Here is a 72,089-nt window from a genome sequence, read left to right as displayed (position 1 = left end):
TTGCCCCAATCAGCCTCATCTGAGACATCATCCTCCCTTTCTGCCCTTGGACCCCAGGGCTCCAGCTAAGCTCAGGATCTGGCCCACAGTCCTAGCCTGAACTGCATTGTAGGTAGTCTTGCTGCCAGCCAGCCTTATCCCCTGCTATTCCAGACCAGATCGGTGTCATTGTCTTGCCCTGGCTGATTATGACCAGGCAGTTGATGGAAGCCATCATAGTCACCAGCTCTGGGCCACAGACCAGCAGCACACTTGCTACCCTCTGACAGAAATGAGACAGGAGTGCAAAGTTAAAGTGATGTTGTAATGCAATATGAGTGAGGGAAGGGGAGAAGACAAATTTAAATAAGGAAAATAAGGTAACCAATTTAACTGCACTCAGAAGAAAACACAACAATTTTTCAGTCCCAAGTACCTTGCTTTAATAGGAAGTTTGGTATTACCAGCCAGGGGGGTGGTGAATGTGACTTCAATTTGCTCAGGTGGCCATCAGAGAAACTACCAGAGCAGAACAGATTATAAAAATGTAAGAATTCAACTATGGCCATGTAGACTGAAGGAATGCGATAGTGAGAAATTATATAGAGATACAAGTTTTAAATATCATGAATGACCACTTGTTAAACTTGCTAGTCAGAAAACCCACAAGTAAAGAAGCAATTTGGCTTAGCCTTGAGCAGACAAGATGTGGTTTGCAACGTTACTTTTGAAGAGTTGCTCTGTAATTATGACTACTATATATTCAAATTTAGCATTTGCAAGAAGTAGATTTAATTTCAAAAAAAGAAAACAACATAAAAATGAAGAAGCTTGTTAAAAACAAATTAAAAGGAACACATAGAAGAATAAAATTCTTGCAGACAGACCTGAGATTATTTAAAGACAAATAAACTGGAGTCTCACTGTAAATAATACCTTCTAATCAAAGAGAAACAAAAAAGGACCCACCAATGTCAGAACCACTGAATAACAATAAAGGAAGGCATTTATAGTTAGAAAGACTGTCTTCAAAAAGCAGAAGTCTTATCTGAAGAACAGAAACAAAAAATACTATAAATTCAGATGACTCAAATGTAAAACCATAAGAGGCAGACATAAACAGATTTTGAAGATTAACTCGGGTACCTAAGACCTTCTGTGCTCCCTGGCAGAAAATTTGTACAGCCTGCAGAGCTAATAGAACTAACAAAAGTTGAAGCCATAACAAAAACGTTAGATGAATTCTCTTTATCCACACTCACTTAAGAAGAGCTCTAGAGAGATTCACTGCCACTTTCTTTATAAGGGACAAGTTTGAGGAGTCACCAAAAGGTCAGCAGGGGACATTTATGAACAGACTGATAAAATAAATTCTAAGGAATTGCTTGGGCTCCATTGCATTGAACACCAAGTGGTATGGTAATCAAACTGTGAGACTACTGAATTGCTGCTGTAGTGGTAATCGACTGACCAACTCTTCCTCGGGAATGGAGAGTAGCAAGTGAAAAACCTCTTTCTAAAAGGGGATCGAGAGAGGGTGCAAGTAACCTACACTAGAAAGTCTGACTTCTGTGCAGGTGAAGCTATGAGAAATTATAGATCTGCTCAACACTTGATGTCCTGGTGATACTGGAGCAGCTTTTGCCGTAGGAAGTCAAGGCTCCCACACGTAGCTATTGGGATTCACTGAAGGGTCGGCAGGTATACTGACAATGGCAGTGTGATTCATAGAATCACATGAATTTCCAGAAATCTTTTGACAGGCACCTCTCCAGTGAATTGTAAGAAATAACCAGTCATGATACAAGAGAGTAAGGTTTACTGTATACTCATAATTAATTAAAAGCAGAAACCAGAGTGGGCGTAAATAAAGAAATTACCTCAGGAATTCAACAGGTTTCTGAATAAAAACTGTTCAATATATTCACATATGAACTGCTGAATGGGATAAGTGATGAATTTACAGATGATATAACATTGTCCAGGACAATAAAAATGAAAGCTTTCTTTACATAGGAGTTACATGATATAACATGACTTATTATAATCTTCCTAAGTATTCATTCCTGGCCCCTGAGACAGAAATCTGGAATAAATACACCTTTTATCTTCTTGTCCTAAGGACTGCACTGCTGTTCCAAAAAGGCTACCACAAAGCTAAAAAAGAATCAGACAGACGAGCTAAAGTGTATAGCAACATTTCAAGCAGGGAATAATGAAAAGAGCTGATCCGTCTTTCCCCAATATAACCTCTGCTCAGCTGGCTTTTATGCAGAACTTACTGTCATGGTTTCAAAGTATTTCTTTTAGGATCTTCTGTATTGAGCACTTGTGACAGTTAAAGGACATGTTTCCCCTTTAACAGTTTGCCCCTTCATGAACAAGATTAGTATAGAAATATTTTTAAATTACAGAAATTTAATATATTCAGTCTTTGTTTTCCAGCCTCCAAATTACTAGCAACTGCCAAGCTTTGCCACAAGGCCAGGACTTCCAGACACTCAGCCTTCCCAACCCCTTCACCCCAGAGCAGCTCTAAAAGCACCTTCTGAAATACTAATTAAGTGATTAAAACAAAATCAGTTTGTATTCTTGCAAAAACTGATAGCTCATTATTACTGCAGGTACTAAAAATCTCACATGACAGTCAGAAAGTCAAAATAAATGCAAGAAGTTTGTTTAGCGTAGAGATACTTGTTTCTTTCCTTTTGGTTTTGTGGTTTCAACCTCAGGAGCAGGTGACAGATGCTCACAGTTTCTCACTAAAAGCGTAAAAGAGATTCAAGACTTAAGTCAGTGTTCTATAAATACTCAAGACAATGACATTTCCTTTTTCATGGTAAGCAAACCAAAAGGTCAAGGCTGAATGCTCGTTTTCATCTCTCAGAAGCATCTGTTCTTGTCAGTGGCATTTCCCAGTAGCTGTGTTTCTATCTATAATGTGCGTTGCTGCGTAACAACAGTTACGTCGTGGAACATAGGTCCAGTTTTAGGCTTTACAGAGTAAATGTGTTTCATATCAGCCTCGCTGGCTACTGGAACTCACATCATGCAACCAAACGTTATGAAGAATACAAAGGAAATATGGAAAAAGTGCAAATCTACAGCTGTAATTGAAAACATTTACATAAGCGCTACATACACAAAATAACCAAACGGAAGTGTTCTACTGTGACTGATAACAGTGTCCTCAATCTATTATATTTTGTAGGATCGCAATGAGGTGGTTCTCTTGCCAATGCTTTCTCCTGCTGTCCCCACAGGGATCTCAAGGAGCAAAAGAGTTGTGCAGAGGGAAAAGGGCAAGAGGTTGAAAATGTGTATGATTATCTAATGGTCCTTGATCTTTGCATTATTTCTACAGTCTTCAAAACCACTAGTGAGAGCAACGCCACCCGGGTGATAAGCAGAGAAGAGGGAAACATTCAGAGGTATGGGTGGCTGTGACATTTCGTCATTGTGTGAAGAAATGACCATGATCAGATCTTTTGCATAGAAAAACTGCCCTGAATGCACTATCATCAGGCTCATTTTTCACTTCCAGTGAAATATGGTTGGACTGTTATTCACACTGAATAAGCATTGCTGGCTTAAATTCACTTTCACTCACATTTAAGGAGATATCTTTATCCTGTGGCCTGCATCCAAATACCCAATATTAAATCTCCAGCTGTCACTTTTAACTGATAGCCTGCAATTAGTGTTTGATGGCCCATCAATGCATTCTGCAGTTCCTCCCTCTGAAAGAGTTTTCTCTTTCTTTAAATTGCCAGGATTGAAAGAATTATGTTCTAATCCCCTGACTTCATCCAGTTCATTTTGAAACTTAATGTTTTTCAATTAAATCTCCTATTGGGAACTCATTCACTTCTATCACACCAGCACAGCCAGGTTGCCTTGATTAATTACTAGCACTTACCCTTCTACTTCAGTAAGTCTCAGTACGATGTCTAATAACTGGAAAGCTTTAAATCAATGTTTTATGTCATTCTAAATCTGCAGCTCCAAAGAATTCTACAAAATTGAAGAAAGGCAGGGAGCTACAGGGAGCCTGTGTTTAAGAACTGAGAGCGTGTGAGGTTCAGAGCTGATTCAGTGCCCAAGCTAATAAACCCAATTTAAACTGCAAAGCCAGCTCACGTAGGTAATACAATTCATCAGAGAACAGAGTTTTAGGAATCAAATTACACTTTTAGTCTTGGATATGCAACACAGCTGCCAGATTTACAATTTCTAATATACAGGATCTCTATTTTAAATATCCATGGATTAACCTAAGAGAGGAAGCTCATTAACATGGCAGAGATTAAACTCAGTGTCTTTCATTCATGTGAAGTCTACAGTAGTGACTACGTGGAGAACAGTGCTTATTCTAAGTCCAGTTGTGGAAACAGACTTTCACACAAGGACCAAAATTTGCAAAGAAAAACAAACAAACAAGCAAAAAAAACCCAAAAAAATATTTCCAACTGAAAATCAGCTTGATTTTCCTTTACCTACAGGAAAACCTGTGTGGAAATTTTAATATTAATGAAAGGAAACAATCCAAAAACTGGGAGTTTTATATGAAAAAGTAGCTATTCTTCTCCCACAGTTTATCCTCATTTTTCGTTTGCTAATTAGCTGTGACTGAATAGGGAAAGGCGCCTTGCCAAGAGTTAGCTGAAAGCCTCTTTCCATTCGATGGTAGACACAGAGGTGGGAAGAGAGTATTCTTCACAGTCCTCAGATTAAAACTGCATTTCTGCTCATGCCAGTTAGGGCGGCAAACAGTTATTAAGGTATGTAGGTACCGCACACTGTAAAATCAAATGATGAACCATATTTTGGTGAGTGTTCATCTTCAGAAACAACTTCTGCAGATTAACTAGCTCACTGAATGAAGTTTTATCACCAGCAATCTCACCATTCACTCGTCTTTGTCAGCTGCCCTGTCTCAAACATATGGCTTTCCCATGATAGGATCAGAACAGAAATACAGTCACAAACAGAAAACAGGTATTCACTGGGAATCACTGAAAAATTCAAAGCAGAGGATAGGTATTGGTGTGTTCAAAGCAGCCCATCCACAAGCAGCTTTACACACAGGAGCACCCAGAAGAGCCTCCATACCCTTCCCAGTTCAATCTGTCATACAGCACACCAGAGCTCAGGTAAGTGGCCAGAAGTCTGCTTACCTTGACTCGGCTGGTAGTCAGTGGCTATCTAAGTATATACCTTTAACCAGCTCAACACAAGTTATTTCAAATTCTCATGGCTTCCATGAAACCAAGTAAAACCAAGTGAAACTAGATTCTATTTACCATGTGTGCACGTGTCACTTGCATTCACTAAACTCATGAGTATAAACTGTGGAAGTTTGACTCCTCAGAGCAGACCTGCACAACCCAGTTGAAAGGATGGGTCTTGAGAGGCTTCAGAAAAACCTGTCCCCTCCATCCATCCTGGAAACCCCACCAGGGTTTCTCTCTCTTTTTCCCCTGGACGCCCTCACATCCACCTTTTTTCTACCTCTTCCCCACCTCCACTCTCACTACTATTCATCCCCAACACAGTGTCTACTAATTGCTCTTTTTCTGGTTCCTTAGGGCTGAGAAATAGTATGTGCCACTTAGCCATTAGGTGTAGAAGGGGACGGCACAGAGAATGAGTGGGTCTGTCTCACCACAGCATAACAAGTCTCCCAGACAGCTGTACTGCACCTTTGGTTTGGGCAGCAGGCAGTTGAGAGGTATCAGTGCCACCACCTCAGATGCTCTCAGCAGTGGGTCACAAACACGACCTTGTGGCCAGCCAGTCCAAAGGCAAGTTTGCCCTATCCTACTCCGGAGGTGTAAAATGTACATGTAATTACAATCAGACCTTACCCACGATCATTATAGTGAGCTGGAGATTCTTCCTGAATTGGAGCCTTCTTGGAAGGCAGAGATAAAATTTGCAGTCTAATTTGGTAAAATGCTTGTTTAAATTGTGTATAGTTACAATGACGTACAAAGGCCAATAAGATTAAATTCCTTATTTAAAAAAAATGAAAATGATCTGTTTGTTTTTCTTAAGTGTCCTTGTTAGTTGGATGATGTGTTACATTTTACTAAAACTAACCTTTTCAAAAAAGATGTAATTATCTTGAAATACATTTTCTGATTTATGATAAGAAGTGGATTATATTGAAAATGGGATGATGGCTTCATTTATGTCCCAGACCTGATTCACCTCTAAAACTGTCTTTGGTTTTGCTTCCTGCATGCTTAGTAAGACAGAGTATTTTCCTCTTTCTAAGGACATGATTTAATGATTTGTCGAGAGTCCTTAACTCCCACCGAGGTCAAAACTATCACACAAGGCCAGCCCCCAGCAATACCATAAAGGGAACTGGAAAATTTCTGGCAAGGCGTCACTGCATTAGAAACAGGATTAGAGGAAAAGTGGCTTCCAAAAGCGGCTTTCCTTTCACTTCCCAAGCAGAACTGCACCTTTCTCAGATTGTATTTCTCTTTGGTTGTTTTTTCAGCCAAATTCTGCCATTCTGGTTTTTTGGGAATTCAGGTTCACCTCTGTAAAAGCTGAAGCTGACAAAGCATTTCTTTCAAGAAATACATATGAGAGAGAGAGCGAGAGAGAGAGAGAGAGAGAGGCAGTAAGGGGTGGGTTTATCTTGTGTGGTAACCTGAATAGCAATGGAAGGTTTTCAGCTTTCCTGGATGCCACAGTAAAGCTGAAAGTGGCACTAACACAGCCAAATCATACACTGAGATGCTACCACCGAAGACAAGTAGATCACTGTCCCTGATTTGCATATACATCAGGAGAACAGGGCAGCTCACTTCCGCCTTGTGATAGCAGAGGGGTGATACTGCTGACTAATAACCAGCTATTCTCTCTCTTGCTTTACCCACAAGTAACCCTGCTTTCAAAAGTTGCAATTCTCCTGTTCCTCTCTGGTGGACTGACAAACAGGGCTGGTTTTGAAGAGCATGGGAATGGGGTCGTAGTGCTGGACCACCAAACCGAGCTCCCACAGAGATCATGACAGGTACTGAGCCATGACTCTTCATATGGGAACAGCACAAACAAAACCCGTTGGCATTAGTTCTAGCAGCTACTTACTCCGTACATCTGCTTTCTACCATAGCAAACCATGTCACCCCAGCGACAGCTCCCACAAACTGACAAGCAACTATTCACAGCACCTTTGTTTTTCTGCTCCAAGGGCAAGTTTCAGACCAGTGTCTTCATTCCCAGTTTAAATACAGGAGATGGTTTCCAACCAGCTAGCTCAGGTTCATTAACAAAAATTTATTTTCATTAGCTTCTTTTTAATTCTAATCTTCAGAGTAGCAGCCAAATAAGTGACAAGTACTTATGGACTGTGGGGTTGGTTATAGACACTGTGGCACATCACTTGTGTAGACACATACATAAAGAGAGCAAAAAATTACTTGAGCCTAAATGTCTGCCAGTGAATAAGAACCTCATTTTGATAAAGGATAATAGTGTTAATAAGCACAATCCCATAAAGGTACAGTGGGTGAAATAAATAGATCTGAGCTCAGCAAGAGTGTCTTGTCGTATAACCATTGCTGAGGTGGAAAACTGTTCCTGAACCAGTCCCTCCTCCCACTCCTGCAGCTCTGTGCCAGCACTCATGCAACTCAGGGTGACATTTTTTTCCTGTATGATTTGCCTATTTTGTCTTATAGCTTAACATTTGGGAAGGAAAAAAGCACAATAAAAAACAAAAAATAACTTGGGATAAATAACATAGAAAGTTTGCAAACAAACTAATCTGTCTCATTAAAGGGGGCCTATAGAAAAGGTAGAGAGGGACTCTATCAAGGAGTGGCGTGATAGGATGAGAGGTAACATTTTTAAACAGAAAGAGCGTAGAATGAGATTAGATATTAGGAAGACATCCTTTACTGTGAGGGTGGTGAGACACTGGCACAGGTTGTCCAGAGAAGTTGTGGATGTCCCATCCCTGGAAGTGTTCAAGGTCAGGCTGGATGGGGCTTTGAGCAGCCTGGTCTAGTGGGAGGTGTCCCTGCCCATGGCAGGGGGGTTGGAACTAGATGGTCTTCAAGGTCCCTTCCAACTCTAACCATTCTATGAGTCTAAGATTCTGAAAAATTTTGAGAGAAATCATTCTTATATCAATTATGCCAGCTGCATATCTCTACAAGCAAACACTACCATCACTGTTCAGGTATACAAACACTTCCTTTGTACTTAACACTTTTAAATGGTATTGTGCTATCTACCTATGGATCTGATGATAGTTACATGTATATGAAGTAAATTAAACTTGTTAACTGTGACTGATCACAAATTGTTAGGAAATAATAATTGAAGTGAGCCAGAACTGTGCTAGAGGTCTTTCTAATAATTTAACCAAAGAACAGGTCAAGCTCCAGAATCCTGAGTGTTCTCTGACATTGCTTAATCTGTTAATGAAAATGCAGTCATTTTCATTGTATGTGCCATAGATGTATTGAGTACCCATTCACATGCATTTCACCGTCCCAGAAAAGTTGTCCATACCAGAATACAATGTTGACCTCTTACAACCTAAGAGGGCTTGTTGCTACTTTTAGAAGTCTTTCCAGTTCTAACACTTGAGCAAGTCAGGGCTGGCTTGTACCCCTAAAATCGCATCCCTCCTGCAGCAGGATGAAGGGCAGCTTCCAGCTACAGAGGTAGCGGGAGTCCTATGGGTACTGGCGTAGCAGTGGGCACCCTTCCAACCCCAGAGGCACAACCCGGCCACCCCATACAAGCAACCTGTATGAAATCCTGCAATTAGCACCCTGGGGCAGGGGCTGCTCAAGCTCCACCAAGCAATGAAGGCAAAAGTGTGTGTCAGGGAAGCAAGGGAGAGATGAGCCTTGGGCTGAGTCTTGCAGAAAAGGTGGGTGCTGGATCCAGATGGGTGCACTACCTGTCCCTTTCTGCAGTCTCATACCCAGTCAGCACTCACCAGGCACCAACCACAGCCCTTTAAAGACACCGGAGCACTCCTACGACAATTAGCAAGACATGACTGCTAATGATACTGAAACGCATTTGACAAGAAAGCTTGCAAGAGGCCGGGGCACAGTGAAGGCTATCTTTCCCCCACATCTGCACGCTCATAAGCTGTCATGTCATGGTCTGACCATGACTAAGAAACCGTGTTCAGGTATGAGTTTTCTCTCCTTAGCGATGAGAAGTGACGGCACGAAAGCAGCCTCCCACATGCCTACTGGCCTGAGAGAGAGAAAACGAGGCAAGGCTCAGCCCAGCTGGGGCAAACCGGCCCAGGTTGCAAAACTGGCTGCAATGGCTCTGGCAGGCAGAGAGACCCAGCTTGCCTCACAGCAACGTATGATGAAAACACCATAACTCTTGAAGCTTGGAGGTTAGCCACAGGTTGTGCAGAGCTGTAACAAAAAACGTTACAGGGAACGGTCACACTTTGGCAGGGTGAGTCTCTGCACACAGCCTGTCTCCTCAGATGTCAGCTAAAGGAGACCAGCTGGGTCTAACTCACTGCTTCGCACCTTTCTGCACTGCGCAAGAGGTGCAGGCAAGTGGCCAGGTGTGACAGATGTTGCCGCCCTCTTTTATGCCTGTCTGGAAAGGTGTGTATAGCCACAACCATATTCAAAGGGGAGGTGCTGCCAAACTGGCAGTATTCCTTCTCTCTGCCCATCTGGCCCATACTTCCAGCTCTTTCAGTTCAAGATCAGAGGCAAAGGAGGCTGCATTAGATATATACAAACACTTTAGGTAGCACTCTAGGTAACATAGCTACCAAGTTGGAGCTAGCAGTAGCTTTAGGAGGAGGAAGTTTTATCAGCCTTGTGCAAGCACCCTTTATTTTGAGTGTCAATTAGACAGTGAAAAAAGCAGCATGGAGAGCAGACAGATCTGGGCACTAAGGGTATACAGTATAGAAAAACAGTCTGTGGAAATGCTAGGCCAAATTCACAACCACCTGACACTGAAAATACACCGGTCTGAAGTAGTATTTTTGTCCCTTTAATTTCTCCACTCCTCCGTTTGTCATTTTAGTTATCTGCTTAAGCATCATTCAGACCTTATACCAAGACTTCTGTGTCAGAAACCTTATGATTCCCCCCCTTTTAATTTTGTCATAGCACCTGCCATCCAGGAACTCTGATCAGCATTGTTATGCCCACCACTCCATCAACAGCATTTCCTCCAGTACTTTGGGACAAATCAAGCCCCTTCCCCAGTTTCTTGGTCAAAAAAAAAAACAACCCCCAAAAAAACCCCCAAAAAAACCCAAACAGGTTTAATCATTATTCTCTGGAGGAAAGGAGAAGCACGGTTAGGGTACAACAGGGTCTGTTTGGTGACTAAAACTTGTCTTATGCTTACCATTATGAACATCTGATCATATATTATCAAATACCTTTCACCTGCATCAGTGTAGGACTGCTTGCTACTGTCTTAGCCAGGCATTTTAAAGTGGACCTGTCGAATATCAGGAGTTTTTCTACAAGCACCTCTATTTATTTTTATTTTTTTTTTATACCACCCCTTATTTTTCTTCTCAGTGAGAAAAGTAAGCTGCTTATGGTTTCGCACTGGTTATCATGACTGGTGCTTTTACAGTACTGAAAGCACAGGAAGTGGGGTGTTGTGTCTTTGTGTGTCGAAGTGGGGGACGTGACAGCTAAAAGCAATGGTGCGCATGAACCTTAGCTAAAGTTATGAAAATATGCTTTGCTACCCTTCTCTACATGCACATGGTTCCTCTGTCATACACTAGTTTCAAGCATAACAAGTCTTTGGAAAGCTGCAGTCAGAAATGTCATCTTTCATGCTTTTTGTTCGTATCTAGAGAACAGTAAAAGAGAGTTTCTGTTTACCATTTTTTCCTGTTCCTTGCAACTCTAATGACTGAAGTGCGGTTACATTATAAACCCATGCATTCCTTTTCTGTCATGTGTAACTCTATAATATCACTACCCAAATTTATCCTGTTTATTCAGGAAAAAAAAATTCGGATTATCTTGGAAAAGGGAAAGGAAGGGAAGGGAAGAGAAGGGATTTTTTTTACAAAGGAAGATCATTTTAAAGAAATTAAAATTTTGCCTTTTGTAAACGTAACAAAGTCTCAGAAGTTGAAGCCAAAACCAGTGCAAATATAAAGGAAAATAAATTCTAATTTGAAATAGAAATGCAATGATATTGTTTAAAATGTGTGTGTTATCGTTCGGTCGAAACATTACAAATAAAAGCCGTGGCAAGTGACAGTTAGACTGCTCTTTCACAAGAGCACTTCAGTATGCACCAACATAAAAACTGAGACTGTCCACAAAGCTCAACCACTTGATTTCCTAAGTAACTGTCTTTTCTTTTAAAGACTTCAATTTGTTGGACAAGAAGGAAGTGGTAAGCCAAAGAACGATTGAAATCTATGATCTGTCACCACAGAGGGAGCTGATGCATGGCCATTGTAAAAACAGAGAGTAGTAAAACAGCAAATGAGATGATAAACCAGATAGCCTGAGTACAAGATGGTTGCTCTTATTTATCTGTGAACCACGAGAAAGTGGTGACTTCATTGCACATGAAGCCCTGTAAAATGCTAATACTTCAGTATGTAACTTTCACATGCCCAAAGGAGTGTGCAGCCTGTGCACTTGAAATTACCTCTTCATGTTCTTTGGAAATAATGTGATTGCATCTCAACTGCCCACAGGGGGCAGTTATTTCTGGTGACCGTGGATTGCAGGCATATAGAGGCTAAAACACACATCTGAAATGATACCTATACCGTGCTCAGTGGGAAGGCTGGTGCCTTCCCACTTCTACAACAGTGCTTACTACCACTTCTTAGCCAAGGAGTTATCACAGAGCACACCAATGTTGTTCCATGAAAACAGAAATTAATCCTCTGTAGGGGGTGACAAAGGCTATTTTTGTCTTTGTTTGATATAGCAAAAAGAGGTATATAAAATGGACTCTTGACAGGTTAGACATATTTAGGTCATAAAGTCATTTCTTTTGTCCAGTAGCTCTAGAAATGACTGCATTTTTGGCATCTACAGATGACTGTGACTATGAACAAACTGTCAACATTAATATACGCTGTGTTATTCCTGATCAGTGACAGAAATTTATAACAAACTCTTCCAGAGCATTTGCAGGCACTGCTAGCACTTCTGCAGAAGTGACGGAAATTTGGCACATGTTGTGTATGACATGGAAGAGGTATTCACTTTTTCCTCTACTAAATAGTTGTCTTGAAATTGTGTAAACCTTCTTCAGTTAAATAAATATGGTTGAAGACAGCAGGTTTTCATTTCTGCTGCATCCAGAACTGTACAAATGCCTCTGAACTGAAAATCCAGTCTCTTCACAAGGTAGCCAGCACTTTTCTGCTTTATTCTGCTCAATGATCCTCTTTGAGCTTCTGGATTTGCTCTTCATAATCTCTCTCTATGAAGCAAGATTAAGTTGAACAGTACAGACAAGCCAAACTGAAAAGTTTGGAAAAAACCCACCACCTCTGTTATCAGGAGAGGAATCAATTTTATTTTCTTGCTGACAGGTAGCCTCCCCCAAAAAAGCACTGAAAATTTACCTCATATTATCAATACATTTCCTTCTGACATAACTGTTAACTGTGTTTTTCTCTTTGGCCATCTCTGTCCTGCAGACATTGGTTGGCCTTTTCATCTCTCAGTTATAGCAGCTTTGCAGCAGTGGATAAAAACCATATGGCTACTGTCTCCAGCCACCTGTCTTTCTCCCAGGAAGTGAAGAACTCTACCTCATAAATCAGCTCCTGAACTACAGCAGTATTAAACCAGCATATTAAGGTGAACCTAAATAACCAGACCGAAAACTGTAGCAGCAAAGGATTTGCCCGTTTCCAGTGACAACTCCAATATTGAAACAAGCTGCTCAATGCACAATACTGTAATGCATTTCGGCAGTTTCTCCTAATTGTAACAAGCTTCTCTCAGATACACGCTGTCTGTGCTCAGTCAGTGTTTTCATGTCTACTCCCCTGAAGATTTCATATTCTCCAAAACTACTACTACTACTTTTTTTAAAAAAAGGTTAATAACACTAATTAATGCTAATTATCATAATCATTATCATGACTTCTTGCCATCCAGAGCATGTTTTAACTTCTTAATTACCCTTAATGAGAAGTTTTTCCTAAAGTATTCTTTATTTAATGCTAATATACTCTAGCAAGTTTTGTTCTTCCACACAGGTTTTCATTTTGAAAGGAAAAAAACAAAACAAAACCAAGAAGTCCCTTTATGTTTAATCCCAAATTTTCAAACTGGGAGAAGAGTTTGAACATAAAAGCCTTTCTGGCTCACTGTCTGACTGAAAGACTCTGGGACTAAAACCACTTCCAGCAGTTTATTGGTGTTCCCCAGTGGAACTAGGACTGTTGTAACCCAGCAAAAACACTTACATGCCTGGACAACCCTGTATTACCAGCAGGCTTAGTTTCTTCAGCATTTAATAATAAAAGTTTATTACCTGAGCCATTCTAACTAGTAATTATAGAAAACAACAAAGTAATTCAGTGCAGAGATCTTCTCTCATCCTGCTATCAGAGTTTGCCCTGTGTGGAGGAAAGTAGTCTAGCTCACTGATTTCACAGGTACCTTAAAATCTGTGAGGATTTTTCAAGGGATTAGGGTCTTGTGCCCGTGGACGTGGCATCTCAGGGTATGGCTGCACTTTGCAACAAGAGAGGGCCAGCGTGAGAAATGTGCACTGGACCACTGGTCGCTCTCCTTGTGAAGTCACTCCTCACCTCTATTTTGAACCATTTCAACAAGCACTTTGCAAGGCAGTGCCCGAACATAACAGGAGCTGCTCCTGACTCATAATGGACAAGGGCGCATTTGTTTTGGCTCTCTCCCATCTACGCAGCCTTGTAACAGCATCCCAGTAGATGTTGCATCTTTGAACACACAAACACACACACATACACACACACCACATCCTAAAGCATACAACATATACCTTCTAATTTGTATGCTGAAAACACCCGTCTGGTGGGTTGTAACACAGCCCCTGAATTATTTCGGGCACTCTGAACTGCAAAGAAACGTAAATATGTCTTCGGGCCAGAAGGGGCCCTGGAGAGATTAAAGCCAATTTCTGCTTAAGGTCCGCTTGAGCCAGTGCCTTGGGCATTTGGTCCAAGGATTTGATCTGTGGCTGTGATTTCTTCGGCAATACAGGCATTGCCTAAAGTCCACTCTGTATTCCTGGATGCCACAAGGTCCTAGCCTGAGGCTGCCCTTTGTAAAGTCTAGTCCTTCAGGTTACAGCTTGTAAGCATGGAGACACTCACGTACGCTTAAGCAAAGATATCATTTTACAGCACAAGAGATCTTCTGCACTAGCACATCGCATAGGCACTCGGGCTATGTTTATTCCCTCCAGCTCTGAGGCCATCTGGCACTAGTGAAGTCTATTATCATCCAAAAAAGGGTGCCCGCATCCAAACTACATGTTGGGCATTGTGCCTGGCCCGTGCTAATTCTCAAAACATGCCCAGGAATTGTTTGGAAGAGGCCTGGGCCGATTGCCCAGGCAAAAACCATTCCAGGGGCCGCTCAAACAATTTAGCAGTGTAGACAATGAAGTTAGTGCCTGGGCCTGCCTTCTGGCACTGTGTAATTTCACAGCCTGTAACTGCAAAAAAAAAAAGGCTGTTTCTTTCATGAAGCGTACTTCTCTCTCAGAGTGGTATAAAGTGCTTCACAGCTATTGCATGCTAAGAGTGCCTTCAGAGATCAAAAATCTTCTGGAAGTCAAACTATAAACAATTTATTGTATGCCAGGAACACTGCAAACTGAGCACTTGAAAGTGTACCAATGAACTGGTAAAGGAAAGATCCATATGTAATATTTGTCACTGCATGTTCAATACACAGAGATCTTTGCTGTGGACAGAGCTGTAGAAGAGCTCAGGCAAGCCCAGGTGCCAAGGAGTGCGCAGAGGAACAGGCCTGCACTTGCCAAGCCATAGAAAGCACTCAACTGAGTAACCTAAAGCCAAACAGCTTTTAGGATGCTGAGGCATCATATCCATGGTGGTGAGCATGGTTTTCACTCTTTTGTTTTTCTCTGATTTGTGAGGAGACTGCTTACTTACAATTAAAAATGAAAAAAAAAAAAAAGAAGTAACAAAAAAAATAATCAGAGAGGTCTTAAAGGTTCCTGATGCAAACTGTGCACTCTGTGGCCATTTTAAACAAAGTAAGGAGAGAAAAAAAATCTTTTCTCACTTATCCTATCTTAAATGCTAAGAAAATGGAATAAAAGTTTCTATAAACATAAATTGTTTTTCAGATTCCATCAGCCATGGAGATACCACAACGTAAGATGCTTTCAAAACCCCATGATTCCATCTTTTTTTTTTTATTATTTGTGCTAGGAAACTGCATGGTATATTGCTTCTGTAATAACCACAGGCATTTTCTGAAATAACTCTCAGCATAGTTGGCTTTAATAGCTTCATTAATAGCTTCACTTATCAGCAGCATATACATGTGTACATCCACAGGATAATGGCATCTTACATGGCAATAGTGTATTCCTTCCTCAAGAATGGAAAGGACCTCCTGGAACACTGGCTTCAGCTGTCTGCGGCTGAAGCCAACTATGCCATGTGGTTCCAGCGATTTGTCAAGTTCCATCTTCGTAACTCGATTATTTACCTCCAAGACAGAGATGTTTCTGAATTCTTGCTCTCTGACAGTCAGAAGCCTTCTTTTTTCAGACTGAAGTTATTCACAGCAAGTGCACTCCATTGTTCCTCATGCCATCATTGTCATTGCTAAAATCTCCCTGCTCCCCATTCTGCTATTTCCAGAGACAAGGTCTACCCCACTCTCAGCCTCAGGACAAACCAAATCTCTTAATTATATATTGACACTCTTTAGTGATAAAGCCCTTTGCACTATTATATATTTGCAAATCTTCAATAACTGGCAAATAACTTTTGACATAAAGTTATCTCATCAAGATATCAGATTAGCTTGACATAGTCTTCATTTGGTAAGTAGGTTGCATTTTTGTTTTCTTTCATTGTTTATTCTAATACTCTACGTACCATTCAAGTCAGACTAACGGACATGAAGTTTCCTTTTCCCTTTCATAGATGAAGGTATTACAGCAAGGGTTAATATAAGGATAATCTCATAAATTTGCAAAGACAGTGTTAATGAAAACCATAAAAGTTCTTTATCTTTTATATTTTATTATTTCTTATTTTCAGGTTTATTTGGGGGGCTGTTTTTTGTTTGATTGTTTGTTGAGGTTTTTTTTATTAAAATATGCATAAAGAAAAAGTCAGCACAGAAGCTACTCCAATACTAAAGAAAAACATTGAAAATTTAATTTTTTTAGCCTTTAGTTTTGCACTAAGTTAAATTAGAGGATAAAGAGCTTTCAATTAATAAGGTTTAGTAAATTGACTTTCTAAGATTCAATTCACTTGCAAGTCTCAATGGGTATGTGTTTTTTCTTTCTCTAAAGCTGAAGTGGTCTTAGCAGGTCACAAAAGAAAAGGCTTTTTTTTTTTTCCATGATGGAAAACTCCTTAAGTAAGCTCATGGATTTAATTTTAAGGATCTGGCAAAATGAACATTCAATGGAGAAAGCTTCAGCTGAAAACAATCTATTTGTGAATGCTATAAGCAAAAAAAAAAAAAATATCGGACTGGAAGTTAGACTCTAACCATGCATCCAGCCATGTATCCACCGCGATTTGCTGAGAAATTTTCAAAATACCCCTTGATCTGTGTGTGCTTACTACTACACCGCGTATCACATGTATGCGGATCACGTGAGGCGTATCATGGGTCAGTCATCTGAGCTTTTGACTGTGGGTGCTGCTTTCTAGTAAAACCGCAGGCAGAAATACTGTTACAATTATGCCGGCGCTTAACCTCATTTCAGTTCTTTTATATTTATGTTTTGCTGCCTTTCCAGAACTGTGCATCTATTATGACAGCTTCTGTATTTGGGCTAAGTTTCAGAGTTCCTTCTAATTTTGCATAAATCACAAGCCATGGCTGCCTAGTATCCAAATTAACTTCTTCTCAAGCCTTCACCACTTCCATCAAACATAGGCCTTTTCTTACTTCTGCCATCTATTTATCTGGAAATTATTTCTTCTCTCAGTTAACAGATTCTTCTGATTTTCCCTGGATTTTCCTTAATATACATCTGTATGCCTTTTAGTTTCCTGCCAGCATCTAGTTTCTGAGACTACCAGACACAGTCCTCACACTTTCCATTCTTCTTAATATCTTCTTAATCATAGAATCATAGAATGGGTTGGGTTGGAAGGGACCTTAAAGATCACCTAGTTCCAACCCCCTGCCATGGGCAGGGACACCTCCCACTAGACCAGGCTGCTCAAAGCCCCATCCAGCCTGGCCTTGAACACTTCCAGGGATGGGCAGTCATAGATATATTAATATCATAGTCTTATATTATTTATAAAAAAAGACAAACATAAACACGAAGCTGCACATACACCTAGGTATTTGCATTGATTTCCAGTGTAACGATGTTATCTATATTTACCATCTTCTTCATGCTTTCCTGCTCATGGTTAGTTCTGTTTGGTTCTCTGTTCTACCTCTTCAGTGAGTGCTCAGATTCATGCATAAATTTATTCAAGAGTCTTGTGAAACTTAAACAGTAAACTCTTCAGGGTATGAACTATTTGCTTCTCTCATATTTGTCTTTATTTGGTTTTGTAGAGTGCTAGGCATGCCTAACTTTGAAAGAAAAAGTATAAGGGCCAATGAATGTCATTAACTGCTCAAACCCCAAAGTCACATGCTAGTTTGATTTTCAGACTGTATACTCTGCATAAGGTATGTTTCCCACAGTCCAGGGAGTAGGATGGATCCAGGGACTGGATTCATGCCTCTCTCTTAATTTAAACATAGTGAGGTATTAAATGTCTGGAGGAATATGGCATAAAGTAGGCATAAATTGTTACCTTAAGCTACTTGAGAAATGCCAAACAAGAACAATGTTTTGAACTTTTGTCATCTTCATCTCTGTGGAAGTATGGTGTCCAAGCTCACATTCCCCACATGCCCAAAAGTCCCACTGGCTCCTGGTGTTGCTGCATAGGCTTGATGAGAGTCTGCAGAGAAAAACCGCTCTTGGAAAACTGTCTTGGGAGCTGATCTTGACATCATTAGAATCACATAGGTTCTGCTGAATGTTTACAGTAATTTCTTTTAGTGAACATTCTGCAGTTTACCACACAGAAACATTTTATGTTACTGATACCATTTTATCTCCTGGTAATTTAAAAATAAAAATATGTCACAACAGCAGAATATCTACAGTAACATATGTTATACATATTATTAATCCATGAAGACATCCTATATAATTAAACTACTGTCCAGTATCTAAAACATTCATTTCCTTTAGTAAACCAAACTTTATTTCTAATTCCCTTTCCCAGAGCAGCTATACATATCCAAAAAAAGAGGACTAAGCATTACTGCAAGAGAAAATAAAGATTAATCAACCAAATAGACAGAGACCAGAGATTACTTATGAGCTGTGCATAAGGGAGATTCTTCTTCCCTTTTTGGAGGTGTACTCTGTAACAATGTTAAGTCCCTGTCTCAAAGTACTTACATTTATTCAGGCCTCTCTTTCCTGACAGCACTTTCTGCGCCTGTGGTTTGGAAGCTACAGCCCTCACCCTGTAAGCTAACGTGAGACTCGGTGCTCATTTAGGAACGGTTCTCAGAACGAGCTGTTGAAGACTCTGGAATGCTGGGGACCTCCTTGCCAAACCCAGGTCTACAGAAGCTCTGGCGTCTCTTGATCCCATCAGTTACAGGCTGAGACACCTTTCCCTGCATTACATCCCTGGACCATTCCACCACTACGGTTTTCTTCTGTTCTAACTTACTTTGCACGAATGTTCATTCACTCATCACTGATAAAACTACACATCACACTTTCCTTGCTTTTTTTGCCTCTCTCTCCTCAGTCCCTTCCCCACTTGCACATCATCCCTTTCTCCTTTTTATTGCACATCGTCCCTTTCTCCTTTTTCATTGTTATGCCTTTTCACTTATAAATAGATGTCTTTTTGTATCTGACCTTTGGTTTGCAAACCCTTCTCCGCCCTATGGCTCAGGAGAGGCCATTTCGGTCTTTCTGGTTTCGCAGTTCTCCCAAGAATGTAATTTCCTTGGGGAAAGGAAAAAGAAAAAGGAAAAAAAAGAAAGAAAATCTTCCCCTTCATATCAAAATCCATTCATCCACTTCTAATTTTAGTTTCCCCTAGCGAAAGCTATCCTGTAATTAAAACATTGGCAGATGAGAATATTATAGAGCTTTCCAGTTCAAGTGAACATTATTGTTAAATGTGATAATCTTGTCTGACAGTCAAGTAAACTGACTGACTGAAAACATGTAGGGCCATCCAGATTAAGGCTCTCAGGGACCCTTTTACACTGCATCATTCACACAGACTCCATTTCCACAGGTAGTATTTGCAACAGGACCAAAAACAACGAACAGCTGATAGAGGCCAACATACCAGGACCAATGCTGACACCTACCAGCAGATGATTTAACTTCCTTCTCGCAGGGATGCCATACCCTTTCTTGGAAACCTGTCGTTCACACATATGCTGAAAGTCAAGTAACAGGACCACTGCAGGGTCAAACCACCAGAATTGTTTCCTTCTCATGAGGAGGTAGAGGCAGGAACAAATAGAGTTAGGAACAAATAGAGGTAGGAACAAATGCTTGGGGAAGGGCAGCATCTCTTAAACGGGCTTTGTGCCAGATCAGATCATTTCAAAAAGGAACTATCCCATGACATAGAAACAATCTGAACTTTTTACAGTTGACATACACCTGTAACAGAACTAAAAAGGGATTTTGCGTTTTTTGTACTGGCAAAATGCAAGGGTGCAAATTCTAATTAGTTTTCTACCCACTTGTTACAGAGATTTTAGCCTGGCAACTGAAGGCATACAGCAGATACTGCTGTCAAGTAGAATGAAGTGGGCAAGCTCAGGGATATGAACAAACTTCAAAGACCAGAGCCCAAGAGAGCATTAATAGCTTTACCAGTCCCTAGAAAATCAGCAAGGATGTGTCAAGGAACACTCACAGCATGGCACATACTAGTTACGTACTTCTTCCTCTCATCTACCTTACAATGCAGAATTTTCTCTAGTTTTAGATGGGTGCATCATCTTCTATCTTCATGTTTTCTCTCACAATATGAGTCAGAATCTCTCACAAGGCACATCAGGCCTTAGGGAAGGTGGAGGGAGAAATCATTCATGTATCTTCATGCAGCACTGCCCTAAGATAGGAACGTAGGGCTATGCTTTCCTCTAAAAGAAGGAGGGAAGGTGTAAGACACTGGCTTTTGTTCGGATTTGTACAGATGAGCAATTCTGTGCTTTGCTTCTATGCAGGGGAAACGTATTTTTAGATAAAGAAATAAAACAAGTTTATTTAAATAGAAAAGAGGGTTGTGTTTTTAAGGTTTTTGCAAACCAGATGTCCTACATTTCAAAAATCTCTAGCTCTACACTCCTGGAGCCCTAGCTTGCATTAACATTTTATTGATGCAACAGACAGGAATAAAACATAAATAGGAGTATTTAAATTGTGCTGTTTCAGTTTTAACCTGATTTCTCTGTTACCCCTATAATAGCTCTTCCTTTGGGAATTCTGTTGTCACCAAGCTCTTGTTGGAGTTTGCTGGTAAATTTACCTGGCCTCCCAGTCCCTGCACAGATGGTGTGTTGTCCTGCCCGTATTGGTGTTAGCTATCCAAAGGGGACCGTGGGTTAAAAAATCAGCTGAGGATGGACGTACCTTTCAACATTCAAATATAGTTATTTCATTCAAAGGGGTGCAGGATCAGCCTGCCTAAAGGCTCCTGAGTAGTTAAAATAGGCATGTTTTGCCTCTAGTGAGTGAATCTGGGTTATGACTGAGAAACACCTGGTATTTCATGTGTCTGTAGTGATCCACAGAGCAGAACCTCAGTGTAAGCATCCACAAGGAAAGCAGGCTCTTTTCTCTAAGAGTTTTTTTGCCCGGCCCTCATCCACAAGCATTGCAGCATGCTGGGAAGAGGCCCACTCTCTCGCTCATTCCTCCTTCCTGCATGACTCGCCTGCCCTGGGAGCCTTCAGTGCCTTTTACAATCTCATTTCTCATGCCTGGGAATAAAGGGTTACCCTCCCAGAGTCCAGCAATAATAATAGTGCATTGGCCAGGTTTTGAAATCCAGCGTCTATCTCTTTTGCATGTTCCCTCCTCCTGAGAACCAGTTCGCTATCTTAATCCCAAGAGATTTTAATGCGTAAATTGCATGTCAGAGGAGAATATTACACACCCAACTAATGTGCATAGAAAGCAAGGTGAATCCATTAACTGGTACATTGCTGCTTGCCAGTATAGGAATATTTCCAATGAAGGTCTTCAAGGTTATCTTGCACAGAAAAAGAGACATATCATACATGCATGCATGATTGCTCCTTGAACTACAGCTAACTTTAAAGAAACCTGAATTAATATTGGCCAAACTAAAACAAAATATTTCAGACACTAAACTTACTGTGCAGGAGAGCTACAGAAGCTGTCCAAGTGGTTAATTAACAGTGCAAGCAACAGTGGACAAAATGTTAGTGGTGGAGAACAGCTTAGGCATCCAGTTAGAGACGTGCCTTTCATCATTCTCCATTATTTCAAAAGCAGGCATTTATAGCACCAGCCTGCTGTACATCGGTCTCCTTTTTTTGCCCTGAAGGAACTTCCCCAGCTCGTCTAGATGGTCCTTGCCTTACTTTAAGGTCAAATCTAAATTAAGTTCAGATATGTGTATTGATATTCTTGTCAGTCATACTGCTATAATTGATTATAGAGAAATAAAAGTGAGGCTGCATGAATAGAAGTTTACAAACCGTATTAAACTGAATGGAGCTGTTCAGGTTGATCTAAACACAGTAGTTACAAGGCAATAATGCAGAGTAAAATAAGTAGGACAAATTGCAAGTAAATCAGTTTTCAAGTTATGTACATAAGTAAATATCTCATATCTTATTGTCTAGGATTAACATCACTACAGTTCACAATCCTTTCCTCAAGAGCTGAGTTTCCAACCATTAACGTCATTCAGATGTCCTGAATTGCTGCTAGATAGAGGTCCAACAGTATAAATCTTATGTCTTGGCACATAAATATTTCAGACAGTGACAGCTCTTCATGTAAAACTTCATTCATGTTTGACGACTAAGTGGAAGACAGCAATCCCTGTGCAGTGGTATCTGTCCCGTCAGCCAGTCTTGAATCCCATAAATTTTCTGGGCACTAAATTAATTTGCTAGATTAGTAACATGTGAAACCTGCTCAATACTTGCAATATTATAGCTTTTTTTCCCTTATTGTTCTTATTCTCTACAGCAGTGCCTAGTCAACCTTTTTCAATGTTCAGATCTGTTCCAAGCTATCATAGAATCATAGAATTGCCTAGGTTGGAAGGGACCTTTCACATCATCTAGTCCAACCATCAACCTAACTCTGACAAAAACCATCACTAAACTGTATCTCTAAGCACTATGTCTACCTGTCTTTTAAATACCTCCAGGGATGGTGACTCAACCACTTCCCTGGGCAGCCTGTTCCAATGCTCTAATAACCCTTTCAGCGTAAAAATTTTTCTTAATATCCAATCTAAACCTCCCCTGGCACAACTTGAGGCCATTTCCTCTCATCGTATCACTTGTTACTTGGGAGAAGAGACCAACACCCACCTCACTACAACCTCCTTTCAGGTAGTTGTAGAGAGCGATAAGGTCTCCCCTCCCCTCAGCCTCCTTTTTTCCAGACTAAACAACCCCAGCTCCCTCAGCTGCTCCTCATAAGACTTGTTCTCCAGACCCCTCACCAGCTTTGTTGCCCTTCTCTGAACCCACTCCAGCACCTCAGTGTCTTTTTGGTAGTGAGGGGCCCAAAACTGGACACAGTACTCAAGGTGGGGCTTCACCAGTGCTGAGTACAGGGGGATGATCACTTCCCTAGTCCTACTCACCACACTGTTCCTGACACAGGCCAGGATGCTGTTGGCCTTCTTGGCCACCTGGGCACACTGCTGGCTCCTATTCAGCTGGCCATCAACTAGCACCCCCAGGTCCTTTTCTGCCGGGCAGCTCTCCAGCCACACTTCCCCAAGCCTGTAGCGCTGCATGGAGTTGTTGTGACCCAAGTGCAGCTGGCATTTGGCCTTCTTGAATCTCATACCATTGGCCTCAGCCTATCGATCCAGCCTGTCCAGATTCCTCTGTAGAGCCACCTGACCCTCAAGCAGATCAACACTCCCACCCAACTTGTTGTCATCTGCAAAATTCCTGAGGGTACACTCAATCCCTTTGTCGAGACCATTGATAAAGCTATTAAAGAGAACTAGTCCCAGTACTGAGCCCTGGGGAACATGACTTGTGACCAGCCACCAACTGGATTTAACTCTATTCACCACCACTGTCTGGGCCCGGCCCTCCAGCCAGTTTTTAATCCAGCAAAGAGTACTCCCATCCAAGCCATGGGCAGACAGTTTCTCCAGGAGGATGCTGTGGGAAACTGTATCAAAGGCCTTACTGAAGTCCAGGTATCCCATGGATCTACAGATCCCTGTCTAGTAAATTTGAACTTGTACTTTTGTTAGTTACATTTTAGAAATTCCTTAAAAGCAGCCATCATAGGCTTGAAACGCATCTATCACTCTTAGCCTGTTTTCAGAAGCCTTTTCCCTTTTTCCCTATCCACAACAGGGGTTTAAAGGCAGCCTATTAATGGACCCACGTATAGCATAAAATAACATCATAACCACCCTTAACCTAAAATAAATCCCACACTTCAGCCCTCAAATGAAAAGATTGATAGTGGCCAGTGGTCACTAAACGGGTGAGTCTATGAACAGAAGTGAATTCCACCTAATGGGCCATTGCTGCTTTCACTCAACTTTTTCACCCCACAAAGTTCTTCCCTTCTCTTTTCCCTTTTCCCTTTCACACGGAATTCTAGTCCTTCCTGTTCATCTGGGGAACCTTGTGCCTAAAGCAGTGACCTATCCCATGGACAAATGAGAGGGAATTTCAGATTAGAGCAACACACATGATTAAGGGACTAGAGAGACTGATTTACCTTACAAAGAGAGGTTTTATAAGATGAATAGAACACATTTGTCTGACTAAGCATGGATTAAATTATGATCATCATCTTCCCTGTAAATATTTGAAGGGTATAAACATGAAGAAAGGGTTTGAACTTTAGTAGTTTACTTACTTGCATAAGAAATAATATCTTTGGTCATGAGTGATTACAGCCAGTGAGGAAGGACTCCTATTTCTGGCCCAACAAAACTTTTGCCAGTTGCCCAAGAAGCTGTGTGTACACTATGAAATCCTGTCAGCCTACAGCCCGGTCTAGCGTGGGGCAGCTCTTGGGCAGCTGCCTGTGAAGACTGCAGAGGTACCAGTCACTTTTCTGGGTATGTGCATTAAATTTCAAGTGGAGCCAACCAGGATGAGAAACATTACCAGGGAAGGCAGAGTAATCAGGCTGTATTGTTCTGGATGCATTCAGTAATTCAAACCATGCGTCAAAATGCAGTTGATCTGCAACCAACCTGACTTTGTCAAAGGAAATAGGACCCTCCATCTTTTAATATTAACGTAAATTATAATCTATTTCAGCACAGTGGTATCTCAGCACAGGAAGGTATTCAGTAAACACAGAGTTATTTGACTGCAGTCTGTCTTCCCTGTATTTCCTCCATGCTAGTTTTGTGGCATTGACTCCACTGTCTCCACACAAGCAAGTACTATACAACTATATTACTCACTAAATAACATGACACCTAGTTTTCTTCACACAATATAAATGGTGAGTCTTCGGGGGGGCAATAGAGAAGATGGGGATGCTGACTTTGAGTCAGAAAATCAATTCCACGGATGATAGGACAGCATGAGAGAGAAGATAGATTTTTGTGGAGTGTCTTGATCTAGCACTCACTAATTACCTCAGGAAAACTCAGATCAAAGGAAAGCAGCATCATTATTTGTATGGGTGCATCGATTCCAGGCACAACCTCTCCCCGCATCTGAAGTGCAGAAAGCAGATGAGAAGGGTTATTGAGAAGAGATCTCAGAATCACGGATCAACGCATGGTGGGATGGTGCTCAAAGACAAACTGTGAACTACTAAGCAAAACTCAGTCTGTTCTGTCACTTGAACTATGCAAATTCAACAGGTTACGCTTTAATGGGGATTGAAACTACTGAGAATTGTTTATGTCTAGCTGCAAAGCATTTCAGATGTTTCAGCTCATTTTGTAATGGTGATTTCTTTTGGCTTCTTAAAGCTAGAACAATTTCCTAGAGACAAAAACAGTAGCACCACTGCCCAAAGCAATTAAGACAAGACTGGACAACATTTGCTGTCAAAGGCATCACAGACTTAGCAGTGAGGAGCAGACATAAGAGATCTTTCCACAACTAATTTCTGTGCTTTACCAGAAAGAGATTTCCTTTGGCTTTGCTACATTCTTTTTAAGTTTGTGTTCCATTGTTCCCGTCTGATGTAAATTCAGAGATCATTACATGTCTCTACACACAATTCCATGCTTTACAGTCCTTTTTTACAGTACTAGTTTTTACAGCCTTTTGAAGCATTGCAGACTCAACTGAACCCAGCAGATGACATCTTGCAGGCACAGTCATAGAAATAGAAAAAGAGCAGAACTACATATCTGAAGTGCAATTCCACTCCAGGCAAATGGCACCATCTCCATTTCAGTAACATTCAGTTTTATTGAAAGAATCTCATTTTAATGCACAACTTACATATTCTCCTTGCAGCAACAAGTGCAGAAAAATGTGTTCGTACCTGTTTCACATCCCTTCCTCTCTGACAACAGACCATGAGACAGCCCACTAGACTGGAAGAATGCCTTAGCTGTGGTTGACTGAATACCTGCTTTCTTCTCCTTCAGATTCCCCTTTGAAACGTGTTTTTCTCAGTAACAGTTTATTCATGAGTTTTGAATACTCTGTACAGGTCCACTGTCCCTTGATTTTTTGCTTGTCTGTATCGTACTGCACTTCCTTCATGGCAGTGTTTGGAAAAGAGAGGAAAAAAGAGCCCTGTCAGTCCTGACCTGAAAAGTTTGTGATCTGTCAGAGCATTTCTGGGATGAGAAGTGCTGTACGCCCAGAGCAGAAGAGGCCTCACTTGACATAGGTAGGGAGGCAGGACTAACAGGGTTGCTCAGATACAGGGCAGACCTCTGGAACAAGGTGTCCCAGTGACAGACATGAGCAAGACCAAGCAGGGGCCAAAGCATCCCACAGGTGGCCACAGGCCTCTCAGCAGAGCAGCTAGAGTCTTTCTGGATGAGTCCCTATCCTGGACAGAGTAGTAGTCACAGTACAGATCATTAAAACGGATCAACTGGGTACCTAAGGTCTGGATCCAGCTTTCAGGATTGATTCACTCTGACATCCTTGCCTTTTCTTCAAGGTCTCACCACGTCTTAGCAGCCTTCCTCCTTTACAGGAGATTAGTCTTTGCCTGCAAGAGAAGAAATAGCTCATGGTGTATGTCTCAATAAAAGAATTGAAGGACCCCAAACTTCAAGCCCACAAGCTCGTGGATATCTGACCTGAATAGATGGACAGCTCGGGTTTCACTCAGCAAGCACCCCAACTGTGTGATCATCTCATCTGGGCACAATCCAATTCAACAGAAAAACTAATGCCAAAACTATTCACAACGAAGCATTTCATTCATTCTGAGCAAAGAGTTTTCACAACTTTTTTTTCCCATGGGGAGAGGGAGAAGAGATATTTCAACTTTCCACCACGGTTCAGGGTGGAAACAAGTACTGAAACATTTCCATAGAAATTGAAGGTTTGGGGGGTTTTGTTTTTCTGTTTTTTTCTCAGCTTGATTTCTCTATTTGTAGGTGAGAAAGAAGGTGAGAAAAGGGCAAAAGACAGATATGACGATGGAAGATGGAGAAGAACTGCAACGGATTGGGTTAGCACTGTGCATCCAGTCTGAACTACGGAAACTGCCATCTCTTACAGACTGAAACACTGTAGATATGTGCAATGCATGCACTTACACAAGCAGAAAAAACCCTCCTGCTTGACTTTTCTTTCCTTTTTTCCTATCAGCATCAGGAATGTGAATTTTGCCCCTTGTTAGAGGCCTGAACTCCTGCTCTGGTGAGCGTTCTGGAGTATGATTCAGAAAACGTTCTTTTTTGTCACTGGCCCCATTACCTAATGTTTTGCAGCCCTGCCCAATAAAGATTTATTCATCTCATATGTTCCTGGTTTTGACCTTATGTTCAGCCACAGTTGGACTGCTTTGCGCTCCAAGGTTCTTGCCTCAGCGTTCCAAACCCAGGAACTGCTGCGCCTGGGAAGACCAGCCTGCAGAGCCTCACTGGACAGTAAATCAGGCCTTGAAGGCCCAACCTTTTTAAATCAAACACTCAGCTTCATCTGTTTTATTATTGCACTAATACTGCCCCGAGGAAAATAATGAATAAGAGGCCAATATATTTCAAATATGTTACTTAACTGAAGCATGTTTTCCTTAGATTTTGTTTGAATATTGCATTGCTTAACTTTTCTTTGAATATCGTTTCTTTATGTGCTGTTTATGATGAATGTCTCTGATTCAACTTTGGTACTGAAAATAGGAGCCCGCCATGAGGGTGTACATGACTGAAGTGGTCACTGTGCTCCACCCACCAGAGCTCTGGTCCGGACGTGTTTCACAAGTAAGTTTTCTGTAGTTAAATCTTAGCCTTCCACAAACTACAGGCAGTTCAGAAAACATGACTGAAAAGTTTTGTTTCCGAGTATTACCCTCCTTCCCTCTCCCTTGGTAGCCAGAAGTTCATGGGGATCATCCCCATGCTCCTCTTAATCCCTTCAGTATTCTGTCCCTCAGTCCAGCTGAGCACCACTACATTTGCCTCCTGGTGAAACCCCATGGCAATTCTTGTGCTGAGAACTAACATTGGTGCTACTTTTCTGCTCAGGGAAACTCTCTGAATAACACAGGAGAGGCTCGGTGCATCCCATCACACAGCTATAAAAATTTACTGTTGACACATCTTAGAAAAGGTGGTGTTTCAGTAGCACGAAAACAGTTCAGAGCTACGCACCTTCTAATAGTCATTTAAGAATGATGAGAAGCTCTTTGATATTAATTACAGCTAACTTCTCCTACACACTGGGCTGAAAGTGAAGCTCAAACAGTCCCAGATTAATGGCCCTTTGCTATTGACGAGGCTCTTTATGGATAATTTGTCACCATCCATCAAGCTTTGTTCATGCATTTACTCAACAAAATGAACAGGGCTTTAACCAGGGAATGTGAGATATTTAGTTAATAAAAAATAATGAAGGATATTTCTGAGACATTCTGATGAACTCAGTACTTGAACCCTTCAACTTGCACTTACCCAGGAGAGCATTTGATGAGATCTTCCAATCTTCTTTAATCATTTCAGTCAGTGTATTTTTTTTTCCATATATTTCACTATCTGTAATAAGAACTAAGACACCAAGCACATAAGGAAAATAAACTGTCGGTATTACAGCAGAGGTTTTGGTGGGGAGGGCTAATAAAAAAGTTGTTTTATGTGCGCTGTGGACTTTTCAAGGGACCTATCTTTTGCTTTTGGTTTAAGTAGCAGAAAGTTGTCGTTGATGTGCTGCTGGTGTCTGAAAAGTACTTTCCGTTGATTTGAGAAGGAACACATGTGAAACTGGAATAATTGTGTGTTTCTTCAAGAAGCAAAAGTTCACCATAATATCAAGTCTTTCTCTGAGAGAGAAATCAGTTGCGTTTGACCTAAAAACCTCAGACCTAATTTTGAATAACTACAGAAAAACAGTTTTTAACAGGATTACATTTCACTGTTTCAGACAAATGTGAATTCCTTTCCCTTTGCGTGGATTTCTCTAAACAGGGAAATCCAATTCCCTGTGGATTCTTCCCCTCTGAGTGAGGATGAGACTTAGTCATCCTCCATTTGTTTGTCTTTGATGACGAATATTACTCTCAACTTCCAAACAATGTCAGCAATGAAAACGGGGCATCTGGAGCTTGGTTCAGTTATACTTACAGCCTTCCAAAATACTACACAGAAAATACGCATATATGCTTAATTTTAAACACCTGAGTAACTCCACTGTCTTTAGCTGGGATATTGCTAACGTTAAAATCTGCTGGACTAAGACCATCATATTGATTAAAGCTGTGTCCCATTTGCAATAGCAATTTGGCATTGGTACAGCTGTGGCATTCCTGGCAGTGAAACAGGCTTAACAGTTTCTTAGTTTAGACATAGTCTTGGCATGGCATTCATGATTTAACACAACCACTTATGTTGCGGGTGCCACCTACATCTAGGCAGGTAGGTCTTTGGACAGGCCCTTGGAGAGGTCTGGAAGGTCTTGGACGCTTTGTGGTCCCCCTGCAGAGAGCACTGCTAAACTGTCAGACTTGCCTGTGAAAACTGCTAATGCCATTTGTGCACCTGTTAGTGCAAAATGCAAAATGTATGATGGAAACCATTCAAAAGCATCGCCCACTCTGCAGCAAGCCACAAATCTAGTCCGGAATTTTATGTCTTCTTTCTTCAGTGATGGAAGTATGGTTTAAGCTGAAGCAGTGATAGAAGCAGTGGTAAAAGCTGAAAGCTGGAACTTCGGCTATCCAAAATAAAGGGAAATAATTCTGTAGCAGACTACAAAAAGCCACACACAGAAAATATGAATATTAATGTATTGCAGTTTCAGTTGCCAGAGTGTTTTCTCCCTGCTGTCTTTTACTCTGCTCAGCAACGAAATAGGCGTTCTGTTGTGCCAGGCTCTTCTCACAACAGACAGGATGAAATTGTTTCCTTGGTAAGACAGCTCACCCTTGAGGTATGCTCAAAGAATATCCTTTTTTGCACATCTATACTGCAGCTTCCAATTAGGGAGGCAATATAAGCAGCAAGAAGCAGCAGGGGAGAGAATAAGATGTTCTTTCTCTGCAGACAGAAAATTCCATGCTGACAAAAAAAGTTAGGACTCGGCAACTCAAAAAGTTTCTTTGCTTTTATTGTGCTTTTATTCATGTGAGAGAATTCACATACATGTGCACAACTGACTCCTTTCCTGGAGGCTGTTGGAACTGCAGCTCTCAGAACTCGAACTATTCAGAGAGATGGAAATATTTGTCTGATCCTCTGCAGTAACACTTTTATGGAGAAAAGCTCTTTTCTCCCAAGAATATTCTCATCTGCAAAAGCAACACAGCCTCTTCTCCATCTGATAGTGGTTTTCCATCAAATTCAGTCTGGGCAAAATAACTAAGCAAATCCTGCTGTTAGTTCTACTTGCTGCTGAGTATTGATCTTTTTCAGTCATTCCTAATGCAATATAAGATGAGAAAAAAAAAAATTATTTTTAAAATAGGGGACAACACAAATACCTTGCACAAGTTTATTTCCAAATTCCTGTTCATCATCAAAGTTTGAAACGGCCTGGCAGTGATAAGGCAACGCTAAGCAAGGAACAACTTGGGTTAGATATCCAGGAAAGTTCTGTCTCAGCTGGGATTCTAAACAATGCCTTTGAGCAGGTCTTTGGGAAAATCACCGTAGTTCATGATGGTCTTTTTGAGAATACAAAACTTACTGATCATTTTCAGGCTTGACAGTATACTAGCCCATGTTCACGCTCGCAATAGATTGCAATGCTTTAATAATATGCCTGGTGCTTTCTTGGAAGCAGAGAGGCTAAGCAGCACCTAGCTCAATCTGGCATGAAAGCTGAAGCAGGTTTGTGTTAAGTTTGAGCTCTTTGTGCCACCTTTGCAGTTTCTGAGGTTTTCTTTAACTTTTGGCTTTGTAGCCTTCAAGTAACTTCAGTCAAAATATCTGAGTATTGTCAGGTTTCAGGTCAAAAGTATGTCAAAAGTAGAGTTTTACATGATTTCCGCCTAAGAGTAAATCCCTCCCTGCATCTGATATTCAGCCTAAGCTCACTTGAAAAGTTTTAGGTTTTGCGGTGAATGTTTCTCACAGCTCTAGGTTGAAGCAAGCTGGAATTCTATAGTTCTCTCAGCAGGTTTCATCCAAATCCCAGCTAATTTGATAGGCGTCTTCATGACTATGAGGAGGAGTGGATCAAGACAAAGATTTTGCTGGTGTGCAGAGTCAGATTCTCAAACAGTGTGCACAGGACAGTGCCAGACAGAACAATAAACCAGGATGGCAGTGGGGTTTATTTTCTCTTACTAGTTTCAAGAAGCAAATATTGAGGGCAAAGTTCCTGGGAAACGCCTTATGAAACACATTTCTTCTTTTAGACTCATTAGTACAATAAACATCATTTTAGAGTCACAGCAACAAACATTTCCTGCAGACTATTTAAAATAGGCAATTTTTCAACCTCAGAGACAGTCAATTCCAAAACAAGCATGACACCCCCAGGTAGATGCTGCTTGACTCTGGATGTGTATTCTGGCATAGTCTGGAAAGATAACAGTACACAGCTTGCCTCACCAGTGCATCACTACACTTCTCTAATACCTCAAGCACACAAGCTATCTATTGAGCAGCCAGCTATGAGGGACACAGGCAGTGATATTTCTGGAGTGTCCTGCTTAAAATCATAAGGGCGCAATCCACAAAGAGGTCTATTCATCTAAGAGTCTCAACACTGCAGTTCAGCTGCTATCTACCTGCAAGCATGCCCAAAGCCCCTTCTTTCCTCTGTTTATCCCAAAAAAGTCCCCCTGGCAGCTACATTTCTGCACGAAGGTGCCACAGAGCCTCCTTCGTCCCAACTACACAGAGTACCACCATAGGAAAGTTCTGCACCAGAGGGATCTGGGAGGATAGGTGCACTGACCTCCAGCATCAAACACACACAGCCCAGACAACAGAAGCCCCAAGCTGACAAGAGATTTTTGTCAGAGGTGTGGTATGACCATGCTCAACCTATGTCTGTGCAAGGGGGCTCTGGTGGGTCCATTATATGAATGCAGCTATCAAGGCAGTAGCTTTGGATGGCAGGTGGGGCCCAAACCTCTGGAAGGAGATGATGTCCCATCCCACTGCCAAGCTGCCGAACTGCTATTCAGAAGGCAGGCTGCCTGCTCCAGGCTCTGGCAGCAGTTTTCAGTGTTGGTGTCAGTCTTGGATGCTTGAAGAGGTCCTTTTAGGAGACACATGCTCCCTGAACACAAACTGCCTCGCAAATAGGAACGTGCCTCTTCAGTTTTGTCTCTGATTTTCATGAACAAAGGGCCAAAGAAATTATTTTACAGCACATTTCATGAAAAGGAAATGAGTTAGTTTATTTCCTTTCCTTTTCCTTGCCTTTATTTCCTTGCCTTTTCCTTCATAGCCACTATCCAAAGGCAACGAAAACAAAAGTAGCTAAATATTAAGTTATTTTCCCCCATTAGGAAATTCGAATTACTAAATCTTGTCTGTATTGAAAAACTTTTTGCAACACTGTTTTTAATTTATCATGCAGAGCAGATCTAAAAATCCAAAGAAATTACATCGAAAACATAGCAAAACGGAAAAAATCTTTGCAACAGTTCTTGTTTAAGTTATTTCAAGCATAACACCTCGTATTGCAAGCTCCCTGACTTCCTACCTATATGCTTGGTGGCTGGACGCAAAGATTGCTCTTCAAGGAAGAGGACATTCAAAGTTTCCCATCACCCATCTTGTCCTACAGGAAAAATGATAGACCTGATGGTAACCTGGTGGTAATTTATGGACAGGCATGTGGTTTGTTAAGCTGCATTCAAGGACAATTTCCTGATCTTTATAGGCTTAACAAACAATACAGCCAGTTACACCAGTTGAAAATGAGGCCCTGTGGGTCAGTTCTGCAAAACCACAAACATACCACCAAATAGAAAGGATTACTAACCTCTATTCAAACAGGGCTCTCTTGGCAGGTTGTGTTACGCAACTTTTCCAAAAGCATGTTAGATATTGGCAGATGCTGAGAAATATCATCCAAGTCCTTTTCTCTCTCTCTTACTCTTTTTCTTCTTTCATTAATAGTCAGTCGATTTGGTGTCCTGGAGAGAGAAAAAATGTTCCATGAAGAAATCGCTTTGAAGCTTAATTTTTCACTGCCAAAGTACTTGGGACGCTCGTTTTTTTCCAGTCTTTCTCTAATTCTTGTTATCACTACTGCTGACTCATCTCCTGATGCCGAGGGAAAAACAGTTTTATGGGAACATGAAGAGGTCACAACTGAATTATTTTGGCTGTTATAAATGCCTCTGCAACTCATTCTCTGCACTGCTATGAAACAGATTTTCGTAATTTCTGGATCAAAGCTCGTGCTTCAGGGCAGAAGGATACCCAGAGTGGTGGGGAAGCATGTAGCCTTACTTCTCAGGCAGAAGGAGCACCTCTCACCTGGCTGCAGTGAACATCACTCTCCTGCATATTGCTGAAGCAGTGCTCCACATCAACCCCATTCAGCTTTCCCCAGTGGGAAAAAAATATCTCTAACCTCCCCTACAAGTGCTTACAAGGTGCAGTAAATCAGGACTGATACCTCAAGGCACTTCTTGGGAACATAAAAGGTCTGCTCTTTTTTTCCCCTTTTTTTACCTCCAAAACTTGCACAGGGATTTTGTTTGTATAGAAACAAATAAACCACTGAATTATTTATTTCTCCCTCCATAAAATCCTATGTGCTTACCACGCATATACACACTAATATCTTTGAGAGCAAGTTAAGTAATTGAAATAAATCACTATTTCAATGAATTTCATCTGCACTTGCTGTCTGCAAATCTTTCACAGAGAAGTTATGAGATAAACAGTTTTAGCAGAAGTTTGTAAATTCCTTTAACAAAAAAATGCTTGGATATTATGCTGTTTGTGAATAGTTCACTGTACATATTTATAACGACACTGTGTGTAACTGCATCCCATTAACAAATCAGATGGTTTTGTGTCTGTTCCCTTTTCAGAGACAGAACACTGTGTGAGGAGAATATAAACAGACTGTTCAGCTGAACGTAGCATTGACCTGTGGGGAATCTTTAAGCCTTTCTTCTTTTCTCAAGATTTTTCAAGATTGTTAATCCAATGTTTTTGTGTGTGTGTGTGTGTGTGTGTGTGTGTGTTTTCACATTAAGATGCCAGAGATTGGTCAGTAAGGACATAAAACTGAAAAATTACTTTTGACTTTCAAGAATCACTCCTGGATATTTTCCTTATCATGAGCTGCACTGTACGAGCCAGGAGGCACACGTGAGCTAGTAGGCTGTTTAGCTAATCCTCATCTGGTAAAACTAAAGAGCGTTTTGCAGCCCGCACGCTAAAATGACATAGGCAAAGTGACGTGCTCTCAGTAAGAGAGGGTAAGCTTCCTCCTGTCCTGACATAGGTTTGCCTTGCAGTTCTCACACTCATCAGACAAAATATCCCACAAGCAGACAGAGCGATGCACTCGCTGGACTGCTGCATCAGGGGCACGGTGCCAGCATGAGGACAAAGGCCATTGCTGCTGCATGTTGGTCATGAGACCATCAGGTGTGCTATTTTCCCATCACTTACTGCATTAACAACTCCAAGCAAGGCAGGCAGAGGAAGGCTGCTCATGTCTGGCGTCCTCTTAGGTTTTAGGCATGGGATGGTTGCTACATGATTACTATTAACACAGAGAAGGTTGTTCTGGACAGAGCAGAAGTCAAACTTTGGCTGCTCAGAAAGTAAAAGACTAGGGTGCCAACGCATTTTAGGCACGCCCAGCATTAGGCTGTAGCTGGGGGAAGGTCTTGGGATTGCAGCGTCGCAGATAAGCACCTACATGTCTCCTAAGTCCTATTTCAGGTGCTCTCTTATTTGAATCAAGTTCTTTGTGCACTTTGTTCCACCTCAGTCAGTTACTTGGAATTGTCTCTGAAATTTGGAATATTTTTCATTAAGATCTGCTGTGGGAAGACTGGAATAAGCATAATGAAAAAAAAGCAAGAATAAATCTTCTCAGGACATGTTCAACTGAGGGCTGAAGGCTCAAATTACTGTTGGCATCAGCTGCTTCTGAGCATTTCCAGTCCTGGCATTCGTGAGAGTAGTGATAAAATATAGCTAACGTCTGTCAGTCCCTATTTCAACAGTGGACTTCACAGTTGAATAAACATACTTCTAAGCACTGCAGTTTGATTTTCTTTTTAAGCACGTAGCTTCTTTATCCCGTCACATAGAAATGGCTTTCATAGGAAATTTAAGATAAATAGAACAGAAAGTTCAGTATAGACCATGTGGTGTTCATCAAGGAGAACTTCTAAATCAGCAGGAGTTTTCCTTCACAGAGCTGGAAACCATCACCATATCATCATCATCTGCTCATCTGGATCCCACTAGCTACCATGGTTGAAAACCATTAAGCCCCTTGTCTGCCAGTTTGACCAATGTCACTTTCAGGATTTTAGTCTCCAGAGGTTGATAACATGGGGAAAAAAACCCCAAGCAATTATGATAGATTTGTATTCCCAGACATGGGCCTTGAACTGGTTACTCCTTGAATTGTGATTAAAATGCCAGATCACCATAGCAATCCCAGTATAAAAGTTTGCTTGCTACGGCACCAAGGATCGCTCTTGGCCACGCACTGTACAGAAGCACAGGACGTGCTTATGTCCCCCCATCAGATGGGTACATGTGTCGCCGCTTAAAATTTCCAGTGATGAGCAGTCTTTTCCTTTAAGCTTGGATAGCTTGTTTTGAATCTAGTCAGGATAAGCATTAGGTATCATCTCCACAAGATATCACTGTGTCTCTTCTGTCTAGTCTGTAGGAAATATGGAAAAAAAAAGGGTGCCGTTTCCCGTAGATAACATCACACAGAATCTTGAAATGCCCTAGAAAGAATTAAAAGCATCATTAGCTTATAGCTTTACTCCAGAACATATTTATTTCTAACAAAAAGCAATGTGTCCTTCTGATATATTTATCTATTCCTGTAGGTTTCTTCTGAAATCTTTTCCTTTTTTGCCCTGATCTTTCCACTTAATTTGCTTGTTCTCTCTTTTCTCCACGACTATATTAGCTTCTGTCAAGTAGCTGTTTTCAGTGTTCATAGTCCTTAAAAGCTGTAACTATTTGGTTTCTGCCATTACATTCCTTTCCCGGTTTGCACATCGCATATATTTACACTAATCCAGTAGAGGCTTTGTAAATTGCAGTCCTCCGTGTGATGCAGTCTGAGGTATAGGATATCTCACAGGCCACCACACGAAGGGGAGACATACTATAGAAGGCAATTTCTTTTGTTAGCATGAGAGAGGCTTCCCCTGGCCCTCTTGGATGAAATGGGTCTGGGTGTGCCAGGTGAAATCCTGGCTCTGTCAGGAGAATGTTTGTCACAGAGCTACAATTTCTCCATTTTTATTTCCTCTGACCACGGCTCTGACTCAAACCTTATAGAATAAACTCATCCATTCTCCAAAACATCACATTTTCTAATGTCATTTCAGGGCATGATGAACCCCTTGTTGTTGGAGGCCACAAAATGACCTCTCTTCCTGCATACACCAAGACAACCTTCGTGCTTTAATTGTGGGATATTTTTCCTTATTGGACCAAAACAGGGAATCTGCATCCAAAGCTCTTTCCAAGGTGAGTTACTCTATATGCACCTGGCACAACATCCTGACAACTAATCCAGAGCTCCCAATGGCAGAAACAAGGTGATCTCTCAAGGGCACTCATACAGAAGACTGCCAAGAAACAGCTCTTTCCAACCATCTACAAATATAAGATTTTCTCTTCACCTTTGAATTCTTTTCCCAGGAAAAATATTGAAGTTTGTCCTTAGCAGACCTTGACCTCTCTGATTCAAGAAGTCTAAGACAGTGAATTTGTAAGTATAATAGTGGTTCCACGCCAGCCAGGGGATTTCACTGGTTACCCACAGAAGATGCTGCAGAACTTTTCTAGTCTAATTTCTCCCCAGTTATTTTCCCAGTCTCCATTTCTCTCACTCTCGCATGCTTTTTTTCCACTGGGAATTATCATTGTGATATTATTCTAAAATTAATTTTACAGGCTAATTTGATCACGTGTGGGTGTAAAGAAATTATTTTATTCCAAAAATCTGTAAAAGTTTGCTACTGTTGGCAACAATATAATATTCTCCTGCTGGTTTTATAACATACAGCCAGCTACACCTGATTCTTGTGGAAACTAGGCTGAAAAGAAGCTTTGATATCAATGTATTTCCATTCAAATCCTTTAAGTATTTCAAAGTCCAGGGACATTATGGTAATAAGTTACAAAACGTCTTGATGAAGATGTCAACCCAGGATGTCAATACCAGAGAAGCTCTCTAGGATAAGTAGCACTGCATATAATGCTGCACAAAAGCCATTGACTCTTTCTCTTTCAAGTTTTGATAGCTAGAGGATACAAGCAAAGCGACTGTGGCACAGCCCCAGGCATGTGAGATTCCCTTGCCTAGCTACCTTGCTAACGAACTGGATCAAAAATGGCCAAAAAAACCCGTCAGTCTGAATTCAGCTTTTTGTTCAAGCAACGTTCACTCCTGCAGAGGCAGGAGTTATTCCCCATGTCAGTAGTCGCTGGTATGATTCTTTGGAACAAAATTCAAAACCTTTGTTCACCATCTGAAACGAATTAATTCAGTGATTGAGCTGTGGCAGCGTGTAATGAATAATCTCTCTACAGTTGCTCATTTGTACTTGCACTGATCTTCACTACTTGTGCATGCTTTGACTTGTCAGTAGGGCACTGAAACACTGATCACAGAAAAGTAATTGCCATTTATAGTCCAGCAGAGGAACAGATAGACCTACACTGAAATAATTTCTGTTCATACAGATGCCAGTTCATTCCTTCTTCGCATTGGAAGGCAGAAGACTCAAACCTGGACATGGGATGTGAGCTTGGCAACTTGGGGCCGCAACTCATTTTGAATATCCAGCAAGTTCACAAGCCTTTTCTATGTCTCCTCTCTAAGAGAGGGTAGTGGGGTCTGAGCACAATCAATTAATCCAGATTAGGTCTTGATTTCAGATTTTTGCCACGGTGTCTGTGATTTTGAGCATAACACTTAAGTTTTCAATGTTTTTGCTCTCTTGCTCAAAGCTAAGCATTCAGATTGCTCACTTCACAGAATATTTATTAATTGATTACTATTTCTACTGTGTTCAGCTACTGCAGTGAAAAAAGCATCAGAGAGATTTTTTTAAAAAAAATGAATATTTGTTGTCTTTCAGCTGCAAGTAAATTAAATAAAATCACTTCTATTTATCCCCCCTATTAAAGAGTTGACTGTAGCACCCATACTTCTAAAGGAACAGCATCTTCTTCAACAAGAAGTTCTGATTGTGTTAGAACTTCCTCCATAATCAGTTCATTCACCTACATTAAGGATATTAATGGTCTTCTCCAGAAGGAACAACATCCTACAGTGCAGGTTTTGTGCATACATACCTCTATGAAAACTCCTAATACCAATATACTCAGCAGGCCAAGAAAAGTACATGCCAAAAGAGCAAGCACTGGATTATTCCTTTCAGATGACAAATAGTAATGTCACAGTTTATTGAAAAATGTCTGCATTTAGGTAGTTTCCTATTTCCCTTTTCAGGGCTAGGCATGTTATTTCTCCAGGTTCTGAGAGGTTTTCTTTCAATTGTCAGGAGAAATGTTGTTAAACCTTTCATTCTCTCTCATTTTTGCTCCATTTATTATTTCTAAAACAATGAATGAGCAAAACTTGGATTTATCAAGGACAATAGTTCAGTTTCTCGCTATGAGACACCATTTAAAGGTAATTTATGGACCTTGCATTTGCTTATGCACTTAATTTGCTGATGCACTGCCAGTTTTTAAGGACTCGCTTATAAATGTCTTTCTTGCATTTTTGCTGGAACTAATACCAGAAGAAAAAAAAAAAAAAAAGCGGATAAAATGAAATTGCTGAAATAAATGACCTGCATTTATCTTTAAAGGAAAAGGCTAATTATCAAAGGGAAGGAAGGCTAGATACGTGACTAAGCGATACAACTAGTATTTAAGAAAAGTGAGATGTTTATTCTGTCAGATCTTCAGAACCAGATAATCAGATGGTGCAACTAGGTGTTTCTCCACAGATTTAAACAAACCTTTACCCATTTTCACAAGTGGAAAATTTGACTCTCAGATTGCAGATGCATCTGGCTAGTGAAGCTTCAGATGATGCTGGCTTCTCAGAAGTTGTAGCACGTGTTGGTCTGATGCACAAGAAAAAATAAGTAGAGTGCTCTCCTAGGTGCAGATATATTCACGTGGATGAAAACTTTTTCAGTTAGCAGCTCTTTTCTTTCAAAAGGGTATAAAACTGATAGGAACGGGCCTGTAGTTTTCAAGGACAGTCATAAAAGCTGTGAGTATGGTACCAAATTAATTTGGTGACCTTGCTAGACAAACTGCATACAGCTATGTTTGAAAGACTGAGTTAAGAATCAAGGACAGTTGGTGAGTTCGTGTGGTTTTGGGTAGTTATCTTTTGGTAGGGTAGGTGAAAGAAGAGGAGGATTGTCATTCCAGCCACATTTGCAAAAAAGTCAGGAAGAGTTACACAAATATATTACAGGACAAGCAGAAAAAGAAAAATGCAATTTTTCTGAACCTACCTAAAAGTATGACGTTCACTGTGGGATATAGGAGTGTCTGTAGCATGTTAAGGATTGTTTCCACAGTGTATGGTGTGCAGATAGTTTATAAATAAGACCTATAAGATAAAATGATACACCATCTTTTTCAGAAAGGGAACATCAGAAATATCTTTTTTGCCTACTGATCTTTAAATACAGGGTTTCCTCCCGGGTAGTATATGCTACAATGAAGCTCACTTGCCACCTTAACAATGGGGAAACAAAAGCCTCCTGATATGCGTCATTCACAGATGTCAAACTGACGTCATTGGCAAGCGGTATGCAGAACTTCAGATAAAGAGTATCCACCATTAATGTGCGTATATTAGTCTAGATTAAATTCTACTAGTGTATGTCCAGAATACCTCCAGAAACAGACTTTTGTTAGCTTACTGAAGAAACAGCTTTTGAAAGATTTAGAGCAGAAATGAACCAGGTCACGTGGAAAGCTCAAGTCTGTATGGATGCAATTCCCCAGGGCTCTCCTCTCCAGCTCCACAACAGGAATCAAGGTTCAGTTTAAATTCAGGTCCTAATATGCAAAGCGCTTCAAGAGATTGGCTTAAATTACCTGATCAATAAATTACCTATGTGTCCAAAACCAGGATCACTGTTGTCACCTTTGCTGTGATGTGACATGGTATTTTCAGCTCTGCAGAAAACAGTTGCCAGGGCCAGAGACATGACTGCCACTTGGACAGGAAACCAGTCTCTTAACTGAAGTTTCACATCTAAAGGTAACTTCTAGTGGACTTATATTTACTGCACACTCACACTGAAATAGAAGGATATAAAAGAAGACCTGAAAGCACACAAAGGCATTAATCTCATACAATGCGGGAAATGAGTTAAAATAAAAAAAAACCAACTACATGTTCTGGAAGATACTCAGATGCTGTAGGTGATGCAAAACCATGCAGATTTTGCATTAGAATGATTTTCTAGGTCCTTGGTTAGAGATCCCTCCTACTGCTCCCTCTTTCCTCATTTCATTAAAAGGTTCAAGTACAAAGCAAACCCAAATCTAAGCAGCTATGCTTTAGTGTGCTGATTAACATTTGTATTTACTGTGAACCAACCAAGTTATCTGGGAAAGGACCTTCCACTGCAGTAACCTGAGCACTGAGGGATGTTTTTACAAATCTTTTCATTTGACAAGTTAATTTTCTAAAGTAATTTTTTCTAGGGCATTAAGTTAATTTGAATTTCAGGTAGTAATAGGATCCCTGAGTTGGCTTTACATTCTTGTATTCTTAACAGCAGCTTAAGCCCGTCATAGCAATCCTACAGAAAAGTCTGTGGTTCACTTATTCTTTTCCTTTGCTTCCCATGTTCATATAAGTTCTAGTGATGTCTTACTATCTTGTGGTTCAGTCCTAACTAACCTTTGGTTCTGAAAGAACCAAATGGTATTACAAGTTTTTAGATTTATTACTGCTACAAATGGGGTAAACATCTAGATTTAAAACTCATCAGTGTGAAGATATCTGAGTCAAGGTGTCTTGTTTGGGGCTCTTCTCTGGCTCTAACCTCTATGAGAAAGCCTCACAGAATTTAGTGCAGCAAACATATACTCCAGCATTTACAAATACAGGCAAAAAAACACCTTCCACTAGAGAACAAGACTGGTTTGAAAAAAAAAAAAATTGTTTTATTTAATAAGCGCTGCTCCCTTTGGAGAGCGTGAAATGTGAAACACTTCTGAAAAGGACATGGGCAAGGGCATGCAATGGCCATGCTTGAAAGTGTTGGTCTTAATTTTTGTTTGCAGACATAGCCCTTTCAAATCTATTCCTCCAGCTGCTGAAAACACAGTGTATAACCCATACTCTGGCACTAACTGACTGTGCTGAAAAGCAGAAGATCTGCCCAGACTCAACCCTGTTCTTCGCTGTCTGGCAAAGTGCAAGGGCTGGGAGCAGATGTCCCTCCACTGAGCGAGGTAAAGTGAGAGCTCAACTCTGGTGCTTTTGATCTCTGCTGTTTGTCACTTTTGAAGCAATTTATACTCCAGAACTGTTAAGAAAGATAACAACTGCTTTTGATCTCTCAACAGGAGCATAGGTCTAGAAGTCCTTGAACAGGGCCTAAATAATAGGATACGAGTTATGACTGAATTATTGCCCCCTACTAGGGTGACAAGTTTGGTTAGTACACATTCCTATATAGATAAGTATTTCTGTAGAAGAGATCTAGGAAATCAATAATCAGGATCTGAAACCCGGGAAGCTAGGGAGATGCCTTTCATATAAATGGCGAGGCACTGGCAGTGGGGGCTGCGGGGCAACTTCTGTGAGGAGAGGCCGGGGCTGTCCCGAGCCGGACACGGCCAATTCCAGGTAGTTCCAACCGACCCACCACAGGGCATGGCTGAGCCCCTCAGCCCTGGTCGTGGTGCCTCAGGGACAGTGTGTGTAAGGAAGGGCAGTAAATGCCAAGAAAAACAAAAAAAAAGGACCTCCAAGGCCAGAGCAGTAGGAGGTGCTCCATGGTGGAGCTACTGACACCCTCAAAGGGACTTCAGTCCAGGGACAACCCACATCGGAGTAAGAAGGAAGGAAAAGAGAAAGAAAAGCGCAAGGAACAAGGAGCAGCAGAAAGAAACCACCATGTCCTGACCTTAATATTCTGCACCAGCCATCACCACCGAGCGTAATCTGCTACAATACAAGGGGAAATGAGCGAGGGGCTGTGTGGGTGCTGGGCTGCTGGCTGGGACCAACCCACCAGAGAAGGTTTATTGCTTTAAAATGCATGATCATTTTTGAAAGCAATAGCTATTTACCACAGATGCCCATCTAAAAGATAAAAGGAAATGTCATGATGTTGCTGAGAGCCCATTAGGTAAAGGAAACAATCTTGAAAATCAGCTAAGTCTTCTAGGTTCAAATTTATACCCATTGTCTTCATAATAAAAAAAAAAAAATTAAGTAACTGGAAAAAGAGGTCTTCAGTTTGAGTTTCAGGTAGGAGTTCCTGATAGGCAGCTGAAGGTTGCAGTTTCATCCTCAGGCTGTGAGATATAGATCTCCAGATCGTAGTGATAACTCCAAAGACAAATTAAAAGACAAAAAGGCAACAGAAACAAGTGGACTTTAAAACTTTAAAAGTCTTCTATTAGCAAGTTTCAAAGTGGCTGAGGAAAATACATCATCCAAAAGGATTTTAATTGTCTCTTTTACTTTAAAAATATCACCTTCAACACACCTATAGCCAATACTTTTTCATTTCATTGTCATTCAGCTTTGCACAGATATTATTGTTGGAGGCAGAAGAATCCTGACTCATCACTACCATTCAGCACCACTTGATGCATCCGAGATCCAAGAAGTTGTCAAAATAGGTGCAAGCTGTTCTCAGTAACACTGAGACAAAACCAATATAGAACCCTCAGCGTGCTGATATGGCGTACTTCTGTCTGCTGTGCACCCCATTATCGTTGGCTGCATGTGCTCAGTATCTCACAGGATCAGATCAAACTAACAACACAAGCAGAAACATTGATTATGAGTCCAAATGCTGACTATTTTTGCACAGCGTGCAGTCAGTAATTTACTCTACACGCTTCAATTAACCAAGCCAAGCAGCCTTTGCCAGATAACCATGAATACGACTTCTGTCTAATTGAGCAAGTATTGCTTGCAATTCATTCTTGATTATAAATATGAACTGAGGCTCCCAAACCTGTTTTCATACAAATTCATGTGAAAAGCATAGTCTCCAATGAGCATTAAATTATACAGTCCTGATTTGCACCTGTCAATTTCCATTTCTTTTAATTTTGGGATAATATTGCCTGGGAATTTGTTCACACATCCAAAGTAGAAGAGGGAGATGCATAAGCAATAATTCATCTTTGGCGCGTGATGCAATTTTTCTAAAGCAAAACTGCTTTGCTTGCTTTAGCATACAAAAAACAAGCAAATTCTCTAAAGGAGAAGTAATGTCTTTTATGACTCACTGTAGCAACTGGACAATAGATAAGTTTTCAAGCACAAAAATACTTCTCTGAATGTGCCCTAAAAGTTCATCCTTTTTCTCCAAAACTATCATTAGTAACAGAGAGAGGTAAGATGATAACTCTCCCTAAAATCTTGCCCTAGTGGACACACAGCAGCAAATCCTCAGCTGCTGCAGGGCAAAGCACCTTTCCCTTCATCTAAGCCTTGACAGTTTTCACCTGTTGAGAATCCATCCCAATGCCTTCTCCCTACATTTTCCCAGCGTAGCATACTGCTAACAGAGTGTAAATATTTCTTTATGTCTCACGGGGTTCTCTGTTCCACTGCACAAACAAGGCCATGAGCATACAAACGTGAGGAACAGGTCCTGACATCAGAGAACGGCCCCAGATGGTTGCAGGGTAGCTGGTACCTGGGCCTCAGGAGGGAGGCAGGGCAGACGATGAGATGCTCAGAGCTCTTTTTCAGACAGGCACCACGAACAGTAGGATTCCTTCAGACCTCACGGCCCACAGAGTAGCACCTCAGCTGTAAATCTCAGTAGACCTCTCGAGTAAGGAGGTCACCCCCCTAGAGCCCATGATTTTTCCAACCTGTGTTGAAAAATAAGTTCAAACAACATTCTTGCCTCAGCAGTAACCGAGCTGATTTCTGAAACGATTCGACCTGCCGGTGTTGCAATGGCTGAAAGAGGTTGTAGCTGAGCTGCAAGAACGCTGCTGGCAGCTCTCATCCACTCATCTAAACGCTGAAAGACATTTAAGTGCATTTATAGGTGTTCTTTGGGGTTTTCTTATTAAAAGGAAAATAGGAAAAGCGTTAATAGGACACCTTATGGAAATGTGCTGTTTAGTTATAAACTACCTCATGCTGAAAAGGAACACGCAATTTCCATTCAGGTAAAGCAGGAGAGCATTTCTATCCCAAACACACAATATTCATTAACTGCAGTCAAACATAAGCCACAAGCAAGGAAAAATATTGAATCTTGGAAAATTTGCAAAGTATTTCAAAAGAGCAAGAATTCAGCATCTAAAAGGAATTCACTTATTTACACCAGATGTTGCAGATGAAATGCAGCCTTGAAAGAGAAGCTGGATGTTCTCCAACTGTTGAAACGTCAATGCTTTTTGAGGTGTGACCAGAGTGTGGGAATCACAAAAAAATAAACAACTATCTACTGCACATCTTTTCCTGGACTTCTAGATCATGAACTTGAAAAACTCAGCTGATTTTTTTACATGTAGGAGTGTCTTTTAAGTGAAAACAGCAAGCTGAACCCCAAAACTTAATCAGTGCAACCCATCTTTACTGTGCTAAGAAATATTTCTGTAACACTAAATTATATATGTGGGCAAGGCATGCAATAGATATAAATATGAGACACCTCAGACCCCCATGATCTGAGACACCCTGTATTTATTGCAGGCAGGATTACGCAGTTTCCTTTAGTTTGCCACAAATGCCATTAGTCCAGAGCATTTTAAAATAGAAGATAAGCCACAGCACAGTAAAAGCTCTGCTCAGCATAAGCATCTCTCAGCTGATATCACTGGTGCACAGACCCTTCCTCATAAAGAGCTGTTGCCCTAAAATTAGAGCTACAGAAGAAAAAGGGGGGAAGATAATGAAAAAATTCTCTTTTCCTGATCTTATCTCCTGTAGCTGTCTGGAGAGGAACTTAATTGTCTGAAAGGGTAAAATCCTCTCTATCTTGATTATTGCAGACAATGAATAGATCCACATGTAGCCAGTGTGCTGTGTTCTCCCTTGACAGTTCAAACCGGAAACTATTCAGGCATAAACTCCATTTAGTAGCTGCTCAGAGCATGCTTTCCTCCCTCGGCTTTGTAAGCAAATGCAGACTATAACTTTGTTCTCTGCCCTATAAGCCATGTGAGTTTTGTTAAAGGTGCGGGGCCTGATCCAATTCTGCTGGGCCCCATGGAAGTTTTTCAACTAACTTGCTTTGGCATGAATTGGACAGTAGAAAATTCATTGGACCTCAGGCATAACCATCACTTTTTTAATTTATTAGTTAAGATTGTCACACAGAGCCCAAAAAGTACACCGAGAACAAAAGAAAAAAAATCCTGAAAGGGTGTTTATTGCAAAATTTAGGTTAGCTACACGTTATGTTCACTAAGCTGTTGCCCTGGAGGAGTCTAAACACAAAAGCCTGCAAAAAAAAAAAAAATTAAGGGACTTATCTGTATGGAGAGAAGGCAAAATCACAGTAACAAATTAGAAGAAGATAATGAGGTCTTTGTGAAGCCCTCTATCTTTGGCTTAAGATGCAGTCTGCCGAGTGCCAGAAAAAGGGAATACGATTCTTCACTGAAAAAAACCCAAACCAAACAACAAACCACCTGAAAAACAGAAGGTCTTTATTTGCCTTTAAAACAAGCACAAGATGGTGAAACTGAACTGAGTCTTATATTATGACTGTAATTTGTTATACGGTCACTAGGCTAATATCTGAGCCTCGGCAATCTGCTGACTGCTCATAAAAACATTCTATTTAGCAACGGTTTTGCTGATACTGTACAGCAGACCTGCTGTGTTCTCTCTTCCTTTCACTTTATTGCAAAGGATATTTATACAGAAATAGAAAGCTTGCTTCTGAGGGGTTCGTCTGTTCCTTCTGGCGTTTCCGCCCCTGTTATCACAAACAGATGATCAAGACTTGACATGGAGTAACAGCTGAGAGAGCTGATAAACCCTGCCCAAGCAAAAGGCCTTGTTGATGATTCAGAACGGAATATTCTCACAGGAGGACTCACAGACCAAGGCTTCTGGGCACTGGCCTACCATAGATTTGCTAAGTAATCTGTCACCTCAACCTATGTGTATATGTTTGTATATATACACATATTCTCTAGTTCATATGTGCCCCACATATAATTATTTCTTCTTATTATTACCACAAATAATAAAAAGAACAAGGAGCTGTTTGGCTTATTGCCATTGTCATTAATCGTGCCACAGTGTGGGGGGAAAAGGCCACTCAGATCTTGTTCAAATTAGTTAGCATGGATCTTCCCATGTCTATTGCATGGAGCACCCGTCCCACCACACGTCTTCCACTGGGAGACCGTCAACAGCGACATCTGTATTCTTTTAATTTTACCTGCTTCTGCTAAACATAGATCTGGCAATAAAATGGGTTCTACCTTATTACAAATACATGCTAATAACAATCTCAATAGGATTTCTCACCATCTTCTTCCTACCGGCTGCCTGTTGTAGGGGTGGGAGTTGTAGGTTCTTAAATGATCGTTGCATCGCCATAAATTGTCATTGTACAGAAACATTCATCTAGTTTTAAAATCTGCTGAAGGTACTATCAAAGTAGCTGGACGCTCCCTAAACAAATTCACATACTTATTTTAAAACAAAGAAGCCTGCCTGACTTAGATAATCACTGCGAAACTGAATTAAGGCAATACAGTGAAGATACCCTCAACCCAATGTAAAAGCATGCTTGGAAATTCTGCTGTTACACTAATTTCAATTGCAAAATTGTCTCATGACATAGGCCCTTGGAAGAGTTTTTGCCATAAAAAAAACTCAGTCCAGGTTCTCAGATAGCAGGGTCTGGTGCACAGAACATCCCAGAACAGTTACGTTAAGGGTAACAGCTGGGTTTCTGATGAAAAAAAGTGCTTCATTTTACAAACTTGCCAAAATCAAAAGTTCCCACTGATGTCTCATTTTCTGAAGACTGTAGTGATTCATCATAGATATTTGACCCACAGTTTCTGCCCTTTTAAGTTCAAAAACCACTGGAGTCACCGCCTTAGGAGAAGAGCCTGGTTGCTTAAGGCTTGAGGGCAAGGATTAAGCTCTCCATAGAGCTCCAGAAAGACAGAATCCCATCAGGGGAAAGTACTATTGAAAACAAGGAAAGCAGACTAGCAAAAGCCAAACAAAATGTAGGTTGCTTTATGTCTGTGCTCAGCAAAGATTGGTGGCTTTTTCTGTTAAAATCAGCTACTCTTTACCAATGAGGGAGCTGTGAAGTTAATAAAAATACAAAGACAATCACTGGAAACCCAAACACACTGAATGCACAAAGGGTAGGCGCCAACTTGATCAATTAAAAACCTGTTTAGGAAGCATCCTTTCTGTTACAGACTTTGCAGATCCAATTTGTTATTCCACCTCATCCAAAGGAGCTGAAACCCACTAAAGACCACTGAGGCTGAGGACTCAGTAGCAGCCCCAGCCAGCTGTAATGGCTAGAAAAGAGCCATGCAAACAGGAGTATCACTTCCCATTCAACTACAGTTCAACAATAACTCACAGGGGCCTTCATCCCCCAGTGGAGAACAATGACTCCTTCTGTCCAGCGGTCTGAACAGAAGGAGCTATAGACGGTCCAGAAAGCAGCATCCCTTCTTACTGGTCAAAACCCTCTAAGGCAGCCAACAGACTCCAAATGGGGCTCATTCATAGAGTCATAGAATATGTTGGGTTGGAAGGGACCTCTAAAGGCCATCTAGTCCAACCCCCCTGCAGTAAGCAGGGACACCTTTAACTAGATCAGGTTGCTCAGAGCCCCATCAAGCCTGGCCTTGAATGTCTCCAGGGATGGGGCCTCCACCACCTCCCTGGGCAACCTGTTCCAGTGTCTCACCACCCTCATTGTAAAGAACTTCTTCCTAACGTCTAATCTAAACCTACCCTGTTCTAGTTTAAAACCATTGCCCCTTGTCCTAAAGTCAGGCAGGAAGAGTAACAACTGACTGCTCCAGCAGGCCCCCCTTAGAGGAGGCCAGCACACTCTCGTTGAGGGGAAAGGGCTAGTGCACGGGTTATTAAGGCTTTCCAAATTGTACTGTAGCTTTTCTGCTGTCTTCCTCCTTCAGTAAAAATCTGTTCTCTTATGGTCTTTTGTTTAACACAGTGCTGTCAAAGGGAAAAGTGCCGCTCCTGGGAAGCCTAGGCTGTCTGATTTTATAGCAAAGGCTTTGGGATGAAGTAAGTGAGCCATGGTAGTTTATGTTTTTCAATTAAACTAGCTGGAAAAGCAGAGCTCTGCTGCAGACCCTGATGTTCAGTGCCTGGAAGAGGGTTACAGCTTGTTTTTGTCTTTGCATTTTAACAGTTTTCAACAATTGCCTCTGCTACATCTCTCAGTAAAGCTGATGGAAATTCACACAACTAAAACAGAAAACATTTCAACAACATAGTGCTTAGCATCTCATTCCTTCCTTCTGCTACATTTGTGGGAAAATAATGGAAATCTAACATGAGATCTAAAGTTACGGAAATGTGGTGTGGAAGCCTGACTGCTGGGATTCAAACAAGGCCATGACCCTGAGAGAGACTGATAGAAGCCTATTCTGAGAAGTGAGGGATATTGTGATAGAGCTCTGACACATTTGATGACAAATTTCAGAGGCACCAGAGAATCTGACTCAATTCTCACCACAACTGTCGTGCTTGGATGGGGTTCAGCAAAACAGATTAGCACTTGAAAACTAGTTGCTAGAGATGTAGGAGGGCAGCAAATTACAGTTGCCACCTCAGAAGTAACTTCATCTTTGGAAAAGAATCTGTGATTTTATAACGATCCGAAAATTACATCTGCATAGTGCCCCAAGTTTCAACAGTACTGCGTACTGGACCTGCCTAATAAAAAATGTGCAACTGCATTGCTAGCACTGTCATGCATCGCTACAGCCTAGAATTAAGCAACACCAGCAGCAAACGAGGGTTATACCAAACAGCCAGTCTCTGGGTTACACTGTCTTCTTTCATCGTCTCAAGACATGATCTTCTCTCAGAAGGTCTGATAGTTCAGATTTCCAAGGAAAACATAAGAAGAGGTGTGGGTGACTTAATAAGCGTGACTTTTCCTTTTGAGTAATGGTCTGGTCCAGTGGTTCTTTCAAAAAGAAGAATCTTTCCACTGATGTCAACAGAAGTTGACCACCACGCCCTAAGTCAGAGATGGTGAAACTTCTTGGTCTCTGTGGCTATATTGGTTTTAAGAAACAGTTCAATTTCCTTGTTGGTAACTTTAGGCCAATACATTGTCACTGATGTTAACAGTTTGCTATGGCTGTTGAGAAGGGGATCAGGTCATACTGTGTGTTTGATGTGTCTTTGAAGGACCTCACAAATTTTGTAAACCAGCTTACTGCTGTTTAGTGATGCAGTCACAGTCAAGGACAAGAAGACAAATGCTGCACAGCAATTCAAGGAAAGGAAGTCATGGAAATAAACTACAGCTCTAGAAGAGATTAGAAGAAAGTAAAGGGAAGTGGTTGTAGATAAAAGAGAGTTGCTTGATGAAGCTTCTTTAAGCAAAGATGCAACTAAGAGTTTGACCTGTCCCTCACTAAAACCAACAAGATGCTTTCACATAAACCTGGTGATCAAAGTCTACAACTACACAAGTGAATACAGCAGAATTGCATTTTCTGGCTCAGATTTTATACCATGGCTGCATCCCACTCCCACTCCCCCTCCCATCTGCCTCTCTTTTCTCCCACAAAAGAGTATCCTTGTCCTAACTGCTTATTAGGAATAATCCTGGGCCATGCTGTGCCTGAACAATGTCAAAGCACTACCCAAACACACACTAGTTGCCATTGACCAAATCCATGCCTGGGGGCATGCTAGCAATTAGATGACCACAGGACAGTGCTCTAACCTGTGCCCCAGCCCTCCCCTCATCTGCTTGTATAGACATAAGCAGAAAAAATGCTACAAAAGCCTCATGAAGACCAGTGATAGCATTCTTCACTTCTCACCATTAGGTGTTAAATTGTACTGCTCTCTGCTCTTCAGGAGGCTCCAGGTTTCATCTCGGCTTTGGCTGGGGGTTCCAGTTAGTTCATTCAGAAGCTGTATTAATGTGGAAAGAGGTTATTAAAAGAAAATGGTGTGTTCACACCTTAAAAATTTCAATAATAAGTTAAATAGTACTCAGTTAGCACATACCCCATAAAGAAAAAATATGTCAAAAGGATGCACTTGGCCAAAAGACCCTCCGGGGACACAGATTAACCTTGAGCTCCTGCTTCTAACAAACTGTGCAGCCAGGCGCAGTACAGTTACATCCACAAGTCTAAGCCTGCTGGCCAGCATCTTTAACCAGCTGTTTGAGATATTTGCGGGAAAACACACAAAGAATACTTCTAGAAATTATATATGTTATCTTACAGCAATAAGTTCTTTCTTGAATTTTAAGCTTTTAGTATTTCTTTGGGAATAAAAAGGAAAGACAAGCATTGTGAAGATGAAACAGCATTTCCACAGCACTTTGTAAATGCTGCCGTTCCATATGGTGACTTTTTGCGAACTGCTTTGAAAGGAAAGGAAAGAAAAGCTTTCAAAGCAAATGTAGTGGCCATGTTCCAAGCAGAGGAAGCAATGAGTTTTAAAGGTATATTTGAGATTTACAGCTCTACACTAAACTCACATCTGCTTTTTTAACGGAACGATCAGTTTGGAGGTTCTTTGGTTGTTGGTTTGATTTTTCCTTCATGCGATTCTAGAGCTCCCTCCTGACACAGAAATTTTACCTTTCTATTCTTTTGGAAACAGCTCTGAAAAGCATATGATCATTATAGAAAATGACAGACCTTAAACTTGACAATTTTGAGGACAGAATTAAAGACTAGCCTCGAGATCAAGTGAAAATTCAGGACAGAAGGATTCTCTGCTACTGTGCATGATTTACCATGACCTGCTGTTTCCACACTGTTTGGATGTTTGCATTTGTTCAGCTGTGTTTGATCTCTTATCGCGGCTGGCTATCAGCCTGCTGCAGTTGTTCCTTCTTGACCTTTCGCATAGTGTATTTTCTTCCCAAAGCCTGCTAGGATGCACAGGGCTGAGATGCACTTCCTTGGGGATGACAAATGACACTGGCAAAGCCTTCAATACCTGCAAGGAGGCTCGTTCCTACTATGATATACATTAGGAGGAACACAGTCACATACAGCAAAGCAACAGCAGTGCAGAAGAAAAGAGGGAAGGTCTATTGTTTCTTACAGCAAATTGGTGAAACAGAGAAATTATGTTAGACTAAATATGTATATAGTAATACCTTAAAATATATGTCTATGTTATAATTGTGTTTAGAGATACGCTGTAGAAAAGGAGAAGCACAGCTATCAGGCCATCTTATAATAAACTTACTTGCCTGCAAACAGTCAATGGATCTCCAACCCTTGGACACAATAACAAAAGAAAACTTTGGAAGAGGATCCAGTGGTAACACTAGGGGTACGAGGATCAATTTTCTCTCCTGCAAATAAATGATGCTTTCCAGTTCCCAGTTTTCTACTGTCTGATTCAGATTGTTACGCAACACTCAAAGCAGCAGAAATAAAGCAAACCAAATACCCAGTTCTCTGGATTTCATTTAACCAGACTGGTGGGACTGTAAGAGGTCACTTATGTCATTGTGGTGTTGCCCGCAGAGCACCTGAGGAAATCACAGAGGTCAACAGGAGCAGACAAAGAAGAACCCCATTTCTGACAGAGCTACAACCATTCTTTTCCTCAGGCTCCTCTTGAGCCCCACTTCAGGTCCTGTGGGTGAGAACACATCACCCCTCTCACTGTATCCCTGGTCTCTGCCAGAGGGAACAGAGATTGAAGAAAGACATTGTAGCTCGATGCTTTATGATTTATTTTTTTCCAAATAAGGTTAAATGTACAATTTACGCTCTTAGTCCCTGCCTATGCAAAGCAAATAATTTGCATATAGCTGCAGTCAGGCTAGGCAATCCCTCTAGCAAAAGGATCTGCAAATTTGAATCTTCCCTGGCTTTTCCAAGCCGGTCAGGGAATAAGAAATCCCTGAGTTCAGCATGTTTGCAGCTCTGAACTAACAGGTATAAAGCAAGTTCAACTTACACCACTTCAGCCCATGACCTGAACTCCCAGGTGTGTGCAGTTGTGGTGGAGGGAGCAGGCAAGGAGTAAGCATCTCTCCACCCCACCATGGAAGAGCAGCTCAAAGGACAGCAGAGGTGCCAGCCATTGACTCTCGGGACTCTGAAGATCCCCTTGTTTATGTTTTTAGCTAATAGGCCTGGCTTCCATGTTCAGGTGTTTCCAGGGCTGTACTTGGTGCTGAAGAAGAATTTTTTCCAGAGACACACTGGGAAAGCCCTGTACTTCCTCTGTGGCACAGCTCATCCCTCAGGGCCATCTGAGCAGCCTCTGTGTAATGACCTCCCCAGACAGATGCAGGGATGCGGGCACGGGTGGCACTAACTTCCTAAAGTCTGCACTTCACCAGGCTTCCTCTAGGGTGATACGTAATGTCCCACAAATCAGATGTTCAGGTTGCAGCTTTCTTGTCCATAAAATTGAGGGGCAAGCAACAACTGTTTGGAGAAACCCTAGAAGTAGCTACTGGGAAACAACAAGGTACAAGGATGACGCTGACACAGAGCCTATGGGAATACAATTTCTCAACAGATGATTAATTAACAACAGCCTGGTAGGATGGAAGGGAGAGGAGTTTGGACTGTAATACTACTGGGAACGTCTCCTTTTCATTCTCCTGTTGCTGGCTATCTCTTCCCTTTCTGCCTGCCAAGAAGGATCTTGTCTCCCTGGTGACTGCAGGGTAGCTCACGGCTGATGCCTTCTGAAATGTGCATTTCTACTCACAAAGCTCAGATCATCTCTGCTCTTTTCATCATACCTGGAATCCCCTTTCAATGACACAATACAACCAATGGAGACATCACGATTTCTTTACTGGGGAAGAGGAGTAGTAATCTGCTCTGAAAACAGCACAGCCACTCATCTGAGCCTTACCAATAACTAAAACCAAAATCAAGTCAGTCTGCTGGGTGTGATGCAATATTTCTCATTTTGTCCTCTGTAGGGCAATTAAAGCCAATTAATATAGCCCTGCAAGTTCCTGGGCTCCTTGGTTTGGAAGGCTCCTAGGGCAACTGAGTGGCCGATCGAGCTGCAAGTCAGTAACTCGTACACCACACCAAGGATTTTGGCATGAGCACCAGAGAACACACTCACGTGCACGCATCTGTATTTTGTAACAGAGTCTCTGTTAGTCAGTGAACAAGTGTTAAATGTTAAACAATCCCTCAATTTCAAAAGCAGAAATTGCTATGGCTAGTGGCAGCCTCTTCCACCAGAATAACCATGTGTTGAAGAGCTCCTGTTAGCTTATCCAGATGGCACAAGACTGCTCACTCAAGGAACAAGCTGTAGGTCCCAGTCACATCCGCATCAGGGAGCCCAAGAACAGACCCACTATGCAACTGTGGGGCCAGGATGGGGCTGTAATGGGCTCAGCCCAGACCCCACTGCCACCAGGCTGGTCTGTAGCCATGGAGTCATCTGTGGTCAGGCCAGGAAATCCCATCAGTGGGTCAGGCTCAGCAAGGGACGTGGGCATCATCTCTCCCTCTCCTCCTATGTGGTGAGACCCCACCTGGAGTACTGCGTCCAGCTTCAGAGTCTTCTGCACAAGAAGGGCATGGACCTGTTGGAATGGGTCCAGAGGAGGGCCACGAAGATGATCAGAGGGCTGGAGCACCTCTGCTATGAGGACAGGCTGAGACAGCTGGGGTTGTTCAGCCTGGAGAAGAGAAGGCTCTGCGGAGACCTTATAGCAGCCTGCCAGTATCTGAAGGGGGCCTACAAGAAATCTAGAGGGGAACTTTTTACAAGGGCGTGTAGTGATAGGACAAGGGGTAATGGCTTCAAACTGGAAGAGGGTACATTTAAATTAGATATCAGGAAGAAATTCTTTACTGTGAGGGTGGTGAGACACAGGAACAGGTTGCCCAGAGAAGTTATAGATGTCCCATCCCTGGAAGCATTCAAGGCCAGGCTGGATGGGGCTTTGAGCAGCCTGGTCTAGTGGGAGGTGTCCCTGCCCATGGCAGGGGGTTGGAATTAGATGATCTTTAAGGTCCCTTCCTACCGAACCTTTCTGTGATTCTATGACATACCCATGAGGCAGCTCAGATGAGGATGAGGGTGACAGTCCCAGCAGAAAGTCAGCTCTCTGAGGAAGGAGGGGGAGCTTCTAATGCAGCCTCAGCTCTCATCAACCCCAAGCTCTTTAATGTTGCCTGGAAAAGTCCTTCACAGCTTTTGGGGAACAATTCTGAATGTTCTCTGTTTGGCTGCATTTTTCACTGTCTTATGTTCTAGATATACTCCATATGTTTTGAAAAAAGAGCACACCGTTTAGCTCAGGTTACCAGGCAGCAAGAAGAGAGGATGCTCAGCTTTGAACTCTCAGTCATTGTATGCCCCTTTGTTTCAACTCACAGCTGGGGAGACAGACGCTGTCATGTGCATGGGATGTTTCTGCAGAAAACTGAAATGCAAGCATCACAGTTTGTACTTTTTATTGACTCCGCTTTTCCAAGCACAGCCAGCTACCACACTAGGATAAGCAAATTACTTAATTTTATAAATATTTTATGGGTTGCAAAGGAGAAAGTGAACAGTGAATCTAGGCAGCAATCTACACATATTTGATTTCTATTCACCCAATCATCAGTATCTTGTTCTTGCTGTTTAAGCATTCCCCTAAATAATAGGTGGCTAATGAACTTGTGCCTCTTTGGTGACCTCAAAACATTGATGACTGGGAGACTGGAATTCACTGTCATTTTGCATTTCTCATATAGTTTCCACAATTTGCTCAAGGTTACTCAAAATATACACTGACAGAAGTGGGCCAAGTTTTGGGGGAAGAAGGAGGAGAGCTGGGTTACAAGGGTTTATTTCTGAGCATTCTGACTGTAATCCAGCAATACAGATAAGCACATTGCAACACAGCAATATGAGGCTATGTATATTCTCAGAATTAGATGCAGCCATAAAGAGCTTCCAAAACTGGAACACATAGCACTATAACTCCACTAAACAATGAAATGCAGAAAGTGAAAATGCATTTTATAGTTCAGTTTTTTTTACCTTTCAGCATCCCAGGAGCAAAAGGAAAGAATAAAGATTTGGTAAAGATAAAGTGCTAAAAGCTGCTTTAGAAAAGATGTTTTGTCCTTAAAGAAAAAATGTACATCTTTGAAAAAAAACAAACCTCCATCACTCCAACATTTCACAGTAGACATTTCTTGATCATTTACATTAAGTGTAATATTCTGAAAAACACAAAGGTTCATATGGCTGGGAGACTGGAAGAAAAATGCATTTATGTGGTCATACAAAAAAAATTGCAGTTTATTGTATATCTTGGGACCACATCCTTGACAATATCCCATCCCAAGATTTTTAAGTTATCTTATTGATTTGATGGAACTTGAGTGCACGGAACAATGACAGATATGGTTTATAGAAGTTCATATATTTTCACAAGCTGGACACAGGCCTTCAAGATGTAGGAGAACCATATTTCAGAGTAAAGAAAACAGATGGAAAGATGTTGTTCCGAAATTAGTCACTTTTTGCGACATTATACAGGAGCCCTACTTTAATATGATTACTAAAAAAATAACACCACCTCAGAAATAGCAAAAGCTTTTCCTTTTCTTTAATCACCTATTTGAAGATATCCAACCTGCTACACAAAGTTAAATTTTTCAGACCAGTAAATCACAGTGAGGTTTTTTTTAAAGAATTTCTGAAGGAAATTCAAAGCAAAAGCCTTCTGCCTCTAAGAACGTTATGAGTTTCCTGGCGTTCACTTGGCTGGTGCCAACAGGCAAGCTTAGGAATGCCACTATTTCAAGAGAATTGGCTAGAGAGCAACTAGTTTCTCCAAGGCAATAAATCCTGTCCAGCATAACAGATAAGACACAGGTCTTTTGCTTGACATGCAGACCTACATGTTCTCGTCCAAGTGGTGGGCTGGAAATCTCAAGCAATCAGTTTTCTCCGGTCCAAGAACCCATAAAGTTCCAAGAAATCTCACTGGAGCTCGCCTCAAACAGAATCCCAAAGCAGAACAGAGGGGATAATTAGGAATTCCCTTTGCCAACACATACAACATCTCTTTATTCTGTAGCTAACACAGCCTCCTTTCCTATTGGCAGTATGTACAGAGAGTGAGACAATATAAAGGATTACAGATAAGCTTTTTTTTTTTTGAGTAAACAATGCTTGACATGCTTCCTTTTCTGGAGCCACAAATAAGAGCTAGTGGTAATGACCATGGTGAAGCTCTGTTGAACTCCCAGTCCCTTTATTTTTTTTATTTTTTTTTAAAGGAACTGAATGCACAAGACAATAACACCACAAAAATTCTCAGAAGTGAGCTAGAAACAAATTCAAACTTTCCTCTTATGAAGGTGACCATCATCCTGCCTTCTTTAATTTGCTCACACTTTATCACTTCCATCCTTATTTCTTCTTCAAATGTCCTAGTGTAATTTAGATTTTATGTAGACCATTAGCAACAAGGCGTTGGCAAAGATTCTGCTCTTTCTTACAGGAAGATGCCCAGCAGGTTTACAAACAAAAACTTCCTTGAACTTTGGTTTGAGTCTTAAATTCTCCATAAGCCAACCATCATGCTTGAGCAACTCATCCATCATGGCCTGACTTGTGCATGGATAGATGAATAGGATTGCAAGAGCTCACAAGAGTAAGAGGTGAAAGACAGAACTGCTGACAGCCAAACTCTGAGCAGTTTTGCCCCTGAAAGAGATAGCTGGAAAGGGTGGGCAGTGCTAAACAAAATCCTCCTCAGTAATTCAGAGTTCTTCTTGTCACGCAGTGGTTTGGTCCTTCTCAGCTAAATGCACAAATTTAACTGTCTTCAAGACTTCTATGGTGATTATTTCTGCAATATCTGGGCTGCTTGCTACTGGTAATGTATGTCTCCTTACAAGACCTCCCTGAGCTAAGAATTGCCATTATCCCCGTTCTGCAAATATAGCCATAAGCACCAACAATGCTGAGGGTAAATGGAGCTTGCTCCTAGGTCCAGAGTAGCCACAGCACTGCAGTCCTCAGCAGGGGCAAAAATTAAATAGTCAGGTTTGAAGCGTGCCTCAAATTCCTATGGGAAGCCCGAGAGTAGAGCAGGGAATTAAATTCAATGCCGTCAGGTCCGAGGGTAGTTCCTCAACATCAGACCAGCCTGTCTTGTTTCCCTGAGTTTAAAAACTGGTTTGATTATACTGCAAAATCTGCCATGAAAACCCTTCATTTTATTTGCAGTATCCATGCAGAATACATTTGACTAAACAAACTTTCTCAACCGATTTAAACCAGGACAACACTTCTATGAAGATAAGACTGCCTTCACAGCCCATCCCGATAAACTCAGCCCCAAAAAGAATGGACTGCAACATCGTTCATACTATTGGCAGTAACAGCTCGTTTTGGCTCCAGATGAAGCTATTGCATCTGAGTAGTCATTTGAACATCTGCACTGAAATTTGGGAGCCTGCAAACAACAAGAGTCTATGCAGTTCAGTAGGAAACAGTGCTGCGCAGTGGGTGCTGCGGGAACACCCAGGAGAGGCAATCCCAGCTCAGCACACAACTAAGGTTACGCACATGGATAGAGCTGTTGAAGTTGGTGGGTGCATTAGAGTGCTTATCTATTTAACTTTCAAGTGGGTGTGGGCCAGAGCAAGAACAAACAGTGAAATCTTGATGTGTTGCAATCACCAAAGGTCCCACTGAAGTCAGTGCTCTATGGATGCCACCTGTGTTAGCAAGAGTTATAGCTGGCAATGCTTTCAGAGTTGGGATGCTGTGCATTGCGCTGCTGTTCCAGTCTGTGCCAGTAATTCTGAGAACTCACTTTTGTTTCATTACTTACCTTCTCCCCCCACAATGAAACCATGCAGCTGAGACACACAATTTAGGTTATTGCATGCCCAGGGATCTTCTGTAGGCCTGCAGAAAGTTGTGCGATTTATATTAAGAAAAAAGAACTCTTCCATTAGGTACACACTGTATTACCTTATGTTTGCCATAGGCTTATAGTACGCACATGAATAGTTACAGCGACTCAGATACTCGCTGTTAACTTGTTATGCCAGTGCAGCAGCAGAGGGCAGATCTCCCAGAATGTATACAATGGTGTCCCCCTGCCCGTCACCTACCTGCTGATACCTGACAAATACCTTCAGTGCTACATCCATTTTAACAGGTAGGGAGCAGAGGACTTTTTAGAAAAGTGTCACATGGCGTAACAGGAACAGCCAGGGAGCTCACCAGGTCCATCAAGTCCGACAGAGACCCTTCAGCATGTGATTTCTTAGTGACCATTTTTGTTACTTATTCCCTGTGTTAGTGTCACAAACCCACTTTCAGAATCCTGTGAGGCTCCAACATTTCTATCTGCTGGGCAAGGCACTCTTGCATCTAAAGACTCAACAGTCTCAAAAAACAAGTAATGATGCACTTGCTAATTAACCACAGTTCTCCAAGCCAACTAGCCATTCGCATGCAAAAAGCATGCAGCTGGCTTGTCCACAGCCTTATGAACAGACACAACAACAAGGGCCCATGTTCTGGTAGCCCACATTTTGCGTTCAGGGTCACCCCTACAGATATTTGGCTTACACTGCATTACAGACGCTGGTTGAGTAGCCAAGTAAAACACAGCTTCACAGAGCTGATGTTCCTTGTTCACTTGATTTATTTTAAAACATGCATACAAAACTCAGCGGATAGCTCAAACCCCATATCTGTTTATCTGTGGTCAAGCAAAAAAAGACAAGGTCTCTACTGTGAAAGAGGGGATAGACTTAAGCATCACATTCAATTTGGCCATTGGAGAAACCGTCATCATCCACCACGAGCAATAAAACCACGCAAAATGACAGTGCCAAAAGTGTCAAACAGATGCACTTTTCAAACAGCCCGACACTACATAAACAATCTCCTAAATTTACACATTTTCTAATAAGGAAGAAACAATTATTCCACTGTCAGACTCACTCACTGACTTCAAAAGAAAATAGTTGACCGGGAATGGAAATTGTCATCAGCAATGAATGCATCACAGTAGCTAACCTATCTAAAATCTAAAGCTCTGGGTTTGGGTGCTTGTAACTTCCTGCCAATTCCCACTTTTAAATAAAAAAAAAAAAAAAACAAAACATTTTCCATTGTGTGCAGGGTATGTACGGTGTCAAGGCCCAGATATATACACCTCACAGTTATTCCTGCCACACGACTTTGTTAAACGTTTCAACAATCATTTCACCTCCAATCTGTTTCCTTCGGGAGAGAAACGGGGGTCCTCAGAGCAGCAGAAGTAACACGGCACTACGGGATGTGTGCAACGGTAAATGCAAGACGAGGTAGCACAAACAGTGATAGTAGTGCTTGACACATTAAAGCAACACATCTATAACTCGTGTGAAAATATTATCCTGCTACAGGCTGAGTTGTCCTCTCTGCTTCCACTTCTTCCCAGTGGGAGCTGGCGATCCCAGGGAGCACACAACAGAGCCTCCCACAGGCTCCAGCGACGACTGCCTTGCTTGACCCTTTTCTCCTCTCTGGATTCATTTCCTCTTTAATCTGCTGATTCCTGTTTGGACACAGAGTAGTAGTTCACTTCAAACCACATCTCAGCGCTTCAGTCGCCAAAGCGTGGTGGTATATGAACATAAATCAACAGAGATAAGCTGATAGTCGTTAAGAGCTACAGCCGACATCTGTACTCACAATAATTCAACAATCCACACATAAACAACAGCTCCATTTCCTAGTTTTGTGTTTTCATAAGTTAATGAAGGGAGATAGGTTTCCCCTGAGAGGTGCTGAAACTCCACAGAGCGTTATTTACCCTTCTTTCAAAAGCATAATTTTCGCCAACGGAAATTACTCAGAATGCCATAAAACATGTTTTTCTAACAAAACGAAGTCCAAACCCTGCTTCCTGGACCAACATGAACTTTCCAATGGAGGACAATAAAGCTACCTCTTAGACCAGGGAAAACATTATTTGAAACATACAACAGTGGTAAATAAATACAGAGACACAAATTTCACCTCATTTTGCTTTGGTTTATGGGTAACGCAAAAATTGCATAATGATCTCAGTTTGATCCTGCCTGGTACATGCTGAAAGGCTTTCTCTGGTCCACTAATCCCAATCAAGTAATGGCTGTCCCAGATATCTTTCAACAAAAACACATCTTTGTCAGTGCTTTCAAAGAATTAGCTATAGATCAAACTGGTTTAGATATAGCTTAAAGAAAAAAAAAAAAAAGAAAGAAAATAAGAAGGCTTCTTTCTTGTCTGTATATTTTAAAGCTGTATAAAGAGTTTTTTCATGGCTCATACAGGCCAGAGAGTATTTTTATCACTAGTATATCTGCCTCTATACCGTGGAGCTGTTTTCCTTTAACTGTAACATCCCAGGTCTGCGCTAGAAATTTTTACCAGTTTTGTACTGCAGGACGTGGGTGAGATGATCTATTTCTATTTTAAGTGACAAAACCATAATGGTGTTTCAGTTATATCACGAGGGGGGAAATACTTCATTTAGGTATTGCTTAGTGTATACTTGCAATGCCATGAATTTCTGCCAGCAAAGTTGTTCTTTTGTCACCATAAACTATGTTTACATTAGACAAGTTCAACATTCTGGTTAGAGACAAAGCTTTCCTAATGAGATTATGAGGCCATTAAAACTTTTCTTATGAAGGAATGGCTGCACTGTTTTTAAACAGAAATTTATTTCTGTTCGAATGAGCTCCTCACAGAGCATTTTCCCATATTATAATCTGAGATATTTCAACCCAATAAACAATAAAATACTACGTTTTATGTTTTATGTTTAGTTTTATGTTACTAATTTTTTAGTTTATGTTTAGTTTATGTTTTATGTTTAGTTTTATGTTTAGTTTTATGTTACTAATTTTTTAAATTTCAAAAGCCTGGAACAAAATTATAGTCAGTCTGTAGCAGTACCGAGGACAAATACAGAGGACCAGGCATGACTTTTTTTTTTCCCTGCATGAACATTACCTTGCTTGATTAAAAGTAAAAGAATATTGTCCAGATATGGTTGCTGGATATTTAATAGACAATTATTACAGTTCTTCTGAAAAAAAAAAAACCAACATAATAAACAAATACATCTGAATAGGAAGTGTGTCATATTAACGTAATTGCCTGATGTCCCAGACTCGCAGGCACCAAAGACCACTGCTACCAGCAGAACTGGGAAAGGCAGAACAAAAAGAGCTTTTGCACCTCAATAAAAACTGATGATTAAACCAAAACGGTGTGTGATCTTTCACAGGATGAATGAAGTCTTTTACACAGATGTCAACTCTGACCTGGATTTCTAGCCTCTGAATTGTTTAACTTGTGTTTTAAAAATATGCACCTAGATGCAGATGGATCTAGATGCAACAGCAGGGACAGGTGATTCGAACTAAATAAATACCCACAAGCATTTCTGAAATTATAAACTTTTGAACACTCCAGAGAGATTCTGGTTCTCTAAAAGTTATGGCCTCTACCAGACTCACAATTTCACTAAGTCTATTCAGCCAGCAATCATGGTGACAAACCGAGTCACTTGCAGTGACTCCTGATGGGGCTTTTTTGTTACTACCAGGCAGTTTTGGTAAAATAAGTAAGGTTCTCCAAGCATCAAGAGAAGGTCCTGGGTGCTGCATGTGCAAGTTTTCAGAGGATTTTGTGCTGAATGTGGAATGAAATGAGGGCCAACATTGGATGCGATGCTGAGTCCTCTAGCCATGCACAGATGCCGTACGGTAGCACAGGAGCCCTGGCAGAATCCCACCTACACTTCACAGGCTCAAAGACTAACGTGGCCTCGGCTGCTTTCATAAGCAGTCTGGCTACTCTTCCTTTGCCATGGAACCTTTTGGAGTTTAGAAATGGGAAAGGGGGAAAGAAGGGGGAAGGAAAGAAAGAAGGGGGAAGGAAAGAAAGAAGGGGGAAGGAAAGAAAGAAGGGGGAAGGAAAGAAAGAAGGGGGAAGGAAAGAAAGAAGGGGGAAGGAAAGAAAGAAGGGGGAAGGAAAGAAAGAAGGGGGAAGGAAAGAAAGAAGGGGGAAGGAAAGAAAGAAGGGGGAAGGAAAGAAAGAAGGGGGAAGGAAAGAAAGAAGGGGGAAGGAAAGAAAGAAGGGGGAAGGAAAGAAAGAAGGGGGAAGGAAAGAAAGAAGGGGGAAGGAAAGAAAGAAGGGGGAAGGAAAGAAAGAAGGGGGAAGGAAAGAAAGAAGGGGGAAGGAAAGAAAGAAGGGGGAAGGAAAGAAAGAAGGGGGAAGGAAAGAAAGAAGGGGAAGGAAAGAAAGAAGGGGGAAGGAAAGAAAGAAGGGGGAAGGAAAGAAAGAAGGGGGAAGGAAAGAAAGAAGGGGGAAGGAAAGAAAGAAGGGGGAAGGAAAGAAAGAAGGGGGAAGGAAAGAAAGAAGGGGGAAGGAAAGAAAGAAGGGGGAAGGAAAGAAAGAAGGGGAAGGAAAGAAAGAAGGGGGAAGGAAAGAAAGAAGGGGGAAGGAAAGAAAGAAGGGGGAAGGGAAAATTTTTTACCTTATTGTAACTCTGTAACTTTAAGATAAATTGTTAATTTGGATTCTACCCTTTGGGGCTTATTCAGCTCAGGTAAGTAAGATTGGGCTGGTTTGGCATTGTATGTCCTGTACCATAGGAATACCTTATCTACCCCTATTCCTTCAGGATTCAAGGGGACAAGAAGCATAGGTATTTAACACGGGGGAAAAGAGTAATCCATGCAAAGAAAGCTTCTCAAAAAGCCTGCTTGCTGTAGGTTGAGTAGCCCTTCTGTATTCTTTCAGCAGTTATCCACATGGATCTATCCCATCTACCAGTTAGTGTAATGCATGACTCCAAGAGCATGAAGAGTTCCTTAAACATGATCTTCTGAAATGGGCATCTGATCTAGACCAGGGCACATGAGGAGCATTCAGAACATGGACCAAGGCCCACACAGGTGCTTTGGAAATTTCAGAAATCTAGTTGTTTTTCAAAGCAGGCAACTGATGCTTTACAATGGATACATCCATTTTTTAATATCTTTGTTCTGCCTGACATGTTTGGTCAGCCAAGGTATTCTGAATTCAAGAAAGCACTAGTTTCCAGCCTCCAAAATGGAGCTCCTCCTCACCTTTGATGCAACGTATTCCTGTGCCATCACCTCTCAGTGCTGGTACAACTTCAGATAGACATTCACTTATTAGGCAGATTGGTTTTGGGTCTAAGAAGAAGGAAGACTAGGAAGACTAATTGGTTGAAGAAAGCCTATCCCCTTATTTGAAAAACATTTTAAAGAACTCCCCGTTTATTCATGAAAACATCATGATCAGAGGAAAGTTCATATAAATGAGGAGGAAGGTACTGAGTAGCTAACACGACTGAGCTGTAAACCCTATGAGATCCTGCATACCACAGTTGCATTGAATGTCAGCATGATCTAATTTAAGAATTAAAAAAACATGGTCAGTCTTCCAGGTTTAGAGTCTCAGGTGAGAGGTTGAATATCTTCTATGACAAATACCTTGTAACATCTTCAGTAATTGTGTTTAAATAATTTTCCAATAGTGATAGGTTTTTTCAAATGTTCTCTATTTTGCTGCAAAGACTTACTAAACGTGTTAGAAGAATACAGAGGTATTCAGACCAAAATGAGAAAAAATTTAAAATAGTAAGAGTGAATAAATAGGACCTACTTGTTCAAAAGAAAACCAAATTACAGAAAGAGTCCAATAAATAAAACCACTTACTCCTTGAAAAGAATTTTACTGTCTCATTTGCACTAACTCTTTCAGTGCTCAGTTAGCCATTACTTCATCAAAATTATAAGTAGAAGAATTACGGGTGTGCTCAGGCTATCTTCAGATCTCCCAGTATTTTTTCATTAATGTTAATATGCCATTAGAACATTCTGCACTTGAGTTAGTGACTCACGATATTAGATATAGCCCTAAAGCAATCAAGAGAGTCACAAATATCTCACAGCACACTTTCGTAGCAATGCCCTAGAAAATATCCTTTGCATCTGAAATTCATCACTTCCTAAGCAACCTCGTAAAAATGATAACTTTAGAGATGCCCGCAGCAATGCAGGCAGTACACAAGCCCCTCTTCCACAAGTCACTTCACAGTGCCCTTATTAGCATTCATGAGTGGTAGAGCTGGCTGGTAGGGAGCAAAGCACTGACTGTCATCTCGTCATGTTGAATCAGTCACCGCTGATATGAGCTAGTGAATAATGCGGTATAAAGTGAGCACTTCTGCAGATAATGGCAAAACATCAAACCGACAGTAAGGGCATCATTGAGTGTAAAGCATGATACTCATTTCACAGTATGTTTTACTTAATAATACTGACAGTGAATAGGGCCTTTTAAATACAATAAAAATAACTGTTATTTGGTGGCATCTGAATATAAGGCATCAGAGAAATCCAGCCTTATGAAAAAGGAATCGAACAACAAAGTTTAAAACATCTTTGATGCAGGAAGAAGATTGTAAAGATACCTTTGATGCAGGAAGAACAATGTGAAGATACCTCCAGTTCCATGTGAGATAAGCAAGTGTTGAACACTATAACCAACCTAGAAAGGAGATTAGCAGATGTTATCTATATATGTCTACCAATTGCACACCTTTCCCCAGGCTCTACTAGTTTTTATTTATATGGAAAGATTCTTTTTCCTTCAGTACTTATTCCACTAGCAACAATAGTTTTGATCTGTAATTTATCATTGCACACTTTCACCCAACTGCAAAACACCCTCTCCACGTACACACAGAGGTTTCCCTACACGGTAACAAATCTGATGTGGAAGTAAAAGAGATTCTGAAATTGTGGGACAGAGACCTAGGAAGAAAGTCCAAAGTAATCTCGGAGTTGGGTATTGTGCAGGAAAAGAAGAACAGATTAGTATCTCTAATTACAAAACGGGGATGAGATAATGGTTGCAAATGCATGGCCTGAAGTGTTCTTACCTTTCGTGTTAAAGTAAAGTTAATATCCATAAGGAAGAAACGTTCTCAAAGAGTACTTACCACATTAATCAAGTCTTCCATGTGGGAGGACAAATTCTCTCCCATGAATTGTGAATCTCTTCTTCTGGCTTTTCTCTTTAAACAGTAGAAATCCTACAGTGATTTCGTGTTGAGAGCTTGATGGCTTGCTACTGCATGAGCTTCAGCAAGATTAATCTGACTCCAAAGCAGACAATGCTGTTTCTGTACTCATTTGCATCGAATATTGTAGCGAGGGAAGAAAGTTATGTTGCATAGCTTACTTGAACATTAGTCTTTCATCAGTCAGTTGATAAGGCACTGAAAATAAACTTTGTTTAAGAAATAAAAAATGCAATTTACGAAGACGACTGCCGTAGGTGGCTATGACTCAGTATTTTTATTTTTTCAGAAATGCATATTTTAATAAAAGCCCACACAAGTGACTGACAGGATATTACCTTGTTGGTGTAAATAGGGTAGCTGGGCTGGAAACCAGCTAACAGATCCCTACATGGTAGAGATAACAGAGAAACTCAGAGCTGCACATCTCTTCTCAGCAGCCCAAGGGAACAAACCAGAACTTCAGACCTGGTCCTTATCTGTGGAATATTTTCTTATTGAATACTTTTCGGATTCAGAGTTTGGTTTGGTTTAAGTCAACACATGACATGCAGCATTCCAGAAATTTGGCTTAATCTTCAGACCCAAACTTGGCCACTCCCGCCCAGAGCTAGTGATGAGGGTGCTGGGTACATTATGCCAGGGATGTACCAAAGATGAGTTCACCCTTTTCTGGGACCTTCCCTGCCCACTCCATGCTTCTGAGAAAGGGATTCATCAGCAGATGCAAAGAGGCTGCTGCTCGCCTTGACTTCACAGCTGGAGAAAAATTGGCATAAAAATAATCAGAAGATGTTGTCACTCCATTTGGCAATAAAAGCTAAGAAGGAACATTCCTCCCCCAGACGTTCAAACCGCTCCATATGCTCTTCATGGTGAGCTCAGTGGCTGCAAACCCCCACCTATACACCCATCAGAGAGTAGCTGAGCAGGGAAAGACTCATAATGTGCTATGGCTTCCAGCTGCTACCCTGCGTCCCGATATTTCTGGAGTAGGTGTACATTTTGTGAAATATTACCCTTCAGCGCTCTGCTGAGAATAAGGTTGTTTTCCAGAGCAACAACCATCAGTCTCTATACACACCACAAAATTGCTGTAATCCCCATTGTTCTAAATGACTGCCTGAGACTTAGTAAAAACACTTTCGTTATATCAAATAAACATGAAGATCTTAAACGTGCCTGCTGAGAGACCGGAGATGCGAGATGTGAGATACAGCAAGCAGAAAAGCAGCAAGGAGGGATCTTCAAAAATTACAGGATATTTTGTGTCTAAAACACATTTCTGAAAACAAAACCAGGAAAAAGTGTTTTATGCAATGATGAGATGACAAGAAATTGTAAAAGAAAAAGGCATCACATAGGAAGGAGAAGGGAAAAAAATATAGTAGGAAGAAAAAGGAGGGAATACGGCAATAACTCAGAGTGCAAGTGACTGTGAGAGGTTTAAATTCCAGATTTAATGTTCACGGACAGATGCAAAATGTATTCAGACCCTGTTTATCCACAATGATCAAAGCTATGCTAGCTTTCTTTCCAACAGTTTCTAAAACCAGTACCCAGAGTCTTACCTCTGCACAAGGCTTGTATAGCTCCCCACATCTTTACCATGAGACTCTGGGATCTTTGCTGATTTAGAGGCTATGGATTAACCCTGCACCTTTTACCAATGGTCAGGCATTAACTACAGTGGTGACTTCTTCTGACTGGGCCGCTCTCCATCATCTTTGAGAAGTCCTGGAGAACAGGTGAGGTGCCTGGGGACTGGAGGAAAGCCAATGTCACTCCAGTCTTCAAGAAAGGCAAGAAGGAGGAGCCGGGGAACTACAGGCCGGTCAGCCTCACCTCCATCCCTGGAAAGATGATGGAACAGCTCGTTCTGGGTGTCATCTCGAGGCACGTGGAGGAAAGGAAAGCTATCAGAAGTACTCAGCATGGATTCACCAAGGGGAAATCATGTCTGACTAATCTGATAGCCTTCTACGATGGCATGACTAGATGGATAGATGAGGGGAGGGCGGTAGATGTGGTCTACCTTGACTTAAGCAAGGCGTTTGACACGGTCTCCCACAGCATCCTCATAGGGAAGCTTAGGAAGTGTGGGTTAGATGAATGGACAGTGGGGTGGATAGAAAACTGGTTGAAAGATAGAGCTCAGAGGGTTGTGATTAGGGGCACAGAGTCTAGTTGGAGACCAGTGACGAGTGGTGTTCCCCAGGGGTCAGTACTGGGTCCAGTCCTCTTCAACATATTCATCAATGACCTGGATGAGGGGATAGAGTGCGCCCTCAGCAAGTTTGCTGATGACACCAAGCTGGGTGGGGTGGCTGACACACCGGAAGGCTGTGCCGCCATACAGAGAGACCTGGACAGGTTGGAGAGTTGGGCAGAGAGGAACCTTATGAAGTTCAACAAGGGCAAGTGTAGGGTGCTGCACCTGGGAAGGAACAACCCCATGCACCAGTACAGGTTGGGGGCAGACCTGCTGGAGAGCAGCTCAGCTGAAAGAGACCTGGGAGTCCTGGTGGACAACAGGCTGACCATGAGTCAGCAATGTGCCCTTGTGGCCAAGAAGGCCAATGGCATCCTGGGCTGCATCAAGAAGAGTGTGGCCAGCAGGTCGAGGGAGGTCATCCTCCCCCTCTACTCTGCCTTGGTGAGGCCGCACCTGGAGTACTGTGTCCAGTTCTGGGCTCCCCGGTTCAAGAGGGACAGGGAACTGCTGGAAAGGGTGCAGCAGAGGGCTACAAAGATGATTGGGGGACTGGAACACCTCTCTTATGAGGAAAAGCTGAGGGATTTGGGTCTCTTCAGTCTGGAAAAAAGACGGCTGAGGGGTGACCTTATCAACGCTTATAAATACTTAAAGGGTGGGTGTCAGGAGGATGGGGCCAGGCTCTTTTCAGTGGTGCCCGGGGACAGGACAAGAGGCAATGGGCACAAACTTGAACATAGGAAGTTCCACCTAAACATGAGGAGGAACTTCTTTACCCTGAGGGTGACAGAGCACTGGAACAGGCTGCCCAGAGAGGTGGTGGAGTCTCCAACTCTGGAGACATTCAAAACCCGCCTGGACATGTTCCTGTGTAACCTGCTCTAGGTGACCCTGCTCTGGCAGGGGGGTTGGACTAGATGATCTCCAGAGGTCCCTTCCAACCCTATGATTCTATGATTCTATGATTCTGCACGGTGTGTGTGTGCTGAGGAGGAATAACAAGGGAAAGCATAGCAACAAGCTCTTCTTCTGGGACTGGCTTGTCTGAGCCAGTTTCTATTCCAGTTTCCAGACCAAGAACACACTGCTTGTCCTTGGTCTGTGGAGACCTAACTTGCTAAAGGCTTTTTGGTTCTCCTCCTCATTTCCACTTGCTAAATTGCCATAAAAAGTAGTTATGTTATGGCAGAAATTTTCACCTTTGGTATTTCTTTAATGTCGAGCCTTCAGCCTTCTTGTTTTCCATGTTACTTCCGTGTGTCAGCAAGTGGTGTAGCTTCAAAAAAACATGCTGTGTAGTCACGATTAGCAGATGAGAAGTCCTATGTCACTGTGAACTGGGAGGCCAAGGAGGAAGTGTGATCCACTTGCTAGTTTGAAAAAGTCCCTCCTTAATCACTATGATTTCAAGGCAACCTTGCTTAAGGGAAAGGGGGCCCTTAAAAGAAAATTCTGATTTCTCAGTCCTACTGGTGTGTGTCAGTGGTGCTGGCACAGAGAGACTCAGACCCTTCACGGGATCCCTGTTCTGGCCCCAGCCCCAGATTCTTCTTCATCTTATTCAGTGGTTTACCTCCAAATTCACAGCTAAGACTCGTTGGTAGAGGGTCCTGATTCAGAAGTCCGCTAAATCTCCTCACGAGAACAGGGGGCACAAAAGATACGACGGGGCACCATGGGAATTGTTCTTCACAAGTATCTTCATGCGATAAATCGGGAAATAAATAGAACTTTCCAGAGCTGGAAATGGGTACAACTCTCACAATAAAGGGGGGAAAAAAAACCAACCCAGGTCTGCAAAGTGCAGACATGGGAGATGCTTTTAGTGGCAAGATGCAAGATCAAATGTAGTGGAGGCAAATGGGGTGAGAGGGCAAGACTTCTGAAGGCAGAAAGGGAGTTTTCCTTGAGGTGGAGAGAGTGCTTTTATGGTAGCTTTTCCTTTTCATTCAAAACTGCTTTGTTTTGTGCATGTTGTTTAGCTACTTCTGTTACTCAAAAACTTCCCTTGTCCATAGACCCACACAATGTTCCGCTGTAGGTCTAAAAATACTCTCTTTACGGCAATGTGAGTATCCCCCCATCCACTTAAAGATCAAGCACAAGTTGATCGCATAATCCTGGGCTAATACTAATTGTATACATTGTAAAAGCTGAGCCTATGGCACTAAATTCAGGTGCTGCATACTGTCTCTCTCTTGCAATGGCGTCTAGCACGAGCAATCTCAAATGGAAACAATGCATTTCTCCAATGCTTACTCAGCTTTGCTCTTGCTTTTCTCAAGAAATGTCAATTTATGTCCTTCACTTAGACTTCATTTTTGCACCTCCTTAATAACATCAACAAGCGGAAAAGAAAAACAAGAAAAAAAAAGTAAAATCAGTGAGGCTACAGTTACTTTGACTGACCCAACCACAACTACTAACAAGTACAAAAAGCTTTGTGAAACCATCACCACAAGAAATGTAGTTAAACTAAAAATATTGCAATATCATTTAACTGGGACTCGATCACTGTGTTTTAAAAAAAGTCTTTTCTTTTATTGCTTGTTTTCATGCAAAGTTCACTAGAAAGTCAACTATTATGCTCTGTAAGTACAACCTCAGAAAGATCTTGCCATTTCTTACCAAAACTGTGCTTTCATGTCCTCTGTTTTCCTTGTGGGAGATTAATTTAATCTGAAACCCACCGTTACTATCCCTAATTAAGAGACTCGGCACTCCAGAGCACATTTCATAGAATGGCTTAATTTCTGCTTCTGTAGATGACTTGACACAAAAGAAGGTGCTAAGAAGGTGTCCAATAATTAATGTTCAGTAAACTGAAGGGGTTGGGGACACCATATGAAGAAGGTCAGGGGTAAAGACATCATGCAGGTACTATAAACTATGTAAAATAGAGCAGATGCACTCAGGTATTTGCGTCAACCTGCTTTATTTTTTCATACATACTTGCACATTCATACTGCTATTGTACATCGCCACTAAAAGCCAGGCACTTACATGCTATACTTATCTTCCTGATTGCAGAGATAAAAGCACCTGTCTCTCTCTTCTGTTTCCATAATTTCCAAATCACAGTCACCCTGTTTTAAGAACATAATGGTTTTTAAAAATGGATGTTTTGCATAAGTTCACACAGGCATAGTAGTGTTAGTATGTTATTTTCATTGAGACAACACCAAGCTCTATCTGCTTTGAACGGCACTTCAAGTACATAGATGCATATTGAAAGCTACTTGCTGAAATAAACTGAAGCAATTAAAATAATTTCCGATTATGCTTAGAGAAAAGTCATTTCAGAGCAATAAAAACTGATAGTCAGTCAAATCTTGTTATTCAGCCATGGCACGTGAGATTCATGTTTTGATGTCTATTAGTTCTTTAATTGTTTTCCCTTCAAGCATTGATTTGTTGAGATTTGATAGCTCTCTGGGGTTGTTATCAATTACTCTAAAATAATTTGTCCTGAAAAAATTGTCAGTGCCCTTAATAAGCGGCAAGTCTGAGTGCTTAGCTGCATGATTCATGAACATCAACTGTTAATAAGAACTCCTCACTAAAAATACTAAGAGTTCATTGCAGTAATAACAGCCTTTAATGCAGAACCTTTTCTCATAATAACTGTCCTTATACAAAGGTCGCTGTTTCATACAGAGGTCAGCAGTGGCAGCAAATGCTTCCTTTTTAGGAGGGTGCTGGTCATGACTTCAGGAGAACTAAGCAGGAGAGGAGGGGATCTGCATGAGAAATGGAAGAAATTGCATGAGTTGGTACCTAGTTCACCCTGTCCTGAGTCAGGATCAGTTACACCTGCCTTCCTCCAGCCTATTCTTAAAGACTTCAGTGATTAAGATTGCCTAGGGAAGTCATCATACCTGCTACCATAAGGATTTTTCCAGTGTTTAAGCTGAGTCCTTCATGGTCCAGCTTATTTCTTCCTTATTCACCATAGACATCAATAAGCCATGATACTTTTTCCCCTGTGCAGTATATTACTGTTGCTTTGGAAGACCCATTACTATTATCTTCTTGAGGCTAAACAACTTTAATATTTACAGTCTTTCCTCAGTGGTGAAATTTTCTACACGTGAAATGA

The 72,089-nt window shown here is 41.4% G+C and overlaps 1 long non-coding RNA gene across 2 annotated transcripts; it reads right to left on the bottom strand.

Moving 5' to 3' along the window:
- Positions 1-33,020: 33,020 nt before the first annotated feature.
- Positions 33,021-65,960, bottom strand: LOC141740114 (uncharacterized). 2 transcript variants are annotated; one of them, XR_012585886.1, is made up of 4 exons: positions 65,695-65,960; positions 65,164-65,240; positions 34,673-35,979; positions 33,040-33,174 (listed from the first exon to the last, which is right to left on the bottom strand). It is a non-coding gene; the product is annotated as an uncharacterized LOC141740114 (long non-coding RNA). The 2 variants fall into 2 exon arrangements; XR_012585887.1 differs by lacking the exon at positions 34,673-35,979 and having other exon boundaries at positions 33,021-33,174; positions 65,695-65,953.
- Between the last annotated feature and the right edge of the window lie 6,129 nt (positions 65,961-72,089).

This window comes from Larus michahellis, chromosome 3 (genome assembly GCF_964199755.1).
Source record: "Larus michahellis chromosome 3, bLarMic1.1, whole genome shotgun sequence".
Lineage (NCBI taxonomy): Eukaryota > Metazoa > Chordata > Aves > Charadriiformes > Laridae > Larus > Larus michahellis.
Note: the sequence above shows the minus strand (reverse complement) of the source record. Positions and strands in the feature narration are given on the sequence as shown.